A 68,503-nucleotide genomic window follows, 5' to 3' on the forward strand; every position below is an offset into this window, starting at 1 on the left:
AACATGACAGAACTGATCACGGTTCCTCTGATGGTTATGAAAACAGTATAATTGAATGAAGTTTTCTTAGGCTGGCAAGCCCACTTATGTAAGAGATGCTGAAGACATTGGCTGCAGTGCTTTTAAAAAGAAGCACATGTCAGAGAGTGCACAAACAACAGGGAATGGCCATGCGCTCTTGAGCTAATAGGTTCCATGTGCTTATCATTAGGCTACGGGAGAGTTGGAAGGGACAAAGCTGACCAACTAGAAGACCATGATTGCAATCCTGTGCATGTCTACTCAGGAACAATTCCTCATCTACCCCTAGAAGGAAGTCCCATCTAAGCCACTGAACAGGGTCACTGTGCAGTGGAGACTGGCTCATTGGGGGAAATGGCGTGTTTGCCCCATCAAGCTCAGTCTGCCCTCAGCCAGCCCCTACCTGTCTGTCCTCTACTTATGGTCAGTCCAGGGGGTGGCCCTGGCTGTCAGCCTCTTCCTTAAGCTCATTGATGCCTTTGAAGAACTTGGGAAAGGAGACAGGAGCAAAATGAGATTGAGTTGGCTCTGTCTGATATTGGCTATGTCTCTGTTGACCTCCTTGGTTTCTGCTCTGAAAGTCCTAATGGGCAACAGCCTCCACAAGCCATATCCATATACTCCTCATTGGATTATTTTGGGGTGTTCCCCCCAATAAATAGATATGCCTTTGGGAAAGTTTGGGAATCGCTCAAACAGTCTGATACCATCTTCTTGTTTCTTGGTGACCCATTTGGTTCCAGTTCTGTTGGCACTTATCACCTGACTTTGCTGTTAGAAAGAGTGCTATAAACCATAAGGATTACTGCTATTGGTCAGGCCAATAGTAATAATTAGACCAAATGGCACACTAGTCCAGCATCCTGTTTGCTACAGTAGTCAAACAGATAGATGCCTTTGTGAAGTCCACAAGTAGGGCACAAGGGCAATAGCCTTGCTCTCTCTGTGGCCCCCCAGCAACTGGCAATTCAGAGGAACTAGCAATTCAAAGGAAAATGGTTCCATTCCAGTCTCTGGTCCAAAAGATTGTTATGGATCACAAGCCAGGCAGGAGGTATGCAAGCGTAGCCTATATATATAGGGTCCCAGCCACACACAAACATGAATGCAATTATATTGGATAACAGAAAACATTTTACGGAATTGCTGGAGCTGAGCAGCTCACTCTTTAAAACAGAAAACAGCCCCCCAGAGGTTTTCATATAGATGAAACTCTTCCAGGAATGCAGCTGCATGTTTGGCTACCCACTTCTAACTAAACATTTGTGTTTCCACTCTCCTACAAGAGGATTCTTAGGGATATTGTGAAGATATACATCCCTGCGTTTAAAGAGATAATTTATGGCCCCTCAACAGCTGCAACAGATTTGGACTGTCCAAGGGTAGTAAATCTAGAAATATTTAGAACAAGATGCAAAATATTGCTTCTGTCAACTAAGGCCTTTTCCCTGATAATAGCTTTGGTTTAGTTAATAAAATAAATTAAAAAACACCAGAAGATAAAATGGAGCAACTTTCCTACCACCTCAGACACTCCTGCGTAATTTTTACATTACAACTACTTCACATGGTTAATTAGTCAGTCTTTGGTTTGTTTCACATTAAAATCAGCCAACAGGTAAGCAGAATTATTACATTTTGTCCTTGGTAGGAACTGTTTGAAAACCAGAAACACAAGAAACACCCTAAGGCCAAAACATAACCATTTGAGTAGAAATTTGTGAATGCACCATGTTGGTTTAGTTACTCAGCTTCAGTCTCTGGTTGATCTGGAAACAAACACTGCAATGCTGTACATGCCAATTCAGAAATAAGTCTCAAAAATCCACAAATATTTTTTCATTACTTGTGAAACACATGCATACCTCTTGAGGCTCATTGAATAGCTTAGAGCAGTAAATTATGGTTTGCTGTAGGTCTTGGTAGTCATCTTTCTGAGCTGAGGCCTACTGCATTTTGTAGGGTTCTTTTCTCTTTGAGGAAGATTGAATGGGATTGCAGCATGACATTTCCATGGAGCTGAGGAAGATGAAATGGAATAGTTGGTGTCTAGAGTGCAGGTAGCAGAAAACTCAGGATGAATATGACCAAGCACAGGTTAGTGCCCATTTTAGGGCCTACTCTGTGATGGTGGCAAAAATAAGCAGCTTATTTCTCCACCACCGTTGTATTTGTCAGTGTTGGCAACAAGATCAAATAAGTGCTCTACATCACCGTTTCTCAACCATGGGTGATATGACCCACTGCCCCCCCCCCGATATTCTAAGGGGGCCACAGGTGAAAATTGTGTTAATGGGGGGCCATGGCACGAGACTAGGGAACGCTGCCTCAAACAAAATGGTAACTGTCAGCAACCAGCCATTATTGCTATGCACCAGATTTGGCTGAATACCGAATCTTGAATGGAATCAGGCCAAATAATGTCAACCTGGGATTTAGCCATGTCAGGTTGAGGCAGCCCTGGATTGCCCTGGATTGGGCTGGGTCCACCTGGAAATATCTGACATTGTCAAAGTGGGGGCAGAAGGAGACATGCAGGTATCCTGTGTATGTCCCTTTTGCCTCCTCAACCACATGCTAATCAGAGCTGTAAATGCGCATCTCCCCTCCCCCCTCCCCCTCCAAATAACACGCTTAATTGTGCAAGGCTCCCAGATTGGTTCAGAGCCCAGATCAGAGTCGGGTTAGCACCAAATTATGCTGGATCAGGTCAGAAAGAGCCATGAACTGGTTCAGGGGGCTTGTGCTTTCCTCTAATAGTTACTGAGGGGAATTATGGACTGCCTAAGTTACACACACACACTTATGAACGAATACAAATGGAGTAGTGGGGGGGGGGAATCCCATTCCTACCCATTCATTAATGAACACGATACCACTTATTTAGTTCAATTTTCCTGTTGTTATGAAACAAATGAAGCTCATTGAAGGATCTGAACAGCCTAGAGTTGTGCCTTGCTGTAGTTCTCAGTAGGTATCTTCCTGACCTGAAGCCTACTGCACTGCATTGTTGTGTTTTTTCTTCTTCTATTGGGGCATCAGCCAAGTCCAAAGGGATGAATAAAGGAAAGAACAGATGAATTAAGAAATGAATGATTGGTCCAATGAGCCCTAAGAAATGGCTTGTTTTGTGGCTTGTGGTCTTTGCCAATCTGCTTGTGTTCCACAGCAGGGAATGGATGGTTCCCCTCTCCAGGCATTTTGTGACAGCAAGCATGCTTTTCAATAGTCTTGGGAGATATCAAATATTACTTTCTGTGTTTTAAAATTAGCAACAGATGACATGGTGCTATGTTTGTTCCAGTGTTTACATTGAGTTTTACTCTCCAGTTTTTGTTTTTGTTTTTAAAAGAATGATGGTGAAAAATATGTGGGCTATTCTACAGTTGTAAACATATTGTATACCCATTTTTGTTATCATTATCAGACTGTCAACGATCCTTGTTTTCCAACAGGCTTCCAATTCTGCAAGGCACACCAAGTTAACCATCTGCTAAATTTATGTGAATTCAGGGACTTATAGTTACAATAAGAAATACTAATGGGAATCTAATGAATGGATTGTGTGAGCATCTGCAACATCAGAGGATGCATGGTCAGTTTAATTCTGACCATATTTACCAAGGAGTAAGTTGCTTTTATCTCTACTTAAATAATTCTGCTTGAGGGTGACTCCACACTAGGGATGTACGAATCTGTCAGTTTCTTGTTTTTCCAGTCTCAGATTTTGTCCGCCCTATTTCTACATGTTGTTGTTGTTGTTGTTGTTGTTGTTGTTGTTGTTGTTGTTGTTGTTGTTGTTGTTGTTGTTGTCATCCCCATGAAAATGTGTGCACCTAATTCATGTGCATTTCTCCAAAAGGCATGCATTTTCGCCTAGTATATGCATGTTTTCAAGTTATTTTCCCTCTAACGATGCATTTATAGATGTTATTTTCACTAATGCAGGTTTTTGCTTGTATGCAATTTTTACTAATATACTGTACATATTTTTGTACACTTTTTTTGACAGGAGAACTGCATTGTAAAATTTGGAGAGGTGCAGATTTTTAAGGACAGGCGGTGTTTTATTTTGTCTGTTGGTTTGGGAAGTGCAGATCTGATAAGTGTTGCCTAGCCCCCTCATCTATTTTGTAAGATTTCAACAGGACACCAAAAGCAGGCCATTTTGCCGCCTCTTGGCAAGGGACAAGATGGTGCTCACCCCATTCCACTTATAGAAGCAGACCAGTTGAATTGTACTTCTAACACTGGTGATAGAATAGTATTTTCCACTGTAAAATACAGGCTTGCTTAGGATGCACAGGGCAGGCCAGTCTGCATACATAGCTGAGTCCTTCCGTAGAGTGGGACTCAGAAGAAAGATTGTCTGTCACCATTGTCCCAAACACTGTCCAGCAACTACTAGCTCATCTTGCCTATTAGTAGAGCTGGCCCTGAGGTACATATACTTCTCAGACTTATATTTGCAGCCTTCAGGCTAGAAATGTCCTCTTTTTCTTCCTTCTCTGAAAGTGGATTCTCATTGGGCTAAATAAGCTGGGATGTTTCTGCACTTTTATATAAGATCTCAGAACATGCTCACAGGCCTCACACCCATTGAGGTTAGTGGCGCGGGGCACCGGGGCGCCACATTCTGGAGGGCACCAGGTGAGAGTCTGGGGAACACCGAACAAGTGCACTGAGTGAGCAAGGGTGCATATGCAGCTCCGCCAAGTGTTGGCTCGGGTTTTTCCTTTTTAGCCTGCAGGTGCTGAATTCTGTGGGGTGCCAGAAGGCTAAAAGGGAAAAACCCGAACCGACGCTTGGCAGGAGCAGCGCACACACCCTCGCTCACTCGGCACAGGCCCGCTCACTCAGTGTGCTGCCTACCATGGCCACCGTGGCACAAAGCAGCCAACTGAGCCAGGAGGAGCCACATCCAGCCTCCTCCTCTTTCCCGTCGGAGGAGTTGCCCTCCAGCCTCTGCCTGCCTCCTCCAGCCCCCCAAAAAGGTCAACTCTGGGAAAGGGGGTGGGGCACTGGAGGGGCACTCTTTGCACCACGGCCCCAGATATGCTTAAGACGGCCCTGTCTGCTCATTTAAGCCTTGGTGTGGGGATCTGGGTGGGGGAAGGCAGGAAATGTGCATGTTTTGGGTTTGTGTGCAAGAGAGATCTTCCTGCCCTGTTGGCATTTCTCATGGAGTGGTTCAGACGTGTAGCCCTGTACACACATTTCCTTAGGAGTAAGTGTCACTTAAAGGGACTTACTTCTAAGTATTTATGCAAAGAATTTCACTTCCAATTAAAGAAAGGTAGGCTTGCCCAATTTTTTTATTTTTTAAAAGCTCAGAACCAAATCCTTCTGATCTATTACAAATGTTGTTGACTTGCAGCTCTTCTGTGGGGTGGGTTGGGGAGATATCTTAAATGCTGTCAGTTGTAAAATGTCCTGCCTCGTTCTCACTGGGCTAATGGGGGCCTGTTGACATTGGGTATTTATACAGATGTGTGGCCAAACAGGACTCAGTGGAGTCTCAGTTCTGAATATAGCAACCTCCACCTGGAAATCCCTGTGCACCCAAAATAAACTCTATTCAGGAAGAACCTCCCATGTGTATTTCAGAAGGAAAGAACCATAGAAGCTACATCACCGACTGCAAAGCAGCCCTCATTAGTGTGGCATGGCAGAAGAAGATTCATGTTGTCACCATTTAGGTAGACAGAAACAGCAGTTATTCAGCCTCTAGTATCCTTGGAAAAATACTTTGTAGGACTGAGCTGAAATTTCTCAGAAAAGAGTTTTCTGTCAAATTTCTGAACTTCTTCTTTTTCAAACCCTTCCTAAGCTGCCTTTTGTTTTGGAGGCAGGGCAGGGAATAAATCAGATTTATTTATTTAAAAAAACTGTTGAAGAATTTCAGTCCTCTGGGGGAATATGTCTCTCAGAGGAGTGGCCCTCCTCCGTTAAAGGGGGTTTTGGAGTTTGGGGGAGCTGTCCAGGGAAGGGATTGGGGCACACTGTGAGGAGACCAGGAAGTGATGGGTGAGGTGTAACTGGCAAAGGGTTTAGTTAGGTGCAAAAGGAGGATGTGCTGGCCTGGTATGGGGGGCAAGGCGGTCAGCAAAAGGGCTGGTCAACAGAGGGTGGGTGGGTAGGTGGGGCTGGCAAGTGAAGCAAGCAGGGCCATCACCCCCTAGTAATTAAAACAGACATGCAAAGCATCTCACCATAGTAGGAAAGACTGAGACCAGGTGACCAGATCTGCTGTCCAGCTGCTAAATGTTGGCAGGCAATACCAAGACCTCCCTGGTCTCCCCTCTTTCAGTTCTTTATCTTTAGGCAGGATTTGGACCAGGCCAACTTTCAAATACAGGACTCCTTCAAATAGAGGACTGGCCTCCAACAGTTCTTTGAATTGGAGGGATGTCCTTTGTAAAATAGGACGCATGGCCACCCTGGATGCTTTGCTTGTGAATGGCCCCAAGTCTAGTCCCTGATATCTCAAGTTCGAAAGGATCAGGTATTGACTGGTGTGTGGCTAAGTCTTCGGCAGAAGAGCTGCTGCTTGTAAGAGGCAGCAACGGTGTGTTGGATGGACCATTATATTTCAACCTTCTCTAAAGGAACTTGCTATGCTCACCTGTAGTCTGTAGTCTGGCAAACCTAAGTAAAAACCTAAGTAGAAAGGAGTGAGATTGACTTTCAAATTGGGTGCCTTCTCCATCGATCTGTTAAACATAGTAAGCCTCTGAATACCAGTTGCTGGGAATCGCAAGTATGGAAAGTGCTGTGGCTGCTGTGAGGATAGGATGCTGGACTAGGTGGGACTTAGACCTGATCCAGCAGGACCCTTCCTGTGTTCTTAGAATATTAGACCAATTCATAGAGGATAAGGCTGTCAATATCTGTTGGTTACAATACCTATGTTCTACCTCCATTGTTGGAGGTAATATGCCTCTGAATGCCAGTTGAATCACAAGTGATGAGAGTGCTCAGGTCATGTTTTTAGGTTTCCCACAGGCATTTGCTTGGCCACAGGGTGGTGGGTTAGATGGCTCATTGGCTTGATTCAGCATGGCTCTTCTGACATTCCTATAACCCATGCTGCCACAATTTCCTGATGTAACAGTTTGGCTTGTGTGTGGCCAACACCTTTTCTTATTGGAGCAGACTGCTACATGTCCCAGCAAAGGCCTCAATTTGGCCAGAGCTCTCTTATTTAGCATACAAAGAATACTGGTTCCTCCAGCCTCATTGATGCACAGGCCTCCTGTTTATCTTGCTCTCTCTGTTCCTCTGTAGGTCTTGGATACTTCCCAGGTCTTTTTTGGATGAATGAGATGGCAGGCAGCATGTGTTTCCCCCAAGGTTCTGGATGAGTCTGTAGTGGTTTAGTAATTTGACAGTAAGATCTTTTCCTCCCTCTGCCCTTGCTGCTAATTTCACCTCATTGTATGCGAAGCTCTCTGCCAACCGTCTGCAGCTGTAATTTTGATATTTTACTAGAGAAAACACTTAACATTCTTTGGTGTAGGGTTTATGGAAAATCCTTGTCTTGGGTTATAAACAGCCCTAATGTTTCCCAGCTGTTGTTCTTCCATATCTCCAAACTCCCAGTGTTGACTACTCACTAGTGTATATTCACCTCCAGGGAAGCCTTGGGCAGCACACACCATCAGTCAGGAATCTAGGCAAGAACTTTGATTCATTCTCTCTGTCTCTCCCTGAAACAACAGCAAAGAACAGCAATAGGAAACTCCTGATTCCATCTGGATACAACTAAGTTCAGTGCCACCCAGCGACTAAGCTGTAAAATGACACTACTCTCTCACACACACCAAACACAACTGGTGGATAAGCAAATGCACAGGAAGACCAATATGTGCTTTTCCCCTTAGTATAAAAGGGGTTCAAAAATTCATGTGTGGGTGCAGCCAGACGTGAAATCATTTTAGCTGTAAGCTCACTTTGCAAATGAGCTCACCATATTTTGGTCAGATGTTCTGGTGTTCTTCTCCAGACAGAGAGCTCCTGTTGGCTGCATTAGCTGGCTCTGCACAGCACTGATTGGCTGGGAACCAACAAGGTCACTAACCCCACTTCCCTCTCCTCTCCAAAACAGTTTCTCAACACACACACAAAAACTGGTTCTGAATTTTATTTTATTTTTAAGAGAGAGGGCATTAATGTAGATAATAATGCTTGAAAACTTTTGAAAGACAGCTTTTGATGAATATAGAGAGGAGTGTTGTAGGCTATTAAATGCATGGTCAAACTACTGGCTGGTAATCTGTCTAACAGATTGCAAAAGTGGAAATTGCAAAAAACTGAGTTTGGGCAAAGGAGAAAAAAATTACAGAATTGCCCCAGTTTGTATATATGCCTGTGTGCACCCTCTGTCTACATTAAACATTTAAGCCAGTTTCAGACTTGTCTAATTTATGGTTGAAATTGAGGAGTACTACCAGGGCAGGAATTTGGGGGAGTCATCCAGAGCCCCACTCAGCAAAAGAGTAGACTTACCAAGTAATACTTATTACCACCCAAAGAACTCCCATTGTAAAGCCATTCTGTACAGAGTTAAAATTACACAACTGCACCTCTGCTCTAACTAAGGATGACGTCACACATTAGGTAGGTGGATATATACTGTACAGGGAATCACCCATCTCATCCCACACTTCTACCCAGAGACTCTTGTGAGGGGTGAATTCATGCTTCTTCTCCATAGATAAAGGATTTTAAGTACAGGATCTCAGATTCCCTGGTCAGGAACCATGACATCACTGGAACTTTATACAACAGCCTTGTGTTAACAGGAGTCATTGCGGTAGTTTCCACAGGGGAAAAGTTATGCGCATGTGTGGGTCCAAACCAAACAATTCGAAAGGGAAAAGGAGACTAAGAAACCCTCTATTGCTTCTTCTCTATAATGTCGCAATCACCCTTATCATAAACTGTAAAGGAAATCCAGGAAGACAAGAGTCACCAACAGGAACAAGGTAGAGTTAACATCTCCCTGCCCAGGAACACAGCAGCGGGTTAAACAAGGCAATAATTTCTTAATTACCAAAGAGGAAACATCAATAAACACTGGCAACCAGCAGCTGGAAAACCTATGCCCAGGAAAACAAATATAACCACGGGTTTTGATTGTGAACATTCACAGCAGAGGTTACTTATTTTGGCAGGCACAGATTTAAGCCTTACAACTAGCAACTCTTTTAGCTGGTGCCTAAGCAGAACCATGTGTCCCCTTGAAAACAAGGAGAAATTTAAACCCAACCCCACTTGTAGAAAAGAGGGGGGGTAAGGGAGCTGGGGCTAACAGCTGAGGCTAAGGGCAGAACTTGACACTTCATAGAAGCACATGTAAGGGAAGCCATGGGAAAAACAGGTCTGGTGAGGGGGCAGTTTTTGTGGAGAAATGGCAGAAGTGCTTCAATCAGGGAGAGAGGGGCCACATGTGGCCCTCCAAAACTTTTTATCTGGCCATCAGGATTCTTCCCCTGACCACATTCCCTTCCCAGCCATGCATCCTCTCCCTAAGCCATAACATTCCCCAGCCCTGCAATGCACCCTCTTTGAGGGTGGCTGGAATGTGGCCTTTGTTGTACAGTTACTGACTCACATTTGCATGCATGAAAGGGTTGACCTGAGTTCATGCTGCAAGTGTGGCTCAGCAGCCTCTGCTCTCCGCTTCTCAGTTTTCTCTCTTTATGCTTACTGGAAGAAGTGAAAAAGGAGCCATGTGCCTTGGCTCCCAACTCAGCAAATGCCGCAAGTAAACTGAGTCTCCCTAAAATGAGCTGTTAAAGCCTGCATCTTTGCCAACTTGCAAATTGCACTATCCTTTTTGTAAGAAAACCAAGTACTTTCCTTTTTTGAGTTGTTTGTAACCTTTCTCATCTTTATTTTATTCCCATCCAATGGAGACTTATTTGGTGTAACTCTGTGAGTAAAATATTCACCTATCTACAAAACTAAGTGTCTGTGATTTATTCTAGCCAAGGTGTTTTTGTGGGGAATGTTTGCTTAAAGGTGGATGAGGCCAGATGTAAAATCTAACCAGGTTTTAATGTGTGTGGAGCAATTACCATGGTACTTACCGTAGCTCTGTTACTAGAGAGTAGGATCTCTCTTCCAAACCCTTTCCCCAACAGTCTTGAATTCTAATAATGGCTCTTGCTTGCCTGGAAGGAGGATAGGGAGGGGTGTGTGAGCATGCATAGAAACTGTACTACTGTACAAAGGTAAACTTTACACTCATTGCTCCATCAACTTTTTTCTCTGGCTCTGCCTGCCACTTGTATGCAGCCCCATGAAGCTTACCCATAAGGGCAGGAAAAAGCCCCCCCCCCCCAGTGTTTAATACTTACTCCATTTATCATCTCTTTGCTCCAAACTGCCTCCCTCAATATGGTTTGCCTCCACAAAAACAGTAGGTGTGTGTGTGTTACTCTTGGAAACATGCTTTAATGTGAAATCCTTATGTTCAGATACAGGAGCATGGCCGACCCCCACCACAGCTTTTCAACAGATGTCAATAATTTCTATTTTTATACTTTTCTTCCTCTTGATGTGTCCTCTTTATAGTGGATCTCTGTACTCTATAATGGAAAGAAATAGAAAAGTTAACTTAAAATACATTTGAAATAATATTCACCTGTAAAGATCCTAAAGTACATATCCTCTTCTATTTGTACCCAGTGTAGTCTTTTTTTGTATTTTGTTGGAAGGTTTGATTGTGTTCATCTATTTTTATTCTGTTTTCTTCTGTGTAAGAAATGTAAGAAGATTAAAATGATAAAAAGGTAATACCTGAATTTTCTGAAGGTCAATCTGCAAATTGTAATGCTCACTTATTTGTTATTACGCAAGGTCTGAGGCAACTGAGAGATGACCAGGAGAGGTGAGAAACTTGAGAAAGGGAAAATCAGAAACTGAAATTAACAGATTCATCCAGCCACATTCTCTGCCATCACCTACAATTTTGACAGAGATGGGGAGGGAAGCAGCGGGTTAAGGGAAGGGGTTGCTCCTTTCACTTCTTTTTCTCCGCTCCTAAGTCCTCTGTTTCCCCAATCTGAAACAGGGCTTCAAACAGGGGTACAGGTAAGGTAAAGGGACCCCTGACAATTAAGTCCAGTTGCGAATGACTCAGGGGTTGCGGCGCTCATCTCGCTTTACAGGCCGAGGGAGCCGGCGTTTGTCTGCTCCGCAGACAGTTTTCCCAGGTCACGTGGCCAGCATGACTAAGCTGCTTCTGGAGCAACAGAACACCGACACCAGAGCAGTGCACGGAAACGCCGTTTAGCTTCCCACCGGAGCGGTACCTATTAATCTACTTGCACTTTTGGGTGTGCTTTTGAACTACATGCTTTTTCAAACCTTTGGGTGTGGGGAAGCTTCTAGGGGGTATTTCGGCATGGAGGAATGGAGACTGCTGTTGCAATTGGTTTGGAAGTCCTTCTGTGTGCTCATGAGGATGGCGTGAGAAGTGGATTGGCAACAGGCTCTCCATGAATAATTGAAAAAGGAGCAAGAGCACCAAAGGAGATGTTTATGTATGGAGAAGGAGGAAAGGAAGGGGGAGGATAGCTGGCTAATATTGCAGTCCAATTCCTTAGTCACATGTTTGTTCCAGAAAACATTCACTTGGATCAAATAACATTTTTAGGAGGGTTTTCTTGTTCTTTTCCAATTGTGTTACTTCTCTCAGAACTCTTTCACAAAAAAACCCCACTGCTTTAAATCCTGCTGTTGTCACCGAAAACACAGCATCTGCTCATAAAGGGGCAGTAGTGTGGCTTAAACTCTTCAATGTGCTAATCACTTATTTGAATATAAGCCCTGGAACCCCATTGCAAGCAAAATTGAAAACTTGGAAAGGGAGTTTAAGGGAAAAGGAACCTAAACTATGCACCAAAATTCTGTCTTGAGAAAAACTTCATTCCAAAGCCTGTCTTTAGATGTCAGTTTGCAAAAATGTGCTTGATTTGCATAATTTATTCTGCTTGTCCTACTTAGGGGGAGTGGCAAGGAGTTGCAGTGCAGTCCCTGACCACTTTCCCCCAATGGTTTCGAAGAAGAGTAATACAGTCTTTGAAAATGGCAATTCTACTTCTGATTACAGTGTTTCTGACTTAACAAAACAATGTATTTATGGGAAATAAAAGGTCACATAATAATAAAAATGTATCACAGGATTTAAATAATATACGTGCTTTGCAATCTTCCTCTGAGTAGCACTAGAGCACCCAAATATAATTTAGGGGGCAATAAATATTTGGAACATTAAAATGTTACCTACATTGACTGCTATAGGCACATACTGGACTCGTAAACTACAACTAATCCAGAATGCAGTAGCTAGACTGGTGACTGGGAGCGGCCCCCAGAACCATTTAACACTGGTCTTAAAGGATCTACATTGGCTCCCAGTACATTTCTGAACACAATTAAATGTGTTGGTGCTGACCTTTAAAGCCCTAAACAGCCTCGGCCCTGAAGGAGCATCTTCACCCACATTGTTCAACCCAGACACTGAGGTGGTGGTGCTTCTGACAGTTCCCTTATCGTGAGAAGTAAAGTTACAGGGAACCAGGCAGAAGGCCTTCTTGGAAGTGAAAAGCCTGGCATTTCCATGCGCTCTGGCACTTGTCACAGTGTCCTGTTGTGCCAGAAGTGGTTTTGTCATGCTGGTCACATGTCCCGCAAAGCTGTCTGTGAACAAACACTGGTTCCCTCACCCTGAAGCAAGGTGAGTGCTGCACCACATAGTCAAGTTTGACTGGACTTAACCATCCAGGGGGTCTTTTACCTTTACCTTCATAAATTATCATTATTATCATCATCAACAACAACAACATCTTCTATTTGGAATAGTTTTACTTGTTTTCTCATTGGAATGGCTTTATTATAACTGGATATTCTATTGCTGTAATCTGCCCTGGGACCTTATGGTGAAAGGCAGGGAAGAAATCTTATAAATAAATAAGCAAGCAAGCTGCCATATAAAGAATCAATCCATTTAGTTCAGCATTATCTATACTGACTCACACTGGATCTTCAGCCCAACCCTATATTTGGTGCTTTGGAAGCACTTAGCACAGGACTTGCAAATCAACTTCGCACAGCACTTCCCAACCACCTGCAAACCAGCTAGTTCCTGGGCACTTGGGGAGCACAGCACACCTTGAAAGGGGCCATCACCCGACATCATTCTGATGTGCATTGTCCAGCTAACCTGTCAAAGTTGGCCTATGGGGGTGAGGTGAGAGAAGGAATGGGTCTGCTGGGCCAAAAAAGGTTCCTAACCTCAGGATTACAGGGAAGAGCTTCCAGTCAGGTAGGCTACCTTCCAAGCAGTATGTTAGTTGCAATATCTCTTAACTTCTTTTATTTAAAGAAAGCACTGTGCAAATCAGTTTACAACTGGCACTCAAATATGAATAAGCTGTGAAGTTCCCAATTTGCAGTTGTGTCTTTCTAACTGTAGTCTTGGCATTTTCGCTTTCCCCATCCTTGTGTAATGACCTAATGCATGATGAATGGATTATTGGATGAGTAGTGAATCTCCCTCACATTTTGTACTGAGAGTTAGGAATTCCCAGAAAATAGTTTCAACCTTAGATGGCAAATAAGAAACAGAATACTCAGGCCAAACAATTTGATTTATCTGATGGGGCCAGTGTCAGCACCTCATATCCTTGAGCAGCTTCCTGTCGTATGACTCTGTTAAGGTTCCTCGTGGATTAAAAGGAGACTTCAGCTATATTAGGAATTGAAAGTAAAGATTGATGCTAAAGATGTTCCAAAACACATTGAATTGCAATATATCTTCTTGGCTAGCATTTTGTAGCACATTTTCTCCTTTTTACATGATTTCTGAGCCTGTTTCCAAGGTCCTTGTCCTCATATCAAAGTGGACAGTTGCAACCACCAAATAAAGTTCTGTGGGGAGTTGGTAACCATTTGTGTGCTGAAACCTGCCCTCACATTTGCCCCCTCCACAAAAATTCATTCCACTGCAAGAGTAGAATCTGTTTTTCTGTCTCATTTATTTATTTAGATGATATATGCACTACTTAATTGCAATGGTCTACAAATTGCTGCAGAAATGTGGGGAACTGATTTTAAGCTCGGAAAAACGAGGAATGGACGTGGCAGAAATTGGCAGTTCCTCCCATCGTTTTTTCCAAGGGATAATCCTTGCAATAGATTGTGTTGCTAAACTAAAGTAGTATTTACATATAATAATGTGGGACACAGAGGTAGAAATGCAAATAAGAAAAAAAATATTGAAAAGGTTTTTTGGGGAGGATCCTAGAACTACTTAGTATTCTACGGGGGAAAGAGGCAGTATTTATCAAATAAAAACACATTCTAAACTGATCAATGTTTGTAAATACGATTTCATAAATTCCAAGTCTTGCTCAGAAATAAAAGAGGTGGTTTTGAATAGGCTTGGACATTCTGTAGCCTGTAATGTTTTCTATGGAACAAGTTACTGGCTTAAGTTTTTCCATTGTTTCGTTTCCTATTAATTGTTCAGCTGCTTGGTGTAATTATCTAATAACCTTCAGGAATCTGGCATCACGATTACAGAGTTTGTTCCAATTTCACCTTGTAATTAGCTACTTAATTCAAAGCAAGGGGCATGCTAGTTCATGAAATTCAAGATACTGTCATATTGTAGTCAAAGCAGTTTTTGGTTTCTTCCCCCCCCCCAATTTTTTTCTTTTCACTTTCTTACATTTCCACCCCACCCCACCCCTCTTTTTTGTACTTTTTTACTCCTCTTTGTCTTGACATGGAGGCACTGGAACCTTCAGAATTATGACTCTTTTCATAATTATACTGGCTTCATTCTCTTCCTAGAAACTGTAGCCCTGTGGATAGGTGCAGCCAGTAAGTAGCGAAGGCAAGTATCTGAGCAGTCAGGACTGGTCCCAACGTTGTTGGCCTTTACAGCATACATTGCCCTATAGATGCAATCATGAAAGTAGTAGTGGAATAAGCTGCAAGGGTGTATGCAGATGCAAATGAGCCACTCAGTTCCATACACAGCAAGACAACTTTGTGGGGAAGGCAGCAAGGTCAGCAGTGCAACAAACTGACCGGGCACCTGGGGCAGCGCTCGAGCCCTGTGCCCGGGGGTGGGGCCAGCCACCCACGGGGGCACCACGAGGTCTCCGGAGTCTGCCTGCCTCCTCCCACTCAGCCACCCTACAGCTGAGGGGGAGGTGGTGGGAGGACCGTTTGGGGCCAGTATGGAGCCTGCAGGCACTTAGCCCCTGCATCACTCCCAGGAGATATGCGTGGCTTGGGCGTGCTGCAGGCCCGCAGTGAGTGCCGCCCACAATTTTGTCACACCTCCCCCCAATGGGGACACCCGGGGCAGACTGCACCTACCGCACCCCCCCCTGCTACGCTCCTGAGCAAGGTGCCTTCAGTTTCTGGATGCCAGACATCAGAAATAGAAAGTTTAAAACACTGAAAGAAACCTATTTGAAAACAAAACAATCACCGCAGCAAAGGCCATTTTGATTTATTTCTTCAGTTTTTTAGCATGTTTCTCAGATTTCTGATAATGCACACAGAGTTTTTTAGTGACAAAGCAATAAAATGCCAAGATGCTGGATGGAAAAATGCAGCAGCAGCGACCCAGTCGAGTGAGTAGATGCAATTCTTTGTCCATGCAATATGTGTTGCTGTCTCATCTCCTTAGCTTTCTGAACAGAAGGGTTAGATGACCCCAGCAGGCAGGACAGAATCCAGAAACAGTTGCAAAAGGTGATGGGACAGAGCTTTGTCCTGAACCTCCTGGCCATTGGTGGGTACATCATGGCCAAATATCAGTCCCCGCTCATGCTCTGATTCATCCCTCAACATGTTTCAGAACACATAATTATCCTGTTTACATTAAAAGGCGGAACAAACTAGCTACAGCAGATGCTTTAAAAAACAACACCACATTTTTTGTTGCTGAAAGTATGCAAGAGAGGTTTCTGTTGTGAAACTTACTCTCCCCCACCCCGTGAAATTTCTTTGCTTCCCTGCCTCCACACACTTAAACCTGAAATAGTGTTCCTGAACTGGATGGTTATGCTTGCATGTACTAATGCCCCAGGCTTCCCAGTTTATTGTGGTTTATTTGAAGGAGCAGCATGCTGAGTCATTCGCCCCTGCTTAGCTCCTCCCTTGGGATGAGCAAGTTAAACAGACCAGGAAACCTTGGCTTCCCATTATGTCTGAGCTGGAGATTTCAGCTTGTGAGGGAGCACCAGATCTTAGGAACACAGGAAGTTGCTATATACCAAGTCATACCGCTGGTTCATCTATGTCAGAATTGTTGATACTGACTCTCCAGGGTTTCAGGCAGGGGAAATTCCCAGCTCCAGCTGAAGATGCTGGGTATTGAATCTGGGACCTTTTCCATGCAAAACAAGTCCTGTACTGTTCAGCTATGGCCCTTTCCAACTATGGATCCCCAATTTGGGCATAATCACATTATGTGAAGAGAAAAGTGGGAGTAATCATAATGAACCATTATAAAACAGGTAAGCCCAGCTTACCATTATGTGCAAACTCAGCCATTGTGTAGTACCTGCAAGTTAGCTAGAAATATAGAACTGTATACAACATTCTGTCTGCTAGCATAAGGGAGAGCTTTAAATGATGTATTTACAGAGGAATCCAGTGCAACAATTGTGCTTGTGGAAAGTCGTTGAGCAACAAATTGTGCTCTCTATTGTGCAGCAAAGGTACCAGCAACCTGCTTATGCATTCTTTTAAGCAACAACATTGTCCTGGCTCAAAACTTTTCACCAGCAGAACGAGTACACAGCTAAGTGGCTCTAACTTAGCACTACATAGGATGCAACCCATAGATATTAGCCTGAGTATGGACATTGTTATGAGGTGGCTCAGACCCCCTGTCTTTTTGTGCTGGACCCCAGATCTCCTGCCCCCTCCCTTTTAAGAACTTTTTTAAAAAATTGCATATAGGGTGACTAAGCTCACTGCAAACTATAGTCCTGTTTAGATCCCAGTCTCTGATTATCTTAATTTGCCCAGAGACAGCTATACTTATAAATTAGCACATACAGGTCTTATGCAAATGTGGGTATGGGGCAGTGCCCCATATACTCCTGCGCTCCTGAGAAATAATTACATGTAGAATGAAGCAAGGGTCATGGGGAAGATTCCTTCTCCTCTGAAATGGTGCCCCTGAAAATGAAGACCAAATCATCTGTGAATCGTGCCTGCATTAAATTGAATTGTGAAGCAAGGATCCAGTTGCATTTTCAACAATGGGCAATCTCTCTCAAAATCTCTCTTGTCCTATGTGCTGGGTAACCATCTGAAATCAATACACCTCGAGATTATTCACGGAGCTTATAAGAGACAACAGAGATTGGCCCATATAATACATGATGCAGGGCAATCATATTCATTGCCAGAGAAGAATTTGTGTCCGCTTGTGGGAAGTGCAGCACACAATGTCTACTTTGTTGATGAATACCATTCTATTATATCTTGTATTATAAACAAAGATTTCTGGAATCTGCCTATACAATAGTACTCTTGAGGATGGAGAGCCCTTGGGGAGCCACTGTGATCCTCATTATTAGACAGCCATCGTTCATAATATAGGGGTCATGTTCCCTGCTTTGGATTAGCAATTACTCTCTGGAACATATGGCCAATTACTTTGTCTAGCATCTTTTAGCTTACAGTGGTACCTTGGGTTAAGAACTTAATTCGTCCTGGAGGTCCGTTCTTAACCTGAAACTGTTCTTAACCTGAAGCACCACTTTAGCTAATGGGGCCTCCTGCTGCCACCACACCGCCTCTGCACGATTTCTGTTCTCATCCTGAAGTAAAGTTCTTAACCCAAGGTACTATTTCTGGGTTAGCGGAGTCTGTAACCTGAAGCATCTGTAACCTGAGGTACCACTGTACTCATGTTCTGTTGCTCTCACTACTTCCTAGGGCGGGGGCAGCAGGGGATTATTTCAACTAAGAAGATACCTTGTCACAAAAGACTTTTTGAGTCCTTGCTTCTTGTTTCCCAAATGTGTTTATTTATCTTTGTCTTATTTACCATAGAACTGCATTCTACCAAGCATCAATTTTAACCTCATTCACTTCATTCTGCATGCCACACTAGTGAGGTCTCCCCCACTCCTTCTTCCACTACACCAGGGTCAGAAAAACAAGTTTTTGTTTCCCAGAATTGTGTGATTTGTTTTTTAATTGCCACCTATATTATTGTGTATGGGACGCGGGTGGCGCTGTGGGTAAAAGCATCAGCACCTAGGGCTTGCCGATCAAAAGATTGGCGGTTCGAATCCCCGCGGCGGGGTGCGCTCCCGCTGCTCAGTCCCAGTGCCTGCCAACCTAGCAGTTCGAAAGCACCTCCGGGTCCAAGTAGATAAATAGGGACCGCTTACCAGCGGGAAGGTAAACAGCGTTCCGTGTGCTGCGCTGGCTCGCCAGATGCAGCTTTGTCACGCTGGCCACGTGACCCAGAAGTGCTGGCCCCCGGCCTCTTGAGTGAGATGGGCGCACAACCCCAGAGTCTGTCAAGACTGGCCCGTACGGGCAGGGGTACCTTTACCTTTACCTTATATTATTGTAGCCTTCTCATATGCTAGAGTAATTTCTTGAAAAGGTCAACCTGTAGACCCATTTTGCATTTTCATATATAGTTAACATGTTCTATATCATGTTAAGATAATTTCCCTAAGTTTCATTATCTAGCAACAATTTTTCAAAGTGGTATTTTATAATTGCATAAAACAACTAGAAAAGTGACATGCAAGATGTATCAGAATTTCTCTAATTTTTTTCTGGAGTTCCATTAAGAGACATTTCCAAGAAAATAAAGAATAAGTTAGTGATCCTTTATTGCATTGATAGTTTTGCTTTTCCATTTGTTGAACTGGCAAAACAAAAACAAAAACAAAAACAAAAAACCAGGAAGGAAGGAGAAGAGGAGGAGTTTGGATTTGATATCCCACTTTATCACTACCCAAAGGAGTCTCAAAGTGGCTAACATTCTCCTTTCCCTTCCTCCCCCACAACAAACACTCTGTGAGGTGAGTGGGGCTGAGAGACTACAGAGAAGTGTGACTAGCCCAAGGTCACCCTGCAGCTGCATGTGGAGGAGCAGAGACGCGAACCCGGTTCCCCAGATTACGAGACTACAGCTCTTAACCACTTCACCACACTGGTTCTCTCAGTGGAAGGAACAAAATCAGATGGGCTTAGTACAATAAAAACTTGGTTGAGCACTTTCCATTGGTCACAACCAGAGCTTTTTTTCAGCTGGAACTCGCTGGAACTCTGTTCCAGCACCTCTCAAGTGGGCGCCATTGCCATTATAAGAGAACAAGGGAGGTGTTCATGGTGAGTTCCAGCCCCTCTTTTCTACAAAAAATAGCCCTGGTCACAACACACTTTTTTCCCACCTCAGCAAAGGAAAAGTAAAATTTAAATGTTTTAAATCTATTCTCTTACTTGAGGTTCTTAGTATTTTTAAAAAATAACAAAATCGTAAGTGAAATGTGTTTAACATGCAACATTTCTTGTGACCAATGTAATGCCACAATGGTGCAACTCACATAGCATAAATTGGTTGTCCTAAACCTCTTTTTGGGACTGTTGTATTTTCTTCCCTGATAATTTAATAATTATTAGGGGAGCAATCCTATGCACAAGAAACTGGCATAAAGCAAGCCGGTGTAAATTAAGAGTCAAGTTACACCAGATCCAAACTGTTCAGAAGTGAGGCTACTGCTGCTGCTCTGCCTTAGCCTGACAGGGGGGAAACAAGCCTTAAATAGATGTTCTGCGCTAGGTTGCCAGGTTGCATGAGTGAGCTCATGACCTGCCTCTCTGGCCCTAACCCTGCGAGACCTCCAGAATACCCTCAGAAAACCATCCAGGAGGAGCAAGTTATGCCAACATATCTTTGGCTAAGCCAGGCTCTTAACGGGCCAGTTCTGGATTGTGGCGATGCACGTGTGCACAGTCGCACACATATTGCACAAGTGTAAAATGGTTGTTGCCTGTATTCACCCATTCCTACCCACACAATTGTAGTTTGCTATCCTTCAAAAAGACCCCACCATGGAGCTCATCCTTTCCCCCCAATTTTTTTTATTAGTTTTCCAATTTTATAATAAACACAAAAGAAAAACATTACAATATTAAATAGACAGACAAACAAACAAACAAACAAACAAACAAACAAACATATATCCTAACTGTTAAAATCCCAGTTTAAATATCATTGTTAAGTGACTTCCTCAAATCCCCCCTAATGTTTCCATAATAGCAGTTTTCCAATATCCACTTTCAAATAAAATTAACTTATTCCATTAACATCTTTCTTTTGTTTCATATTGTTCTCAATCCATAATGTTATACAATTCAACCTATTTTACTCCTAGGCCAATTTGGTACCATGGAGCTCATCCTGTTTGGCCTCAGGGAAAAGTCTATGTTATTTCTTGTCATAGCCCCCCAACTTTCCTTCCAGGCTTTGGAAATATAACACAAGAGAGGGGACTACGGTTGCTTTTTCCTTACACCCCAAGCCAGCTCCCATTTGCTCGTGTTTCCCTGCCTTAAAAGGAACAGAATGCCATCCAGGATGTTATCTCATTTAGCAGGATATATTAGTAAGCTCAGCAAAAATAAGTAGACACTGGCTTGCTCTGAAATCTCTTCTGAATTGTGTGTGTGTTTTGTAAACAGGCTTCCTTCTCCTCTGCAAAGAACAATGGACAACATTTGAGCATCTCCTAGGTGAATGGAGGACAATGTGTACACAAGCATACCACAACAGAACCAGTGCCGAGTGTTAGGATCAAGCTACTAGCTTACTTGCCAAGGTTAACAGCAACTCTCAAGCACAGCTTTGCAGGAAAATACCTGCTCTGTTTATCCAAAGAATGGGGCCTCTTTATCATAACCATGGTATGCACTACACAGACTTGTTCAAGGATGATTTCTGAAAAGCATGTTATCTTTTTTAGATTAAAAAACCCACTGCATGGGAAAGGATATCACTGCACGTTACAATGCAAACACGTGCGATAGAACTCTTGGTTATATCTCTTGTTCATTTAAAATTATTCCTGAAATTTTATTTTGAATAATTAGACATGCATGAAAAAGCCTACAACATGTAAGTATATTTATCATATTAAAAACTATTACACACACACACACACACACACACACACACACCTTAGTATATTTGTACCTGACATTGCTTGTGCATTCTGAGAAATGAAAGTTTTGTTCTATTTTTGAAATAAGTGGCTAAAATCAATTTTGAAAGCTCCAGCCCACTATGCTTGATTCAAAAAGCAACACAACTGTACTACTACTACTACTACTACTACTACTACTACTACTACTTATTAAATTTGTATGCTGTATCCAAACATAGTCTTATGAACCATCGTGCAAAATTTGGTTAGTGGTATCTGGAGAGGTATCCAAATAAAGAGCAAAAAGTCAAATTTCCAAAATTTCCACATATATTTCCAAAATATATTTCCAAAATATATAGTACTTTATGTTCCTTCAATTTTATACACATACACTTTATGAGAAATCTGCAACAGAGCACTTTAAACAAATAAATATTTAAAATCTTTTCTAAAACCTATATAGATATCATTTGTATTAATGATGTATTGTCTTAAGCAGCTATAATGTGTCAATCTCAAATCAAATCTTTTCCTCATATTACCATTCTTTTTTCAGTCTTCTGTCTCTAGGCCAACCCAAGACATTTTGGCACCAGAGGTGAACTACAAAGTGGGACCTCCTTACCTGAAGGGGAAAGTGAAGACCTACATGGGGATCTTCTGCCCCTGTGGATCTTGTTGACTGAAGTAGTCGCCTCACCTTGCCTCAAGGGTGGGCCGGCCCTGACCGTCTCCTCTAAGTGTATTAGCTCTGTAAGTTTTGCCATCTTCATAGCAAGCAGCAGGTAGGGGGTTTGCTGTTTGACCTTTCTCTGCTGTCGCCCTCACACTCATTCTTTTCACCAAATGTCTTAGGGCCATGGGTCCACATCCATTTGTCATAGAAACACAGCATCTAAGGTCTGGAGCTCAGGGGGTTCAGAGGGTTGCAGCAAAGGAGAGAACCTTTTTGGTGGTACCCCCCACAATCTGTGGAATGCTTTCTTCAGTGAAGTCCACCTGGCAGCAACATTAACTTATTTCTGATCACAGACACTTGACAGCTTATGACAAGCTTCATGAGTCATGCACAGCTTTTGGGCCCAGATCCAGGATGAAAGCCTTTGACAGAAGAGAAGGAGGAATGAGAAGGGGAGGCCAGAACACTGAAGCAGAGTAAGCCAGACGGAGGTTCTCCCCCAAACCTGGCAGGCTTCAGTGCAATTGTTGTCCCTGCTGCCCACCCCTGCTATGGGGGAAGAGAGCATTGTTGGAGTCTTGAGAAGGGAGGTGATCTGCTGCTTGGGGTGACTGAACAGGATTTGTAGGGAGAGACAGGGTTAGGGTTAAATAGTTCTCTCCCAAGACAAGACAATGCCTTCAACAAAGGGAAGAGACACCCTTTCCTCTCAATATAGAATATTTTCAGGTGAGATGTTCCCACAAGGCTTGGGATTCTCATGAGTGAAGCTTGGTGGTATGCAAAGGAATTTGCTAGAACAACTTTGCAGCTCTGCTGCAGTCTTGTCCCTGATCCCAGACCCTCCAAGTGTTCCATATTTTCCAGGGACAGTCCTGGAATTGCAGAAGCTGTCCCAGTTTCTTATTTGATCCCAGAATGTCTCAGTTTTCCTTGTTGTTGTTGGTTAGTCGTTTAGTCGTGTCCGACTCTTCGTGACCCCATGGACCAGAGCACGCCAGGCACCTCTGTCCTCCACTACCTCCCGCAGTTTGGTCAAACTCATGCTGGTAACCTCGAAAACACTACCCAACCATCTCGTCCTCTGTCGTCCCCTTCTCCTTGTGCCCTCCATCTTTCCCAGCATCAGTGTCTTCTCCAGGGAGTCTTCTCTTCTCATGAGGTGGCCAAAGTACTGGCGCCTCAGCTTCACGATCTGTCCTTCCAGTGAGCACTCAGGGCTGATTTCCTTAAGAATGGATGTGTTTGATCTTCTTGCAGTCCATGGGACTCTCAAGAGTCTCCTCCAGCACCATAATTCAAAAGAATCAATTATTCGGCGATCAGCCTTCTTTATGGTCCAGCTCTCACTTCCATACATCACTACTGGGAAAACCATGGCTTTAACTATACGGACCTTTGTTGGCAAGGTGACGTCTCTACTTCTCACGATGCTGTCTAGGCCTGTCATTGCCCTTCTCCCAAGAAGCAGGCGTCTTTTAATTTCGTGGCTGCTGTCACCATCTGCAGTGATCATGGAGCCCAAGAAAGTAAAATCTCTCACTGCCTCCATTTCTTCCCCTTCTATTTGCCAGGAGGTGATGGGACCAGTGGCCATGATCTTCGTTTTTTTGATGTTGAGCTTCAGACCATATTTTGCGCTCTCCTCTTTCACCCTCATTAAAAGGTTCTTTAATTCCTCCTCACTTTCTGCCATCAAGGTTGTGTCATCTGCATATCTGAGGTTGTTGATATTTCTTCCAGCAATCTTAATTCCAGCTTGGGATTCATCCAGCCCAGCCTTTCCTTAGGACAACACTAATTTCATAGGAGAAATGTTGGAAAGTAACATTGGCCTGGGGAGAGCATTCCATTAAAGACCTGTTCCTATGTTGCCACCCTCTGTTCCTCCCTTTGAGTGAACACACGAAGAACATCACCAATGATGGTCTGGGTTGGTTCATGTGAGGAGAGGTGATCCTTGAATTATTGGGGTCCTGAGCCACAAATAGCTCTATAGGCTTTATATTATGCCTTCTTGGCTCTTGATTTTCATGTAAGTTGCTTAGAGACTTTCTTGGATCAAATCTGAAACTGGGATGGCTTCTCTAAATCAGGGACATCCCTGGAAAATAGGGACATTTGGAGGGTCTGTAAGCTGCAGTGATTCTGCTGCCAGGGTGCCAGTTGTGAATAGGTGCCCCTCATCACTGCCCACTTCTGACACTTAGGGCAGAGGTAAGCAACGTAGTGCCTTGCAGATTTTGTTGGACTGGAGCTTATGGTAGTTAACAGCTGAGCAATATCTGTAGTGGCAGGCTCCTGCGGCTGGGTCCCCCCCCCCCTATTTAATGGGCAATTCAAATGGTGTGCCTTCATAGCATCTTGTGATCAATTATGCAGGGCCGCGCTTACCTGGGTCTCCCCAATATTTTATTCAAGTTGGCAACCCTTGTAGGGCAGTGTGTTAGCTACCTCAACCTAGACTGTAGCATTGGCAGGGGAGAGTGGCAAGTACCAGTATCTGATTTGAGGTCACCTGATGTAGTCAACTTGTTGAAGCTAAGCAGGTCCAGGTTTGCTCAGTTCCTGGGTGTACATCACCTTGAGTTCCATGATGGATGATGAAGGGTAACATATAAAAGTACCAAATCAGCTAATAAATAGGGGTTAGTTCACTATTTGTTATGACCCGTCCTTTCATCTCACTGGTTCCAGGGCAGGATACCATGTTTGCCAATTCCAATACGAACTGACCTGATAACACCTCCCAGACTAATGTGAGATTCAGGAAGTTGCTTGCTAACCACTGGGGTTTTTCACTTCTCCGAATGTGGCAATGCAGTTCTTGGCTTTAAAAAAAGTATTAAAATACTTTCAAAAATGAATTAAAATACATTTTAAAAATTCAGATGTTAAGAGAAGATACCTTGTTAAATACATATTTCCATGCAAGTTTTTGTGCAGATTTTTTTTTTTTTTTTTAAATCACTGATCAGCATGGAAACGGCTTATGAGTGAAAGCATGCAAAAATGGCACTGATTGGAAATAAATAGTTCTATTCATTCCTAATAATCAACATGGAAAAGGCAAAGCACTTCTCCTGTTTAGTGCTGCTTAGATTGCTGGCTTGAACCAAGTGCGTGGGATCCTAGTCTAAGCACTTTTTCTGTATTGCTATTTCGCAGGCTGTTTCTTCCACACAACTACGTGCTTGCTCTTATCTTTGGTTTGCTTGATCTGCAGCATCACAGAGTACAGCTTGGAACATAGATTGAATGCTAGCTTTGAAGCAAAAATCTTCATTCTCCTTTGCCAGGCTTTTGAATGTACAAGACTACAAGGTTGTTCTGACCTAAGCCAGGTTCTTACAATCTAAACTTCAGGCGCAACCCAAGATATTTTGCTGCCTGAGATAAATGACCAGATGGTGGCAAGGAATAGGAGAATTACTGAATGCCAAGATCCAAATTTGGGGGAAAGTACTCTTTGGTGAGAGAATCGCAGCAGAGATTTGAAATCACAAATTATGCAGCAAAGTACAGTGGTACCTCAGGTTACATACGCTTCAGGTTACAGACGCTTCAGGTTACAGACTCCGCTAACCCAAAAATAGTACCTCAGGTTAATAACTTTGCTTCAGGATGAGAACAGAAATTGTGCCACTGTGGTGCAGCGGCAGCAGGAGGCCCCATTAGTTAAAGTGGTACCTCAGGTTAAGAACAGTTTCAGGTTAAGAACGGACCTCCAGAACGAATTAAGTTTTTAACCCGAGGGGTGGGTGGCGCTGTGGGTAAAAGCCTCAGCGCCTAGGGCTTGCCGATCGAAAGGTCGGCGGTTCGAATCCCCGTGGAGGGGTGCGCTCCCGTTGCTTGGTCCCAGCGCCTGCCAACCTAGCAGTTCGAAAGCACCTCCGGGTGCAAGTAGATAAATAGGGACCGCTTACTGGCGGGAAGGTAAACGGCGTTTCCGTGTGCTGCGCTGGCTTGCCAGATGCGGCTTTGTCACGCTGGCCACGTGACCCAGAAGTGTCTCCAGACAGCGCTGGCCCCCGGCCTCTTAAGTGAGATGGGCACACAACCCTAGAGTCTGTCAAGACTGGCCCGTACGGGCAGGGGTACCTTTACCTTTACCTTTTTACCTTTACCACTGTTAAAAAGTTGGGGACGCAGGTGGCACTGTGGGTTAAACCACAGAGTCTAGGTCTTGCCGATCAGAAGGTTGGTAGTTCGAATCCCCGCAATGGGGTGAGCTCCCGTTTCTCGGTCCCTGCTCCTAGCAGTTCAAAAGCACATCAAAGTGCAAGTAGATAAATAGGTACCACTCTGGCAGGAAGGTAAATGACATTTCCGTGTGCTGCTCTGGTTCGCCAGAAGCGGCTTAGTCATGCTGGCCACATGATCCGGAAGCTATACACCGGCTCCCTCGGCCAATAAAGCAAGATGAGCGCCGCAACCCCAGAGTCGGCCATGACTGGACCTAATGGTCAGAGGTCCCTTTACCTTTACCACTGTAAAGGAAATACAGTGGTACCTCGGGTTAATTACTTAATTCGTTCTGGAGGTCTGTTCTTAACCTGGGTTAGCAGAGTCTGTAACCTGAAGCGTCTGTAACCCAAGGTACCAATATATAGGATGTTAGGCCTTTAAAATATGCCCTTGTGGGTTTCACAACTTCTGTCTTCCCTTAGGATAGAAAGAGACCACATGAATATAATTTATTTAAAAAAATATTCTAAATAATTAAATTCATTAGCAGGATTGATTTAAAACTTGTATTTAAAATTTTGAAATAAGGAATATTTAAGGATTTATTAAAAATTGGAATTCCAAAGGAGATGCAGGGGGTGGGGAATTATAACATAAGGACACACAAAGGGGGGGGGGGAGTCAAACAATACATGTATTGTTTTCTGATTGATGCTTGATTATCATCTTCCAAAGCGACTACTCTATTCCCAACCTAAGAACGGAAAGTGAAATACTGGTGGACAACAAGAAATTTAAAGATGCTCTCAAGGCACATCTTTTAAAAAATGTAGTATAAGCACTGATAACTCGGAAACAATTGGAGGAAGGCACGTTTGGCAAGCCCTCACTGTGATCAACTCCCGCCCAGAAACTTATGTCTCCACTGTGGAAGGACATGTGGATCCAGAACTGGCCTCCACAGTCACTTACGGACTCACTGTTAAAACCGTGTTCATGAAAGACAATCTTACTCAGCTACAAGTGATCGCCAAAGAAGAAGCAGCCTGTAAAATAAAAAAGTGCTATTTTTGCTGCTGTATTATGTGTGAAACAGAATGCCATCTTCTTTTTCTTATCAGTACAACAGCAGTAACCTAAAGGCTAATTCTGCTGATAGTCAGCCAGCCAAGATGGTAGCGATGTGCATAGCAACCAGTCAACGGCATTATCCTTGCTGTGGTGTCCTGATTGGCTGTGTAGTTCTGAGGGAGTTTTCTCCTGTACGTTTGTTGTTGAATATCTTCCTGCTATGAACAAGGCCTTCAAAAAAAGGCAAAAACCCTGTTTATTTCTTCTCATATTATATACTGTGTTTACTCATTTTCTCATTAAAGTATTATCAGTTTCTCTCGCCACCCAGACTCTCACCTGTGGTATTCAAGTCAGTCTGATAAGTCCATTACCTTATTTGGAGGGTTGCATTGCGGCTGGACCCCGGGCCCTGCATGACCCGGCCAAGGGCTAGAGACTGTCCCACTCCCTGCCATTGCCTCCCTATGCCGTTGGCGCTGGGCGGGGCTCCACTCAAGGAGTGGGCCTCGCCAATGATTCAGCACCAACAGGGGCGTGTCCACAGGGAATTTAAACTCCAGTGTGGCGGGGAGGCCATCCTCTCATGCCCTTCGCCGGATCTCCCACCCACCTCGCCCTCTTTTTCTGCTTTGATGAGTTATGACCTTGCTATGGACTAATCATCAGTCGCCATATTGTTGGGACCAGGCAGGAATTTTTCCACTTGGCAAATTGGCACCGTCCATTTGGTTTTCGCCTACATTGTAGCAATCATCACAACTTTTGTGAGGTTAGGCATTGGGTAAGCTTTTGTTTGGATGGAGGGGAGGTTGTAGCCTTCGCCTGCCCCTCCTCAGTAAGGGTATCCTGTTAAAGGGACCCGGGGGTGTGGATTCTGTCTGATGCCTGGATATGGGCTAGGGCCATGCCACTACCCCAACGGGAACCCCTCGGGATGCTCCTATTTGATGGAAGTCTTACGGCTCCCCCTATTGGTGGCTTAGCCATAGTTGGACTCCCAGCAGCTGGGAGGGGGTTGAGATACAGACTGGCTTCACCCAGTGCCTAAGCCAAACCGCTCATATCTGTAACCAATAAAGTGGCCTATTTGAACCCATAAACCAAAAATTTGCTTGTTCGTCTGTTTTATTTATCCATTAGGGGACTGCGGGTCACGGGGCCTTGGCACACAACACTTCGTACTGGGCAAAGTAACTTAGCAAGAAAAGCTTTCTCGGTGTTTTATCTCCATGCCAGCAAACAGGGGCTATTCTGTATGTTAAAGACAGGGCAGAGTCAGGTGTCGTTTATTTTTTATATAAAAAAGTGACTAGCCTAACAAAGTTAAGATCCAGTGTGGCAAGATGGTTAAAGTATCCTTGTCCTACATGATGTTCTCCATATGTTTTGAACTCCAACTCCCATCACTCCCAGCCAGCATGGGAGCTGTAATCCAAAACATCTGGAAGGTACCAGGTTGGGAAAACTGGCTGAATGTCAGACTAAAACTGGGGAAACCTAGATTCCCTGGTCCTGAATGGGGTAACTGTGCCCCTGAAGGACCAGGTGCGCAGCCTGGGAGTCATTTTGGACTCACAGCTGTCCATGGAGGCACAGGTCAAATCTGTATCCAGGGCAGCTGTTTACCAGCTCCATCTGGTATGCAGGCTGAGACCCTACCTGCCCGTGGACTGTCTCGCCAGAGTGGTGCATGCTCTAGTTATCTCCCACTTGGAATACTGCAACACGCTCTACGTTGGGCTACCTTTGAAGGTGACCCGGAAACTGCAATTAATCCAGAATGCGGCAGCTAGACTGGTGACTGGGAGTGGCTGCCGAGACAACATAACACCGGTTCTGAGAGATCTGCATTGGCTCCCAGTACGTTTCCGAGCACGATTCAAAGTGTTGGTGCTGACCTTTAAAGCCCTAAACGGCCTCGGTCCTGTATACCTGAAGGAGTGTCTCCACCCCCATCGTTCAGCCCGGACACTGAGATCCAGTACCGAGGGCCTTCTGGCGGTTCCCTCATTGCGAGAAGTGAGGCTACAGGGAACCAGAGAGAGGGCCTTCTCGGTAGTGGCGCCCGCCCTGTGTCAAAGAGATAAACAACTACCTGACATTCAGAAGACATCTGAAGGCAGCCCTGTTCAGGGAAGTTTTTAATATTTAATGCTGTATTGTTTTTAACACTTGATTGGGAGCCGCCCAGAGTGGCTGGGGAGACTCAGCCAGATGGGCGGGGTATAAATAATAAATTATTATTATTGTTGTTGTTATTATTATTATTATTATTATTATTATTATTATGAATGGGCTGCTACCCCACCAACCTCACTGTGCCCTCAGCTAGAGCCCACCTGTCTGGCTCTCATACTTGCAACAACCCGAAGGAATAGTGCTGCCTGTTGGCTTTCTCCTTCGCATTCTTTCATTATTCCCTAGCAGAGCTCAGCAGGGGGGAGAATGGGGAAAAAGCTAGAATTATTTCCCCTGCTGGTTATTGGCTCTGGCTCTCTGGCTCCATCTACTGTCAGTCTCCTTGCTTTCTGACCTAGCAGACCCAACAGGCACCAGCTGCTACTCACAGGCAAAAGAAGAAGCTGGAAATGATCTCACCAACATGCCACATTTTAGGTATTTTCAGAACCCACTTGAGATATGCAACTCCCTTCAAGCAGTCTGGAGTGGTATATCCAATACTTCTGCATAGGTGGATTCCGCCTCCTGGGTGTGAACGCAGCTAGTTCACTCAGCCATCTAAAAGGGAAATGGGTCTGGAGAGGTTAAATGCCATGCAGCTCAAATTATTGTCCCTAGCTGTGGCAGTCACAGCAAAGTCGCCATTCATAACTTGCCAGAAAACGTACGCCTCCCCATGCTCATGTGAATAGGCTATGTTCTTGAGCCATGTATTCAAAATCTCACCAAACCTCCACTATAAATTGGAAAGCTCAGGAGAACTTCTTTGCAGGCTATCAATGAATGATTAATACAGTTTATAGAAAACGATGTTCATTTACGGGATTGAGACACAGGGGACGAGCCAATCTATGTGGGGTTGTGTTTTTCCCTTCTTTCTTTCTTTCTTTTTACAAGTGAGCTAATGCTGCTGTTAGATTCAGGAAACTGCTTGAGTCCACTGGATAGGAGCCACTGGGCTGCAGCTAGGCGCTGCATGGCAAGGGCACACAGAGCCTGTAGAAGAGAAACAGAAAGGGCTGTTTGTTTGCTTGTGTGGTGCTCCTGCTCCCCCCCCCCCTCCTGCCCCCACAGTGGAAGGAACTGAGTAATCTTCAGTGGGTTGTTTACATTCTGGGGTGAGGGGCGACAGCTGTAGGGAGAAAAAAAGCGTTCCTTTTCCTATTAAAATTTGACCCCATTGGCTAAAATTCACCCCTTCTGGATAATGGAAGTTTCAGTTGATTAATAAACCACAGATTCAGCTGATTATAGCACACAGCCCTCGTTTTTTCATTCATTCTCTGTAGTCTGTGGGCTGACCCATTTGCAAAGGGTTGGGAATGACAAAAGGTGTATAAGTGCACAGTAGACAGAAAGAAAGAAAGTTTTCTTTGCCTTTCATAATACTAGAACCTGGTATTATCCAATGAATCTCCTACAGTGGGAAGATCCAGGACAGACAAAAGGAAGCATCCCCCCCCCAGCACATAGTTAAGCTATGTAACTTGCTGTGACAAGATGCAGTGACTTCAGAATATTAGAAGAGCTTTCCTGAATCAGACCAAAGGCCCAATCTAGTCCAGCTATCATGTTATCTTGCAGTGGTCAAGAGAAATCCGAAAGCAGGACTTGAGCGCCCGCCACAGCACTCTTTCCCACTCGCAATTCCCCACTGGGATTCAGAACGAGCATGGTTAGTTGCCACTGATAGGCTTAACCTCCATTAATTTGCCCAAACCTGCTGAATCCGTCTAATCCTCTTCTAAACTACAATATCTAACTGCATGGCTCTTTCATTCTGCTCTTATCTAAGTTTCCTACAACCCGTTCCTTCCACATTCGCATAATCAAACTCGATGCGACTCTTTTGTTATTCAAGTCTCTAGCAAGGACTCCCCTGCCAGCAGCCCCTCTCTCCGACTGCATCGCCCACCACCCTTTCGCACAGGAAGCGACCCCTCCTCCATTGTCAAAATCGGACCTTTTGAAACTCAGCTCGTCCTTGCCTGGGAAAGCAGAACCCCCCTCCTTTCTCTGACCAAAAAGGCTTTCCGAAAGAGAGAGCTCCCACCCGCTTGCAGCCATTGGCCACCTCATGGGAACCCAAAGGACGGGGCGGAGTTCTGGGCTGCTTAGAACTGCTCGCCATCCAATCAGAAATGCCTTCTATTGGGAGATTGTTCCCCCCGCCCTCCCCCTGCTTCTCCGCGCGCACGACGCTCACAACTCCGGCCCAGGGATTGGAAGCGCGGCGCAAAAGCACATCTCCAAAGAGGAGGTTTCGCCGCCCGCCGCCAGCCCTTTAAACAAAGGCTTGGAGGGTTTGCTCAGCGAGCGCCTAAGCCTGCTTCTCTGTTTTTGAGAATAATCTGTGCGTTTTTGGAAGGCGCAAATAGTTTTGTTTTGGGGATCCAGCTCCAAAGTGTCACCGAAACAACATGGGACAGATCTGTGTATTGCAACGCCGGGCGGCAGGAAGCTTCTAACTCGGACCTACAGCCTGACTGGATCTGGAAGTAGTCAGTGGCGCTGATCACCCCACCTTGGGAAGGTGGTCTTTGCTGTGTAAGTTGACTTTTCCGTTTGTTTCTTTGAATTCATTGTTAATTTCGCCTTTTTAAAAAAACGTGACCAGATTTCTAGTACGTCGCCTAGAGAGGTGAAGAAGCGCCTATAAAGAACAGACGAATAAAATCTCTGCTCACCACCACTGTCCTTTCCCTATGATTTCAAACATTTCCTAGTGAGGCCTGATCCGGTGTGTGTCACACAGCGTGATCCTAGGCATATCTACTCAGAAGTAAGTTCTGTTGAGTTCAGTGGGGTGTGCAACAGGGTACGATAAGTGCGGCATCAGACGATCATTTTCAGCCACACCTTTCTGGCGATAAGCCCCTCTGATCTCGGCGGTACTTACTTCTGAGTAGACATGCCAAGGGTTCTGATCTACGGCTCCAGAAACCGATAAGACGACTAATTTATTTCGGCAGGGGTCGTGGTGGGTGTAATCTTTCTGCTTTCATGTCTGAGACAACAACATTTTTTATAAGAGGCCCACGAATCTTCTCACCTTGATGTAGCAATACAAAACTTCCTTTCTTTTTCTTTTCTTTTGAGAGTGCTTTTAGTTCCAGAGTTTCTGCAAATCTGTGTTTGCTCGCAATAAAAAGATACCACAGTACACATTTTCTGATTGTGATCACTGAATAGGGCTTCAGTCATCACACCACACCCCCATAGCCTCCTTCTCTTTAAATCCCATTAAATATTCTTTTTCTGTTTTTAAAAAATGGAAGTTTGGTATTGCCCCCCACACTTGTTGACTGCTTTACATTTCTGCATTTTTAGTGTAAGTTGGAACAAACACATACATTTACATAGTGCTTTGGCCATCTTCTCTGCAGCTAAATCCTTTTAGAAAAGCACAGATTTTAGTTTTAACTCCATGGGTCAACATTAAACAGTAGTTTGGAGTGTCTACGTTTTTACATTTCAGCACTCAAAAGACATTCCTGTTATTGTAAAACTTATCTTGTTTTAAATCATATCTTTATTTCTGTGTAAAGTATGATTAAACAGGCAATAGATCTGGACACTTGATTTTTCTTTCATCTGTGTGATTCCACTTAGGTGCATGATAACAGCTGCTATCCAGTGAGTTGTTTTCATTCCAATGGTCAGATAAAATCAGAGTATCATAAAGCACAACTGAAGCAAAAACAAGAGAAATAAAATGTAATAAATGTTTTGAAATGTAATGTTCCTTTATTCCCTAGTAAGTTGTTTAGGACTGCTTAACTTAGGATCCAGCCAGAGTTCTGCCCATTTCTTCATTCATTTCTGGGATTTGTATCTTTCCATGTTTGTATTATGAGTGGATTACAGTATTTTATTGTATTACACTGATAATACGAATATTGATAGATACAAACCCCAGAAATGAATGAATGAATGAATGAATGGCTGGATTGTGAGTAAATGTAGCATACAGTAATTATGTATGAAGCCTGAGACTATAATTTACAGAGCTACAGTTCTCAGCACCCTTAACAAACTACAGTTCCCAGGATTCTTTGGGGAAAACCATGTGCTTTAAATGTATGGTGTGGGTTCAACCCAAGTGCAAGACTACCTCCATCAGTTCACTGTTAAGCAACGAGGTGCCAAGTATATTAGCAGCAGGTTATATCCAACCAAGTTCTGCTCAGAATGGACCCATTGAAATTAACTGGCCTAAGCTAGTCAGGTCTACTAATTTCATTTTGTCCACTCTATAACTAACATAGAATACAACCCAGAACCCCAAATCTGTCCTGAGTGCCTGATACAAGGAACAAAGATGTGTCCCATCTTGAACTGCTGTGTAGTCTCAAAGCACCTCATCACGTGCACAAAGCCTTGATAGATCAAACCAAAGGTTTATCAGGCCCAGAAGTCATATGGTCACAGAAGCCAACCAGATGTTGATCAGACACCCACAAGGAGGTCATGTTGAGAGCAATAGCTCTCTCCCCACTGTTGACCCACAGTACCTGGAATTCGGAAGCATGGATCTTAAAGGCTATATTTAACCACTGTGACTAGTGGTCATTGATAGCCTCATTGCCAGGCTCCCGTTCCCAAAACACAACAACATGCACACAGGTTTCCACCTGTTTTTGGGTGCTGTTGGGTGATGAATTTGAATTAAGATGGCAGACTGAACCTTTCCAAACAGCACTGATTTTTTGGTTTAGAATTCCTGAGCGACTCCAACTTGTCATCTATAATGCTGTCAAACTACTGAGCATCAGAAGCGTTATTTCTGCTCAAAGCATGTTGTGTTTAATATAAATAATTTCTCATTGTATATAAATACAATGGATGGTGGAACTAGAAGGATGGGGAAGTTCAGAGTTCAAAATCTGCTCAGGATATCCTCATGTCTGGGTATTCTTCATTGCTTTTCTCCTTAGTGAACTGCAGGGAATAAAGCAGGAAGCTAACTGGATTGCTCTGGATTGATTTCAGAGCTTGCAGAAATAGCCAAAAACGAGCAAGAAACCCAGATTGATTTCAGAGAATATCTTGGTTTCCTCTTCTGCTTCTAAAGCAGACCTCTTTCCTAGGGGAAGGGCCACAGTGCAGTGGTAGATCATCTGGTTTGCATGCAGAGGGTCCCAAGTTTAACCCCAGGCATCTCCAGGTAGTTCTGGGTATGTCCCTTGACTGAAGCCTTAGAGAACAGCTGTCATTCTGTCTATAGAGTACTGAGCAAGATGGACTTGGTACAAGGCAGCTTTCCTGTGTTCCTAGATTTAAGTTACTTGGTAAACTCAATTGCTTGCCTTTCAGGTGGAGGAATCAAATGCTTTTTCTCTCCTTTTCCTTTAAGAAAAAGGGGGGTGTATTACCATTGCAATGGTCATATTGTATTGAATTTCTATGAACATTCAGTTTTGCTAGTGAGTAGTTGAGCAAGGGGAAATGGTGGAAGATGGATAAGGTTACTTGGCTGTTGTAACTGTCTTTAATTCAGAAGGATTTAAGGACATAGAATTGACTATCTGGATGGTTACCAATTCCAGATTACGTTAATCTTCAACGCACAGAATTCATAGGATAGCTGTGAGTGGCATTAATATTAGACTGTTTGCTTTGGAATTGTTGGCCTTAATGAATGGGTTTGAGAACTATGATGCAGCTTGTAATGGGCAGACCAGACATGAATTTTATCTTGTATTCTAGTGCTGCATAGTTATTTTCTCCCCTAGCTATCTGGAAATGAGTGGATGGGGGTGGGGCGATAGAAGCAAGCTGCATCAGAATTGTGGGAAGAAGAGAGATACTTGTGCCCTGATTACTGCTGCCCCACTTGCCTCCCTGTAAGTTCCTTGGGGCATAGGTCTGCTGTTCTTGTATTCTGTAAAGCACCATGTATCGTACATTGATGATGATGATGATGTATGTGTGTTTATATAGTGTGTTTTATATAGTGTGTGTGTGTGTGTGTGTGTGTGTAGGGGGGAAGGTTTGGGAAATCGTCAGCCATCTGAAGGATTCATGGGGTATCAGTGTCAACAATGAATTGCATTTTGTTTAGCAACTATGTTAAATCGTATTTTAAAAATATACACATTTTCTATGTGCATAACAATGCAAATGGCATAATTACCGTAGCAAAGAAAAGAGTCCTTAGTTTAAAGAAATCCCTTTAAAACATAAGAAAAGCCCTGCTGGATCAGACCAAAGAATCATCTCCAGCATTATGTTCTCGCAGGAGTCAGGCAGTTAGAAATGGTATAATACTGCTTTAAATGTATAGTGCAGATGTGACCTCTGACTCCCCTTCTGGTGTCACTCAACTACTTGAGTTTGGTATTTGAAGGAGTGATTGGACATTTGGAAATCTCCTGTTTGTGTCTCTGTCCTATCTGAAACTAGGGGTGGGAGATGTGGGCTAGGAGAGTTATGTTTGATTTGGTAGGTCACAAACTGTGCATTTCCAGCTTACCAAATTTGCAAATTTTCCTTGGCAAAAGTTTTCCAATCACTCATTGGAACAACAAGGAAATAAAAACAAGTGCAGGTAATTCCTTAACAAAAGTAGTACAAATGGAATAATGGGCCTTTTTCATCAGTGCTCTTGCGGGTAAAAGAGTCCAGATGAGAGTTGTGTGTGGCAAACCTAAGGATGATTTGTTAGCAAGTCCTTTGAGAGCCAGCTTTTGAATGTAATATTTATTTCCTTTCAAATCCACAGCCTGCAGAAACCAAAAAGGTAAGAGCTATAGGGCAGCTGGGGTTTGTTTTATATAACTAATGCACATATTTATTCAACTGGACATATGCAAACTTATGTTTTTAGTCTTCATAAATGCAAGTACTCATAAAGCTGAGCCCAAATTTAGATGCATAACCAGAAAGATTGGGAATGCCCCCCCTTTTAAATGAAGCTGTTAAAAAGAAAGAAATAGGCTTATGCATAAAAAGGTTTCTTTTTCTTTTATTAAAAAATGCAAGTTCCTGCATTGATCCATTGGGTGAATATACACGCACACAAAAGCAACAGTACTTTTAAAAGGATTGACTGAAAGGTCACAAGGAAATGAGTGAGCATCTTGAGATCATCAGAACACAAGTTTGATTAATCTAAAAAAATGTGATTTATTTTTTTGTCCCAATAAGCTATATTCAACACTGTTGCAGTGTTGCTTTATGGATTTTTGGAGAAATAAAGGCCCCACATGCAGCATGTATTACAACACAGTTACATTAAACTGTAGGTGCAAAGAATTGCAGTTTTTTAAGGGTGAAGAAAGTGGTTAGAGGAGACCCCTATTCCCATCACAGAGCTACAGTTTCCAGAGTAGTTTTACCACCCCCCTAAAAAAATGCTTGGGACGCGGGTGGCCCTGTGGGTTAAACCACAGAGCCTAGGACTTGCTGATCAGAAGGTTGGCGGTTCGAATCCCCACAACGGGGTGAGCTCCCGTTGCTCGGTCCCTGCTCCTGCCCACCTAGCAGTTCGAAAGCATGTCAAAGTGCAAATAGCTAAATAGGTACCACTCCGGCGGGAAGGTAAACGGCTTTCCCGTGCACTGCTCTGGTTCGCCAGAAGCGGCTTAGTCATGCTGGCCACATGACCCGGAAGCTGTACGCCGGCTCCCTTGGCCAATAAAGCGAGATGAGCGCCGCAACCCCAGAGTTGGCCACGACTGCACCTAATGGTCAGGGGTCCCTTTACCTTTAAAAAAATGCTTATGGGTACTCTCATTTTCCTACTCATATTGAAATAATGCCCCTTAATGAGGCCAAACTTAGATTCACAAAATGTTTAGGGGTATGCGTCCCCATGTCCCCCCAGAAAAAAGCACTGAGTTAACAGTTAATCCCTCTTCCCAGGGAACTCTGTGAATTGCAACTCTTTGAGGTGAAGACAGATCTCCTAACAACTCTCAGAACCCTTAAGAAATATAGGTCCCAGGATTTGGTGGGGTGCGCAGGAGCCACGGCTGTTTAAAGGGATATAATAGTGCTTTAAATGTATACAGCAGATGGGACCACGGTCAACAATGGGAGGTCTTATGATAGTAGGGAACTTGGGTTATATTGAGAGATACATTGCAAGATAGCTTAGTTTGTAGAGCACGAGACTCTTAATCTCAGGGTTGTGGGTCCAAGTCCCACGTTGGGTGAAAGATTCCTGCATCGTAGGGAGGGACTAGATGATCCCTGTGGTCCCTTCCAATTGTGTGATCTTATGAATTATCTGTTCACTTAGCTTATTGGCTAAGATGATTCCCTGAGGTCACCCAGTAAGTTTCATGGCTGGCTGGAGCTTGAACCCAGGTCTTTCTAGGTCTTCTCCAATACTGCAATACTATACCATAGGTAAAGGTACCCCTGCCCGAACAGGCCAGTCGTGTCCGACTCTAGGGTTGTGCGCCCATCTCACTTAAGAGGCCGGGGGCCAGCGCTGTCCGGAGACACTTCCGGGTCACGTGGCCAGCATGACGAAGCTGATCTGGTGAGCCGGCACCAGCGCAGCACACGGAAACGCCATTTACCTTCCCGCTATAAAGCGGTACCTATTTAACTACTTGCACTTAAGGGTGCTTTCGAACTGCTAGGTGGGCAGGAGCTGGGACCGAAAGACGGGAGCTCACCCCGCCGTGGGGATTCGAACCGCCGACCATGCGATCGGCAAGCCCTAGGCGCTGAGGTTTTACCCACAGTGCCACCCGCATCCCTCGTATACTATACCATATTGCTGTTAATATCATTATTCCTGTATAGAGCTATCACCCCTCCACTGACATGAACAATGAATATTTTACAGGTCTGTGGAGCTCAACGCCTATAACACCTGACAATTGGCCATTCAAGGGCTGATGGGAGTTGTCGTCCAAAACATCTGATAGCCAAAGGTTGGAGGATGCAGATCAGGCATAGGCAAACTCGGCCCTCCAGATGTTTTGGGACTACAACTCCCATCATCCCTGACCACTGGTCCTGTTAGCTTGGGATGATGGGAGTTGTAGTCCCAAAACATCTGGAGGGCCGAGTTTGCCTATGCCTGATGCAGATGTACACTGTGCATATCATACATACCATTACAGTAATGTGCACTCTGTACGGTTGGCTGGTGTTATTGATGGGAAACCGTGTCTCACCAACATTTCTGACCATTGGGGCTGCTGGAACTTTCCGAAGGGTCACCAGTTCCCCAACCCTTAATGACAATGAGGCCGAAGTGAGGAGCAGCTTCATAGTTTACAACCCGTACTCATGCAGTGTGATGTGATGTGTTTTTACACAGAGGTATGACCCTCTGTTTAAATCAGGGACGGGACGCGGGTGGCACTGTGAGTTAAACCACTGAGTCTAGGGCTTGCTGATCAGAAGGTTGGTGGTTCGAATCCCTGTGACGGGGTGAGCTACCATTGCTCGGTCCCTGCTCCTGCCAACCTAGCAGTTCGAAAGCACGTCAAAGTGCAAGTACATAAATAGGTACCGCTCTGGCAGGAAGGTAAACAGCGTTTCTGTGCGCTGCTCTGGTTCGCCAGAAGCAGCTTAGTCATGCTGGCCACATGACCCAGAAGCTGTACGCCGGCTCCCTCGGCCAATAAAGCGAGATGAGCGCCGCAACCCCAGAGTCGGACACAACTGGATCTAATGGTCAGGGGTCCCTTCACCTTATGTCCCCCTGAGTCCATTGGATTGTATCCAACTCTAGCCCTATTTAGAGTAAATCCATTGAAATTAAGGGGCATGGCTAATTGAAGTCTGGGTAGGACTTAGTTAAGATTTCCTTCCAAATCAGCATGTTTAAGATTGTAGCAATCTTAAGCAAACTGATTAGGAAATAAATTCCATTGGATTTAGTAGGACTTTCTTCTGAGTAAACACATAGAGGAGCAAACTGCATGCTGTTATTCTATCAGATTTAGCTTCTTCTTGAATTTTAAAGAGGGGGAAGGACATAAGTGCAAGATAAGTACAGTGGTACCTTGGTTTTCAGACGTCTCAAAAGTCGAATGTTTCAGTTTTTAAATGTCAAAAACCTGGAAGTAACTGCTTCGTTTTTTGAATGCTTTTCGGAAACTGAACATGCCACGTGACTTCCGTATTGAGTTTTCCAGACATCAATGCTTCCGGAAATGCCTGCTTCAGTTTTCAAATGTTTTGGAAGTCGAACGGTCTTCCAGAACGGATTGCGTTCAAAAACCAAGGTTTCACTGTATTTGTTATTTCCTGGCTCCATAAATAAGTTTAATACAGATTGTACCTTGAAAACTTGTTGGATCTGAATTACAGAAGCAAAATAAGCTATTGGGCAGAGTGAGATGCAGTGGATGCTGTGAGACAGGGAACAGCAGCAAGGTGTCAGAGGACAGTGCAAGTGTGTGCCTTTCCTTTTATATGCCTCCTACCTCAGAACTGAAGCAAAACTGTTCGAATTTTTCCAGAGAACTCTTGAAATTGCCTGAGATTTGCTGTTTCTAAAGCCATACGAAAAGAGGAGGAATTTGTCATTTGATGTGGTTCCAGGCTCCTGACTAATGGTTCCTTTTGTCAAAAGCATCCTGGGTCAGATCACGTATTACAACAGGACACAAGCCACTGGAATGTCTGCTGTTTCTCCCACTGCAGATGTTTGCCTCCTGTAGCCATTCTGCAGGGGCCCCAAACCACTTCTGCCAGTGTTGCCTTTTGCGTGCTTTATCTGCATGTGACTTACCTGCCCACCCCAGGGACAAAGATCAAGCTCTGCATCCTTGGATACTTTCGTTTGCCAAAACTGAAGTTTCCATGAGTCCCCTGCTTTCTTTAAGCTGACTCCTTTCAGCGTAATATTCCCAGCACTGTCAGACAGTGTCAGACAGCACGACATGGAGATGACTTTGAGGTTTAACCTGCAAAACATGCTCTTTCTGGCTCGCTGTGGTCCTTCCCCAAATAGAACCAAATACTATGTCGGACACCAAATATAATAGAACCTAGAAATGTTCTTTGAAATGACAACTGCTTTAGAAGGCAAAGAACACACAGGAAATACCTGGTTGTTGTTTTTTAAATGCACACATGCTATACAGCACAAGGGCCATATTCCCTTCAGGGCAACTTCCCAGGAGTCAGCCGTGGGCAAGGCCAGAGGGAAAAGTGACTGGAGCAACAAATGCAAATTTCATCTTTGTACAATAGGCTAACTCACATTCCCCTCTCCATCCTCTATGCAGGCAAGCAAGAGGCATTATCAGAGTTCAAGGATAACATTCCAGCCAAGAGCATGTGAAAAACAACATTGAAGGACTGGGTGATTAGGAGTGGTTTGTTGAGGTGATGTGGTTGGAAGACTTCTGAGGGCCAGAGAAAGAGACCAGAAATGTTGATTAGGTTCCCTGCCCAAGGTTCCCTCCTCCTGGAATACAGCATCATTCCCCACACTGTTGTTCTCCAGATATCGCTGGGCTACAACACCTGTTGGCCCCAGTCAGCATGTATGCTTGAATCCAACTCATACACAGAGAAAACCCATTGAAATCAATAGACACGACTAATGTAAGTCCATAGATTTCATTGGGTCTATTCTGAGTATTACTTAGTTGGATTCAGTCCAGAGAGTCTGGCCCCCATCTGCACAATATCATGCCACTTTAAACAACCATATCTTCATCACAAAGAATCCTGGGAGGTGTTGTTTGCTAAGGGTGCTGTGAGTTGTGAGGAGACCTCTATTCCCCTCACAAAATCAGTGGTTTAGCAGTCAATCCCTCTTACCAGGGAACTCTTTGAGGAGAAGAAGAGTCTCCTTAGCACCTGTAACTAACTTCCCACAATGATTTGGGGGATGTTTTATATAAATTGGGAGGTACTAAGACTAAGTATTTGAGAACTGATTGCTTTTTCCTTTCTGGTTTTCCCCAGGAGAATGGCACCCATCACACCTGTGTGGCAACAAGCATTCAGTCAATATCACTGGAATATGCTCCTTAAGGCGAGCAGGGCTTCCTGACTTTCATTGCATGGATTCCACTTAATTTGGCTTTGCAAAGTGCAGAGCTGTAATGGGGAATCACAGCAACAACCACACATGCATGACGGATGATTCCTTCAAGTACAACCTCTATGGAGCTGTCTACAGCATGGTGTTCATCCTTGGCTTGATCACCAACTGTGCTTCCTTGTTCGTATTCTGCTGCCGCATCAATATGCGATCTGAGACCACCATTTTCATGACCAACCTGGTGGTCTCTGACTTACTCTTCGTCTTCACTCTTCCATTCAAGATCTTCTACAACTTCAACAGGCACTGGCCCTTTGGAGACCTTTTGTGCAGGATCTCAGGGACAGCCTTCCTGACCAACATCTACGGGAGTATGCTGTTCCTCACATGCATCAGTGTTGACCGCTTCCTCGCCATCGTATACCCGTTCCGATCTCGCACCATTAGGACAAGGAAGAATACAGCGATCGTGTGCATGGGTGTGTGGATTCTCGTCCTCAGCGGAGGGATCTCAGCATCCTTGTTCTCCACCACCAACACTTACAACACTAGTACAACGTGCTTTGAAGGCTTTTCCAAAAGCATATGGAAGACCTACTTGTCCAAAATTACAATATTTATTGAAGTGGTTGGCTTTCTTATTCCCTTGCTGCTCAACCTCATTTGTTCATCACTGGTCCTGAGGACCCTCCGGAAACCTGCCACGCTTTCCCAGATTGGCACCAACAAAGAGAAAGTGCTGAAGATGATTGTTGTACATTTGGCCATCTTCCTGGTGTGTTTTGTGCCTTACAACTCCATCCTTTTCTTGTACGCCCTCGTGCGTTCTCAGGCCATAGCAAATTGTTTCTTGGAGAGATTTGCGAGGACATTCTATCCAATCACGCTGTGCATCGCCACTCTGAACTGCTGCTTTGACCCTTTCATCTACTACTTCACATCAGAGTCTTTCCAGAAATCTTTCTACATAACCCCCCACCTCAAAACTGACTCTCTTTTCAAAACTGAAACTCCCTTAACAAAGATTGCCCTACCGGTGATGCAGGATGAGATGAGCGACCAAGCCATTACAAAGGGGGGAGAGTTGACATCAGAATCAAATTTCTGAGTCTGAGATTTTTGCACTGACAGGAGGCTGAGAATTGGACTTCAGAGGAAACTCTACATAACTCACTGTCTGGGAGAAGGGAATGGGGATGAGAGTTGAGAACCACAGGGAAGCGTTTTATATATGTGTGTATGTACGCAGCCAGTTGGGTGCTCATTCTGCCTTTGGAAACCTTCTCATCATATCTTAACTCAAATAACACTGTCCTTTTGTATGATTTGCTTTTGAAGCTATGAAATAATAAAATATTTCACTTTGCCTTGGGGTTGTTTTTTTAAAACTACAGCTGATTATTTGGGGTTCATGCACAATTTCCAACATTTGGCATTCTAGTAAGTTATTTTTCTATGTATTTCTTGCCTTCCAAGGAGTCTTGCTTTGAATCTCCACTAATTTTGCCTCTAGTGAAAGGGCTCTGAAGCATCCTCTGGTGGCATCAAAGGGCAGCATGAAATATATGGGGGAAGGTGTTCTTTCAGGTTCTCCCAGCAATGCCAGTTGGTTGGAGGAACTGGTCATTACTCAGCATCGGAATGGTTTAGGAAAGGACCCAAATAGGTTTCTTGGTGGTTTGCAAGTATTAAACACAAGTACACAAGCATTAAAATTGAAGGTACATCTGTATATTATTACGTCCACATTAATTAACATGCTACTATCCTGCCCTTTTTTCAGTCTGGAGCACAATTTCATGAAGAGCAACAATAAAAGACAACCATATACCAGTAAAAGACATAATTAAACCAGATAATCAAATAACATACCATAAGCAGCAACAACAGTATCTGCTACTCAAAAAATAATTATAGCAGGATAAGTGAGCTCATGGTGCATTTGAATCGGGGTCTTCTTGCACTGCAGGTGCAAGAATATACAGATATCCCCAGGATGGGCATGTCCCAACAGCAATTCTTCCCTCTGCTCACATTACTCAAATTCTTACAATTATCTCTTTGTTTGTTTTACTCAGACCTGAACATTTCACATTCGACCTACAGAGGTTAAATCTGAGGGTGCTTGGGAGGAATGTGAGAACATATTCCTGTGATTTTTGAAACCTTACCCCTCTCACTCTCTCTGACTGAGTTTGGTTGGGGACATACTGGTCATAAAGTTTTAAATCCCAAAAGTAAATTATTGTGAAATAATTTTGCAATTTAATATACTTTTCTATTTTTCTAGAAAAAGAGGTGCCGGAACTCACCATGAACACCTCCCTCGTTCTCTTAGGATGGCAATGGCACTCACCTGAGAGGTGCTGGTGCCAAGGTCTGGTGAGTTCCAGCTGAAAAAAAGCCCTGAATAACAGTACTAAATTTTGGATGAATTGTGCCTAGTTTCTTCTTTTTTTCTAAGGCGGTAAGGTCAAAGGGAAGGAGCTAGACAAAGAATGATCCAAGAAGTCCTCAATGGCAGAACAGGCGGGTGATAACTAGCGGTATGTTACAACTGCCTAGTTTACAAGAGGAAAGGCCCAAGAAGATACTTTGCACGGAGTTAGGTCAAGGACCCATTTGTCTTTGGTGCTGCCCCTTCTAGAAAGCCAATGCTTCTCCAGAGCCCAGGCTGAGAACTGACTCAGCCCTGCTCCATAGAGCAGTGGGGGTGGGGAACCTGTGGCTTTCCAAATGTTCTTGGGCTCCAGCTCCCATGAGCCCCAGTCTGTATGGCCAATAGTTAGGGATGGTGTTAATTCCTAGTCCAATGACACCTGGATGGCTGGATTCCTATCTTAAAGGATACCGGCAACTTACACAGGAGCTATGTTCCGGGGCCTTGCATGTGTAAGTGGAATTGCACAAAATGGAGAACACCCTCTAAATAGCCTTTAAACACCCTTTCTGGTGTGCTCTCTCCAAACCAGACCAAAAATATTGTATCAAAAAATATCCATGACTAGAGTTGAAGCTCTGGGACTGGCAGAAGGCTGGAGGATGTGCAGCAAAGCGGTGGCGGTGGCAGCTGCTATGCTACCCCGCAAATCAGCTGTTAGGCGGAGAGGCTGAGCAGCCTAAAGAAAGCTCCGCTGTGCCTCAGGTCTCTTCAGGACTTCCTCTACCCTTTCTGATGTCCTCTTTGGGCTCCAGGGAGGGCCTCCTTGTGAGCCCCAAGGACTCTCCAGCTCTCCTGACATTTCTGGATTTGAAATGAATTATTTAATTATCTCCCAGCACCACACATGTACACAGTCAAAACTGAGTCAACTGTGCATAAGTGGGGGAGGGATGCCTGCATACAGGAAGCAGGGCTGGAGCAGATCTCTGCCTGGGACAACGGAGAACCAAAAATAAAAATTTTAACTGGAGGTATCTGAGACTGTATTTGGGAGAATTTGTACATGGAAAGCATGTGTTTTCATCACTGAGCTATGCCTATCACCTCAAAGGCAGGGAGCTGGGACTCTGGATGCACATATGATACCTGTTGTCATTACAGTCTTTGAAGTTACAAAGGAATCCTTGCCGGGAGCAAAGAGCTCTGTGTTCACACCGAAGTGTACTACCCTGCCTTGCCAGCACAGCTGGTTTAGTAAGCAGTATAATAATGCAGTTGTTGTTAAATGTTGTGTTTACTTCGTTGCAAACCAACCTGAAAATTATTATAGGGCAGCACGGTAATACTTTTAATTAAAATATGTAAATGAACAACATATAAAGCATACTACCACAGAATTTTATTTTATTTTAAATAGCATGCATTTCATTTTATCCACACCACTGTTTGCCCGGCTGCTTTTCCCTGGGAAAAAGAGACCCTTTCCCCCAGCTGGAAAAGCTGTGCATGTTATGTGAATGTGTTCATATGATGATGCATCTTTAGCCATGCTTTAAGTCACTTGGAGAGCTTTTGTGTCACAAGTGAGGGACAAGTTCATTCATTAATAATGACCATAGTAGTAGCAGTAGTAGTAGTAGTAGTAGTAGTAGTAAGGCAACTTCCCCCACCCCATCCAGCTGATAATTGTAACCTAAAACACCTGAAGGGTGTCAGGTTGGAAAAGGAGGACAAAACCCTACTGGCTCTCAGGCTACATTTGCACCATACATTTAAAGCATTCTTGTGGCACTTTAAACAATCATGGCTTCCCCCAAAGGATTCTGGGAGTTCCTAGCAACTCTCAGCACCCTTAACAAACTACAGATCCCAGAATTCTTTGGGGGAGCCATGCCTGTTTAAAGCAGTATTGTAGTGCTTTAAATGTATGCTGTGAATGTTACCTCAGCAAATTTTAAACTCTCATTCCTAGAACTGAACAAGTTCAGCAGCCTGGAAGCAGGAGTCAATTGCTCCCATTCTCAATTGCCTTGAAAGTGTTTGGCAGCAGTGAAGCCTATAGATTTACTGTAGGGAGGAAAAGTTTGAGAATTATCCCTGGTGGTTTTATCACAGGCAAAACCTAAATGGAAACTGCAGTTCAACCCTGAATGGGGGGAAACAAAAAGACTGAGGATTTCACCCAGCTAAGTCCTCCTCAGGGTAGACCAATTTAAATCAGTGGGTCTACTTAATTGCAGTGGGTCTGCTCTGAGTAGGGCTTGATTGGATGCAACCCTGATGCCACCACTCTCTGTGTATAAATCCCACTGTTAAATAGCCTTTCCACATACACCCCTCTCTTCTTTTCATGCATATGTGATTCTTGAGTTACATGCCAAAGCTTGAGCTCTTCTGGTGCCAAAACCCTGTTCTGAGTTAATGAAAGTAGCAAAGCTGCTCTAAATGTACAGAAAAAGCAGAGCGCCTAGTAGGCCAAAGTTGAAAGTAAAGAAGAGGGAGGGAGGGAGGGGTGTCTGCATTGCACATGATTCCAGAGAGTTTCATGTTCTCCTAGCAGACAACTTGACAGGTTTGGGGGTGTTTTGTGTGTGTGTGTTTTTTAAAGGGGTGTGTTTCTTTCATGCCCTTGGAACAAACCACAGTCTAGTCTTCTTAATGGAAAGTTGAAAGTAAGGAAGGAAAATTGGTTTGCAACTGGATCGTCTCCAGGATGCTCATACATAAGCTGTCTCTAACCTGAGCATAATGCTTCCTCTTTCTCCCTCTCTCTCTTTTGGAGGGCAACTCACTGCCAAAGCTTACAACCTTTCTGTTTGCAGTTTGGCAAGCCAAGAGCTGTGGTCAGTTTTCTCACGTAAAATGCAAGGCTGTCATTGTTTGCCAAAAGCTGTAAACCTAGATGGTGGGGGTTTTTTGTTGTTGTTTTTTAGAAAAAGGTAATTTAACACCTTTGCTCTATAGATTTATCTAGAGATCATTTGCTAAGATGGAGATTTACACATGGCAAGACGTGTGTGTGTGTGTGTGTGTGTGTGTGTTGAGAGGAATGCATATGCATGTTTGCTCTGTATGTGTTTGTGTGTGTACAAATAACCAATTATGCATTCATAGCAAGAGGGGGAAAGCTTAGGAAAATGGATTCACAGTTTGGGCAGCTTACAGAAAGCTGGGTCCCCCCACTTTCTCTAACAAAGAACCATTGTTAGCAAAATGGGCAAAAACAGAAACATTAGTTTAAGTGCACAAGTGCACAGTGAGAGTGATGTGTTTATATAGTTCTGCTGTAACTGCTGAGAAGAGAAAATTGAGAGAAAACGCTCAGGGAGATTCGGAACATTCTGTTTGCTTTATACTTTTATTCATTAAGGTTTTACATAATTTTATTCAGATTTGCATAAAGATTTCCATTTCACTTAATTTTATTATTTGCTAAAATAGGAACTTTCCTCCCCCCCTTTTTTATAGGGACATGTCTGCCAAGAAAATTGACATCTTAAACTTAAGATGTTTCTGAGATAACTATTGATGCCACCCTGTGTAGCTTTCACACTGTTACAAGCTTTTATTTTATGATGGTCTGATGACTAGATACAAGTTAATGAATCTGTTTCTGTGTAGCTGAATCCTGAAAGAGGCAGGACATCAAGAAAAAACAAGTTCTGATGTGGTCTCCTTGGTTGACCCGAATCAGCCCAGTTTGACTCAGGAGCTGAGATTTAGCTGGATCCAGAACACCCACCCCAGACTATTGTCTATCCAAAATGGAACCGTTTGTGCACAAAAGAGGTGTATCAGCAAGCTCAGGGAAATCTCAAGGTTCACAGGGGTACAACTGTGCAGTGGGAAGCCTGGCAAGCCAATGCCCTGCTTTGAGGGGTACATTAACGGCGCCCTGCAATCCCAGCACCACTTTGCAAGCCTTGCAAAAGTGGTGTGGCGTTGGCAGGGTGCATGTCTGCTGTGTCCTCTCAGCACCAGCTGGAGGGTGGCTGAGAAGGATGCAACAGCTCATGGCACCCTGCCAGCTTTGCAGGGTTGGCAGGGCATTGTGAAGAATGCACCCTCCTAAAAAAAAATAGCCTCCGGGGCACCACCCCACAGCCCGGCCCCCACACTATACCTCTGGCTGGAGGGGAATGACAAACTGAGAAGGTGGGGGTGGGAGGGATGAAGTTCAATGAAGAATTCTGAAAAAGGACATGTCTGGCTGGAACCCTGAACAGGAGCACTCCATTCTGCAACATTTTGTTGCAGGTCATACCCATGGAATTTGGTGGCTAAGCAAGGCCAGATTTGTGTTTTGCTGAAGGATATGAAAGGTGGTATGTAGTGATGGAGGAAGTCACCACTCTCATAATATACAAACTGGGTCTTAGTCATGTATGGCATTTAGCTGTTACTCAGAAGTTACATATATGTATATTATAGAATTGGAACAGAATCTCCGGACAAAGAACTGTGTCAGTATGAATTGAAAGCTTCAATTTAAATTGAATCAAAAGGAGGATGTTAGTCAGAATGGCTGGCCCTGAACTTGTTCTGTTGATAGTTTCCAAAACAGCAGCATAAACAATGCAAGCAAGACACACCACACACAAGCAACCCCCCCCCCTCCATTTGCGTGAGTAGCATTTCCTGGAAAGCATGGGTGCAATTTCTTTCTTGTTCCATTTTCTGAAAACACTTCATTAACATCACACCAGAGGTCTCCAGGATCACATAACTCTTTCCTTTGAAGTTGTTCGTATGCAGTAGACCACTTCTGACAGTCTGAGGCATCATAAGACCACAGCAGTCAGATGACTGTTTTGATATTCACCCTGGTCAGGAGGCTGAGAACATGTTCCACACCACCCGGGTCTCCGTTTACTCTCAGTTTGCTTGTTGACAGGGGCAGGAAGACAGAATTTCTTCTGAGTGAGCCTGATTTCAAAGGTACATAGGTAAGGCAAAGCGGTTTAGTCATGCTGGCCACATGACCCAGAAAGCTGTCTGCGGACAAACGCCGGCTCCCTCAACCTGAAAGCGAGATGAGCACCACACCCCTTGGTCAAGTTTGACTGGACTTAACCATCCTGGGGGTCCTTTACCTTTACCTTACCGTCTACTTCAGAACTGTCAACACTGACAGGCAGCTGCTCTCTAGGGTTCCAGGGAAGATTATTTCCCAGCCTTTCGTGGAGATGACAGGGATCGATCCTGAAATTTTTATATATTCTGAGTAGTACGGTATGTCAAGAGCTAAATACCAATGTCTTTAGAGTGGATTTCTTGAGGCAGGTGCTGCACACTGATGTCAGACGCTGGCCCACAATTTGGTAAAGGGGATGAATTAAGCATCCTTAGCTGTGCAGGAGTTAGTTCATGGGTAGGCAGACTAAGGCCCGGGGGCTGGATCCGGCCCAATCTCAATCTGGCCCACGGATGGTCCAGAAATCTGTGTGTTTTTACATGAGTAGAATGTGTCCCTTTATTTAAGATGCATCTCTGGGTTATTTGTGGGGCCTGCCTGGTGTTTTTACATGAGTAGCATGTGTGCTTTTATTTAAAATGCACCTCTGGGTTATTTGTGGGGCATAGGAATTCATCCCCCCCCCCCAATATAGTCTGGCCTCCCCACAAGGTCTGAAGGACAGTGGCCCCCTGCTGAAAAAGTTTGCTGACCCCTGAGTTAGTTGATATAAATCAGGGGTTCTGAAGTCGCCTGACACAGGGTGGGAAATGTGCCTGGATGGAGGACAGAGTGTATGTGAAAGCTAGCCTACTATTCAGTGGTAAAATTAGCATCATTTCCCTGCTAACATTTGCTTCTGGCCCCGCCCACCCCTGGCAGGTGGCCCCTAGAAGGTTGCCCAGATGGACATTAGGTCCATAGGCCTCCATATAAGGTCCCTTACCCCTGTATCAAAGGGAAGTTATTAATTTTAAAGTTTACATTTATGCCCTTCAAAGCCCTGTTTACTTCAAACAGTACCTGCAGAAGCAAATATCAGCCAGGGAGGTGGTGCTTTTCAGCAGAAAAACAGCATGGGACTACTATCCAGACCCAGAGAACATTCTAGATTAGGCCACTGTGAATGCTTCTCCTCCAAAATAACATACCCTTCCTTGAAAAAAAATGGATTAACAAAAGTCACATGTAACTCGATTTACTCTTGGTTTGCCTTTGTTCATGTGAAAGTCACAGCAGATCACCCTGTTGCAAAACTGAGAGTTTCATCACAGCAACACATACTTTTTATTCCTGGCTCAGATAAAGCAGAAAATGCAGCTGTAATACACTGTGAAATCCATTCTGAGCATGAGCTAGCCAGTGCTTTAATTGATTAGGACTTGGAGCTGAGGAGAGAATGTATTTACCTCCCCATCCTTTTTTTAAAAAAAGTATATTTTACAGAGAAAATATGAGCAAGAGTCTGCTGTGCTGTGAGGACCATTTTACCACTTCAAAAGATATGCAAATCCCATTTGGCAGGCAAATATCTCCAACGCCAGACAGTTGCTTTGTTTATCATGAATATGTGCTTGAATGACCCCTGAGATGGTTATGAATATCTTAGCAGACTGATTCATTTTTGTATCGGATTCATAGATGAATTCTCAGTTTGTAATACAGTGGTACCTTGGTTTAAGACCAGCCCTGTTTACGAACTATTCGGTATACGAACTCCGCAAAACCAGATGTAGTGTTCCAGTTAGAGAACTTTACCTCGGTCTACGAACGGAAGCCAAACAGTGGAAGGGCACCGGTGGCAGGAGGCCTCATTAGGGAAAGCGCGCCTTGGTTTAAGAACAGCTTTGGTTTAAGAACGGACTTCTGGAACCGATTAAGTTCATAAACCGAGGTACCACTGTACATATATGATTATATTTGCAAAGGGAGACACTACAGCTCAAAACTCTAGCAACCCACCACGGGGGTTATCTGTAAATAGGGGGTTGGCAGAGAATGAAACCACTCCGGGATTCATTAATATAATATGCCAAGCATTAATGGAAGGGGAAGGAAGAGGCATAATGTTGTGATAATGCGGGGAGGAAGCTACTGATCAAAACATAGTACAATAATTTAGTACATTGTTTTATGAGAAAATAAGGAAAATTTGCTTGCTTTTCATAACCACCCCTGCTCCTTTCATGTGGCATCCCTTTAAACTTACACTCCAAGTTTTGCTGTAAAGAAGCTGATGGTTTCTAAAAACAAAAGAAGCTGAGAATCTTCAGATGGGACTGGGAAAGATGTGTGTCTGAGACCTTGGAGAGCAGCTGCCAGGCAGAACAGAGCTAGGTGGACCAATGGACTGGTTTGGTTTAAGGCAGCCGTGGGCCTAAGGAAGGGCCACATACTGTAGCTCAGTGGTAGAGCAACTGCTTTGAATGCAGAAGGTCCCAAGTTTAATCAGGGCTGGCTTAAGACATTTTGGCACCTGTGGCAAATCACAAAATGATGCCCCCACCTCCTGCCATGGAAGAAAGGATGAGTGAAGATCTGCATCAGGAACAAAGGTGGGAGAGGAGACCAGCAGTGCCTCTTATTGAGGGTAACGCTGAGGAGATGGCAAATCCAATCTCCAAGGAGTGCATTGCAGCTACCGCTGCCACTATAGCAGCAGCAGGCAGGCAGGCAATGCATTAATTGGAGACCATATCTGCTGCCCCTGTGGATCTTGCAGCCCAAGGCACATTTTGCCTCACCTTTCCTCATGGGTGGGCTGGCCCTGATATCTTCAAGTAGGGTTCGGAAAGACTCCCTACCTGAAATCCTGGATAGCTGCTGCCTGTCAGTATTGACAATACTGAACTAGATGGACCAATGGTCTGAGTTTGGTCACATCTGAACCATATATTTAAAGCAGTATGGTATACCACTTTAAACAATCATGCCTTCCCTCAAAGACTTATGGGAGCTGTAGTTTGTTGCAAGTGCTGAGTGTTGTTAGGAGACCCCTATTCCTAACAGAGCTACAATTCCAAAAGTGGTTTAACAAGTCATTCTTCTTCAGGGGAAACTCTGGGCACTGTACTTCTGTGAAGGAATAGGGGTCTCCTAACAACTCTCTAAGGGACGCAGGTGGCGCTGTGGGTTAAACCACAGAGCCTAGGACTTGCTGATCAGAAGGTCGGCGGTTCGAATCCCCGCAACGGGGTGAGCTCCCATTGTTCAGTCCCTGCTCCTGCCCACCTAGCAGTTCGAAAGCATGCCAAAGTGCAAGTAGATAAATAGGTACCGCTCTGGCGGGAAGGTAAATGGCGTTTCTGTGCGCTGTTCTGGTTCGCCAGAAGCGGCTTAGTCATGCTGGCCACATGACCCGGAAGCTGTACGCCGGCTCCCTCGGCCAGTAAAGTGAGATGAGTGCCGCAACCCCAGAGTCGGCCACGACTAGACCTAAGGGTCAGGGGTCCCTTTACCTTTAACAACTCTCTGCAACTCCCAGAATTCTATGGGCAAAGCTATGACTGTTTAACATGGTATCATAGTGTTTTAAATGTATGGTGCAGATGTAGCCTTGGTAGGAACCAGTTTCCTAGGTTTTATTTGTTTGTTTACATCTTTATCTGCCACTGTATCATAGAGATATATCACGTGGTATACTACAATACAAAACCATGAAATCAAACAATAAAATCATAAAGAGTTAAAACAAATTAAAAGCAAAAAGAAATTAAAAAACATCAAATATTATGTTTTTAATCAGTGAAGTTACTAACTGCAGGTACTGATTATATTTTGGGGTTGTATAAAACCACGATTTTCATAAGTTTTGTGGGTTTGTCTGTTTTTGTGTTTAGAGTGAGCTGACTGGGAGAGGTTAAGAGATGCTTTTTTTAAAAAAAAATCAATACAGGTTCATGAACTCCCATCACCTGCTTCCTGTATCAAGTGCAGATGTGCAGGTTTGAATGTTCATTGCAGATCTGACACCACAGATTCACAACACTCTCTGGAAGGACTTATTAGGCTAATAAGGCACAACACGCTTGCACTGTCTGATTATGTTTTAGGTTGTACCATGCATGCTTTATTTGGTTGTTGCTACTGAATAATCAAATAAATAAATTTAAATAAGTTTGAAAGAATGAAAAGTGAGAGAGAAGAAGGAAGGGCAGCTGGAAGGAACAAGGACCCAGGGCAGGCATTAGCAGTGAGGCCTTATCGGGACCCTGATTGTGGCATGAGAATGCTGGATGCTGACATTGGCTGTCTATTGATGTATTCATACTTCACAGACAACTCCTGTTCCTAAACTGTCTGTGATAGTCATAAGACATCTGGGTCCTCTGTTTATGAGTCAACTTGGCATTGCTCAGCAAGGTATAACAAAAGCCATCTGCCAACATTAGACATCTGTGTAGATATGCCAAACACTAAACCAATCTCTCTCCCCCCCCCTCTCTCTCTTTCCATGCACATAGAAATGAATATAGCAGTCTATGTATTCCTAAGTGTTTGCATTTCCACCAGCTGCCCAACTCTAATTTCTTGTCATATTTCCTGCATAAAACTCACAGTATCTAATCAGTATCTTAAAAAGCAAGAAAATCCTGTTTGAGGAAGCAGCAGACATAAAACAAGATTGGAGGGGGCACAATTTTTATAGCTTTGTTTGGCAGCCTCAACATAAATGAGTTATGAATAGCACCTTCTTCCTCTGCACAGGAACATAGGAAGCTGCCTTACACTGAGTCAGACCATGGTCCATCTGGGTCAGTATTGTCTACACAGGGTTCCAGGGATGGAACATTTCCAGCCCCACCTGGAGATGCTGGGAGTTCAACCTGGGGCCTGGCAGATGCTCTACCTCTGAGCTGTGGCCCCTCCCCTGCATCTGTGTTGTGCTTCCTTTCCGTTGGAAGGACACAATTTCAATGAAGAAACAGTTGTCGGAAATACAGGGTTTGATAGTATGGGCTTCCAAAACCAGCATGAGAGAGAAATGATTGGCAGGAGAACATTGGGATATTCCAGATGCAGTTGGCAACAACGTCAGAGTAGCTTTGTTTGCAGGGCTTCATAGGGGGACATGGCAGTAGAGATTAGGGAACATCTGTCAACAGTCCCCAGTGATGTGGGAGGAAAGAAAAGGAAGAGGAGGAGGTAAGTAAGGGGGGGGGGAGGAGAGGAAGAAGAAGAAGAGGAGGAGGAGGAGGAGGAGGAGGAGGAGGAGGAGGAGGAGGAGGAGTGGGAAAACATGATCCACATTTGATGGACTCACCAAAGTGCCCCTGCCCCAGATGGTTCTGTCCCAGTAAATTCTCTCTGTGCATGGGTGAATAAGGCCTCATTCAGACCATACATTTAAAGCACTATGATGCCACTTTAATAATAATAATAATAATAATAATAATAATAATAATAATAATAATAATAATAATATTTTATACCCCGCCCATCTGGCTGAGTTTCCCCAGCCACTCTGGGCAGCTCCCAAACAAGTGTTAAAAACAGTACAGCATTAAATATTAAAAACTTCCCTAAACAGGGCTGCCTTCAGATGTCTTTTAAAGATAGGATAGCTGCTTATTTCCTTCACATCCTTCACAACAGTCATGGATTCTCCCAGAGAATTCTGGGAGCTGTAGTTTGATAAGCGTGCTGAGAGTAGTTAGAAGACCCCCCCCCCATTCTCTGCACAGAGCTACAGTTCCCTAAGTGACAACAATCCCACTTGCTAGAGACACCAACTTGGGCCCCAAGCTATGGGTGCCAAGCAGTGCACGTCATGTCATATTGCGCCTGCGCCTGCTGCTCAGCCTTCACCCCTCCCGCTGCCACTCTCTGGCACCACTGCAGGGCCGGGGCTTCTGCCTCTACCATGGGGCCTCTGTTGGGGCCCGTCACATCTGCAGACGCATCATGGAAGCTTGTCTGCAACTGCAGCAGGCCACAACAGAGGCCCTATGGTAGAGGTAGAGATCCCTGGTTCCGTCACTGCTGCAGTGCCAGAGAGTCAGTGGTAAGATAGCAGGTGGTGGTGTTAAGAGGCCGGGCACCCTCAGTGGCTCTGTCAGGGGAATGGGGTGGGTGTCCTTTAACAACTCTCAGCTGCCTTAATAAACTAAAGTTCCTAGGATTCTTGGGGGAAGTCAAGACTGTTGAAAGTGGTATAATGCTTCCTTAACTGTATGGTGCAGATGTGGCTCCAGGTGTGGGTATCTGATCCCAAGCCTGAGGCCCCATCCACATTTCCCTCTGCAGTCTTATCTCTCCAAGCCTGGAGCATTAAATCCTTGGGTTTGGTGTGTGTGTGTGTGTGTGTGTGTGTGTGTGTGTGTGTGTGCACATGCATCTAACTCTCCATAGTGGAGAGTCCCCTCCCTGGGGTCAAGTTCCATTTTTATTGCAATTCTATTTACAGCCACTTAAGAAAGGAAGGAAGCAAGCGAGGAAGGAAGAATCCCCTGCCCCAAGTTCATTATCTGGAAAACATTGTTCTGATTGAGGAAATGAGAGGTAAGATACAAAAGGCCTGGACCAATGGATACAGAGGTTGCACTTGTTTGCACTAATCTGTATCTGGTAGCCTAAGCAACAGTTCAGTCTTAGAAAATAGCTGCCTTCCTTGTGAGTTTATAAAGAAAACATACCCGCTTTTGCACACATGACATTCTAGGCTGACCACAAGCAGAGGAGTAGGAGTCCCAAACAGACAGCCTGTGTTCGCTTTGAAAACAAGGCTGACTCAAGCTCTTTTGCTACCTAGCTGAGGGCGGGGAATTAAATTTGCATGTGTGTGTGTGTTCACATTCTTCATGACTTTTCTGATTGCACTCCCTCTTTTCACTGATCCATCAAAGGTTTGCTATTAGGAAAACCAATAGTATTAAGGGGGAGGGGGTGCACGTTGCAGGAATGTGTCTGAGAGAGAAAAATTGAGGGATGGACAAAAATGTATTTCAGCTCTCTTTGTTAATGTTTTTTTCCATTCTTAAATTCTGTTATCCATATTTCTGCAGCAATTCCCCCTTATATAATGTTTTGTATGTTATTTGTGTGCATTTTTGTGTGCATTACTTGGCTGGACAGCAGCATTGCAAAATTTGGAGCAGTATAAATTCTGAAGGATTGCTGTGTTTCAGTTTGCATATTTGCTTTGCAAAGTGCAAATTCTGTAGGCTCGCTTCTAAATGTGAACAGAATCAAAATAATTATCCCATCCTTACATGCAATGTTTTCTTTGACTCTCTGAAAGAACTGCAGTCTTCTGCTGCATACAAGTGAATGAAAAAAGTGCCAATTCAATGGATGGAATCATAGAATTGTAGAGTTGGAAGGAATCCAAGGGTCATCTAGTCCAGGAATCTCAGCTAAAGCATCCATGACAAATGGCCATACAACCTCTGCTTAAAAACCTCCAAGGAAGGAGAGTCCACAACAGCTCTTACGATCAGACAGTTTTTCTGTATGTTTAGTCGGAATCTCATTTCTTGTACAGTGGTACCTCAGGTCACAGACGCTTCAGGTTACAGACACTTCAGGTTACAGACTCCGCTAACCCAGAAATAGTACCTCAGGTTAAGAACTTTGCGTCAGGATGAGAGCAGAAATTGTGTGCCGGTGGCACAGTGGCAGCAGGAAGCCCCATTAGCTAAAGTGGTGCTTCAGGTTAAGAACAGTTTCAGGTTAAGAACGGGCCTCCGGAACGAATTCAGTTCTTAACCCGAGGTACCACTGTAACTTGAAGCCATTGGTTTGAGTCCTACCCTCCAGATCCGGAGAAAACACACTTCTTACATTTGAAAGCCCTTGAGATATTTGAAGATGGCCGCCATATCTCCTCTCAGTCTCTTCTTTTCCAGACTAAACATTCCCAGCTCCTTCAACCGATCCTCATAAGGCTTGGTTTCCAGGCCCGTGATCATCTTGGTTGCCCTCCTGTGCACAATCCAGCTTGTCAACATCCTTCTTAAATTGTGGTGCCCAGAATTGGACACAGTATTCCAGGTGTGCTCTGACTAAGGCAGAATAGAGTGGTACTATTACTTCCCTTGATCTGGACACTATACTTCTGTTGATGCAGCATAGATTAGCATTAGCTTTCTTTGCTGCAGCATCGCACTGTTGATTTATGTTAAGCTTGTGGTCCACCAAGACCCCTCGATCCTCTTCACATGTACTGCTAGTAAGCCAGGTGTCCCCCATCTTATATTTCTGTATCTGGTTCTTCCTGCCTAAGTGCAGAACCTTACATTTCTCCCTATTGAAATTCATTTTGTTAGTTTAGGCCCGGTTCTCCAATCTGTTAAGGTCATTTTGAATTCTGATTCTGTCTTCTCAGCATTAGCTACCCCTCCCAGTGCTGCAATCAGGAAAACTCCCATGGGGTGAGAAGGCACAAATACCCTTCCCCAGTCTATTTGTATTTACAGTGTTACCTCAGGTCACAGACGCTTCAGGTTACAGACGCTTCAGGTTGCAGACTCAGCTAACCCAAAAATAGCACTTCAGTTTAAGAACTTTGCTTCAGGATAAGAACAGAAATCGTGCGGCAGCAGCGCAGCGGCAGCAGGAGGCCCCATTAGCTAAAGTGGTGCTTCAGGTTAAGAACGGGCCTCCGGAACGAATTAAGTTCTTAACCTGAGGTACCACTGTATTCCCAAGATTTCAGAATGGGAATCTGTTTCCCAATTTGTCCAGGACCTTTTGAAATCAGCTCAGCCCCTTGGGTTGGCTGGTCTTGGTTTAAACATTAGGATGGAAAGACCTATTACTGAAGGAACCCCACCCCACCAAAAATAGGAAATGCAGAATGGGAAATTAATTACACTGAAGTCTGTCCTTTTAATGGCATTTTGATTCCATTAGGGCTTAGGCCCTTGGTACCAGTAAAATAATTTTGTTGAGTGTCCTCTGAAACAGGGTGGGCAGAAAGGAGATGCGCATCTGCTGGTAGACCTTTGGGTGGGTTTCTGATCCCCAATTGTCTAACAACAGGAAACACTGGATAGCTCAGGTGGTAGAGCATGAGACTCTTAATCTCAGGGTCATGGGTTTGAGCCTCATGTTGGGTGAAAGATTCCTGCACTGGAGGTGGTTGGACTAGATGACCCTCAGGGTCCCTTCTAATTCCACAGTTCTGTGATTCTGTGGTGTCCATACACACCTAAAATAGGTTTCTGAAAAATAATGCTTTTGGGGAAGCCAGCAGCCAGCAAATGCGGGCACTGTCTCACCAGCCTCAGTCAGCCCCCACTGGCCTGTCTTCTTTCTAAAAACCAGTACAGTGGTACCTCGGGTTACATATACTTCAAGTTACGGACGCTTCAGGTTACAGACTCCGCTAACCCAGAAATAGTACCTTGGGTTAAGAACTTTGCTTCAGGATGAAAACAGAAATCAGGCAGTGGTGGCACAGCAGCAGCAGGAGGCCCCATTAGCTAAAGTGGTGCTTCTGGTTAAGAACAGTTTCAGGTTAAGAACGGACCTCTGGAACGAATTAAGTTCTTAACCCGAGGTACCACTGTACAGGGATGGCTTTGCAGGTCATTGGCTCTGGTGTCACCTGCTGTTGGGTTTCCCTGCCTTCCATCCTGCCAGTTGCATTGGTCACCAGCTGCCACTTCCAGGAGTGGGCTGACAGAACTTGCATGTTTCGTTCTGGTGCTGATCAGTTCCTAGGCTGGGAACATGCTCAGAGGTTCCTTGTTGCTTATTTCTTAGCAGCTGCGCTTCCTAAGTTGCACCTGGCTGTGGTTTGCGAACCTCAGGTTTCCAGTAAAAGGAGAGAGAAAGAATTGGGGGGGGGGGGTATCCTGCCCACCGTGTCGCTAAAACTACCCCATCTCGTCTAGTATCGTGTCCTTTTACCTCGATCTGCTTTTCGCTTTTTAAAAACAGGAATTTAGTCACAGGCAATTGCTACGGTGCATGCTGCCATCTTGTGGCTATCAGGAGAAAAGCAGAAGAAGAATTTAGTGGGTGAGGTTATTTTTTTAAAAGGACCATGTTCGCACTCCAAAATAGGCACCCAACTTCTTGACAAAGAAACCCCGATTTCTTTACCGCCCTTTTAATTCCTGAACCAGCACAGATTGCTGGTTAGTATGCATAATGCACTCTACAATTACTAATTGTGGAAAGAGACAAAAATATGTGTGTATTGTTGATGTACTGCGTTGACTTTTTCTTGTCTGTGCCATATAGGCAGCAGCAGAGTGGGGGGCAGAATGCAAGTCCCCACCCCCACCCCTCAAGCAAGGAATTTGCCTCCTCACTTGCTCCCATCCCATTTCTGAATTCCTGTCATTAACATATACTGTTGTTTTTCTCGGAAATATCCTTTGCCCCTTCTGACTTTCCCCCCTGGTGTCATCTATATTGATTGCTGACTCTAAAGCTTGCTGTCCACGTTCTTCTACCTCTCTGGCACATGCCCACACTTCTACTCTTGCCAAATCAGTTTGATCTTAGCTTCTGGGATTTGTGGTGCCAGCTGAGCAGAACCCAAACCTGGAGCTGTTCCCCTCCACTCCCACCTTCATCTTAACTTTCTAGCCCTCTAGGGAGAGCATTGTTGCATTCAGGTCTTCCTTTGGGACTTGCCATAGGTATCTGGCTGACCGCAGGTTGCTGGGCCGGGTGGGTCATTGGCTTGATGCACTCCCCCTCCCACCCAAAGAAACCACATTTAAAAATGCCTAGCACAAAACCCCCCGGATCTATTTACTTGTGATTTGGCAGGTTACTTGCCTAGGAGAACCTCTATGAAGTATGTCATTTTATTTCTAGTTCTTAAAATTGTTATAGTAGATTAATACCATCCATCTTCCAGTTGTATATCTGCCTGGTTCAGATAGATCAGTGTTCCCCAAACTTGGGTCCCCAGCTGTATAATAATAATAATAATAATAATAATAATAATAATAATAATAGTAGTAGTTTCATACTCTACCAACTGAACTAAACACGTTGCTTTTGTCCACATTGCTTAAAATGTTTTGGTCTAGTAGAACCAGTTTGATTTGCAAGACTCAGATTGGTTAATTTTTTGTTGCACATATTTCAACAACCCCAAAATTTGAGTGTCAGTAGCACAGTGCTGTAAGGACGCGGGTGGCGCTGTGGTCTAAACCACAGAGCCTAGGGCTTGCCGATCAGAAGATCGGCAGTTCAAATTCCCACAATGGGGTGAGGTCCTGTTGCTCGGTCCCTGCTCCTGCCAACCTAGCAGTTCAAAAGCACATCAAAGTGCAAGTAGGTAAATAGGTACCGCTCTGGCAGGAAGGTAAACGGTGTTTCCATGCACTGCTCTGGTTTGCCAGAAGCGGCTTAGTCATTCTGGCCACATGACCCAGAAGCTGTACGCCGGCTCCCTCGGCCGATAAAGCGAGATAAAGCACCGCAACCCCAGAGTCGTCCGCGACTGGACCTAATGGTCAGGGGTCCCTTTACCTTTACCTAGCACAGTGTTGTAAAGGTGTGGCGATCTGTCATGGAACAATCCCATCAATGAAGAAAACAGTGAGTACTCAGTGCTTGCTGCAAAGGGGTCCCAATAACAGTTCAAGCTTCAGGGCTCCAAAAATGTAGGTTCCCCCACTGCATATGATGTAGGTATGTCCTGTCATGTCTTCTTTCTGGTCAGAAATTATTGTTTGCATTAAAACTTTGTTTTGGATAAATCCTTGATATTTGTGGGTGTTCACAAATGCTTAAATCACATTCCTGTGGTGTGTGGGCTAACAGACTGCCAACAAAATGGTAATAGAGGAGCGCAATGATGGCAAAAAGATGTACATTGCAAGGCTAGAGGGACAAATACCCGCTATTCAGTGTTCTGAGGACATCATTGCCCAAAAGATGATGCAAAAATCTGCATGGGAGTTGTGACATCCTTTATATATGTTTCTGTTTATAAGGTGACAATTACCACCCATGCAGAGTCTTAAAATAAATCTCTTTCAGACTCATCGAGAATGAAGCTTTGCCTGTTTTGTCTCCAATACACTTCCAGAAAAGAAAAGAAAAGAAAAGAAAAGAAAAGAAAAGAAAAGAAAAGAAAAGAAAAGAAAAGAAGGATGTTAACCCAAAAATATTTTCCACATTTTAATTCCCCCTCCCTAAGTTTCATATAATAATTTATAAATGTAACCAACCATGCCACCATCCTCTAGTGCAGTGTTTCCCAACCTTGGGCCTCCAGCTGTTTTTGAACTACAATTCCCATCATCCCTGACCACTGGTCTTGCTAGCTAGGGATGATGGGAGTTGTAGTCCAAAAACAGCTGGAGGCCCAAGGTTGGGAAACACTGCTCTAGTTCATGTAGCATTACTTCTGTTTTAGGTTGATTTCTCAGTCCATATTTTCTTAGGAGAATTTGCAGTGCATACCTTGTTTGAAAATATCCAGATTTTAGAGGAAAGCAGGAGTACATTTGTTTGTGTGTGTTTCTGGTGATGCAAGCACTTTTGGCTGTGCAATAGAACTTCCCCTCCCTTTCCTCTCCCCAGTTGCCCCCTAAATCTGCTCTGGGAGGTTGGGAAGAAACCCCACAAGGATTCCCCTGTGTGAGTGCCTGAGGGCCCTGCTCCTGCCACTCACCACCTGGCCCAGGGCGGGGCCTGACAGGCCTCACAAGGACGGTTGCTGTTACTGCTGCTGCTGTCCAGAAGGACTCGGAGGGGAACAGAGTTCTTTTTAAAATGTTTTAAAATTTTCTTTTTCCCTTTTGACTTTATTGTAGGTGGGGGGTGGGGGTGGGAAGGATGTTTGGTTGGGCTTGGGAATTTGTTTGTTTTTGATGTATTTGTAATTTTTATAGTTTTTTTTTGTTTGTATTGTTTTCTTGTTTTCTTCTTCTTATTGTTGTTTTGTTTTTTAAGGTTTTATTATGTTCTTAAGGGGGAGGGGTCAGGGCTACCGGGGAGTGAGTCCCAGCCAACAAAATGGCTGGGGCATGTTCCACAGAGGGGGATGTGCTGGGACAACCGATCTCAGTGATCACAGGTAGAAGGAGGAGTTACGCTAAGACCAGACCATGTCATTACAGAGGGGGCAGGTTTACTCGTTGTCTGAGCACTATCCCTGCCTCCAGGTCTGGTCCTGACCAGACGGATACTAGAATCAGCAAGGGATACCCACATGACCTGAAGGTGCTGCTGTGCAATGCCAGGTCAATAATTCATAAGACCATTGCCATCCATGACTTGATCATGGATGGAGGACTTGACCTGGCATGTGTAACAGAGACTTGGTTGGATGAAGCAGATGGGCCTGTCCTTGCCGCTGCTTGCCCACCAGGTTTCTCTTACGCACAGCAACCCAGGTCATGTGGGAGGGGAGGGGGGGTTGCAGTGATTTTTAGGAAGTCACTAGCTTGCATCAGGTGTCCTACTGGGAAGACCCAGTTCTCTGAGTGCATGTTCTGGAAGTTGGGCAATAGGGGCAGTACAGGATTCCTTTTTGTGTACCGACCTCCCCGCTGCACCAAGGATTCCCTGCCCGAGCTGCTTCAGGTCATGGCTGATGTTCTCCTGGAGACACCTAGTTTGGTTGACCTAGGGGATTTTAACATCCACGCCGACACGACCTTATAAGGGGCCGCTCGGGACTTTGTGAAAAGCATGGCCTCCATGGGGCTGTCCCTGAATAAGTCTGGCCAAACCCATAGCCATGGACATGCCTTGGACCTGGTGTTTACCTCTATGGATGTTGGTGATCTGACATTAAGTAAAAGCAAAACGAAAGAAGTGCCATGGTCAGATCACTTCCTGGTGCAGCTGGACTTCTCCGCGACCCTCCTTCTCTGCAGGGAGGTGGGACCGATTCAGATGGTCCGCCCCCACCACTTAATGGATCCAAATGGTTTCCAGAGAGTGGTAGGGGATGCTTTATCCCATGCTGATGGCCTTTCAGCTGATTCCCTGGTGGCCCGCTGGAATGTGGAGTTAACCAGGGCTATCGACTGTCTGGCTCCGAAGCGCCCTCTCCGATTGCATGGAGCCTGGACAGCCCTGTGGTTTTCCACGGATCTGAGGGCAATTGTTGTGACGGCTAGAGCGCTGGTGGAGGATAACTCATTCTGAAGCTGACCAGACATGGGTTAGAACTCAATGTCGAGCCTACCAAGTGGCGGTAGCGATGGTGAAGAAGACTTTCTTCACTGCCTCTATTGCATCTGCAGAAAACAGCAGCAGGAGACTTTTTCAGGTGGTTCTCAATTTAGCGGAACCACCTGCTACATCAGGGCCCAGTACGGGCCACATGATCTCCTGCAATGATTTTGCAGATAAAGTCACTCAGATCCGGGAAGAGGTAGACACCACCGTGGGACCAGGGCTGGGGCGGAAGAGTGCTAGAGTCCTGTCTAGTCAAGTTGTGTGGGATCAATTCCAATCTGTTACCTCCAAGGATGTGGACAGGCTGCTTGGACGAGTGAAACCAACCACCTGTATCCTTGATCCTTGCCCATCCTGGCTTATAAAAGCTAGCTGGGAAGGGCTGGGCGATGGGCTTCATGGAGTGGTGAATGCTTCCCTCCATGAGGGAGCCTTCCCAGACCCGCTGAAAGAGGCGGTTATTAAACCGCTTCTTAAAAAACCATCTTTAGATGCGACCACGATGGCCAACTATCGCCCAGTCTCAAATCTTCCATTCTTGGGCAAGGTGATTGAGCGAGTGGTTGCTGAACAACTCCAGGCATGCCTGGAAGAATCGGACTATTTGGATCCCTTCCAGTCGGGATTCATTATGGGACTGAAACTGCCTTGGTCGCACTGGTTGATGATCTCCGGCGGGCTAGGGACAAAGGTGAGAGCTGTTTCCTAGTTCTGCTGGATTTCTCAGCGGCGTTTGATACCATCGACCATAACATCCTTCTGGACCGTCTTCAGGGGCTGGGAGCTGGGGGCACTGTCATACAGTGGTTCCGCTCCTTCCTCCTGGGCCGTGTTCAGAAAGTGGTGGTGGGGGATAAGTGTTCAGACTCCTGGGCTCTCACTTGTGGGGTGCCTCAGGGTTCTGTCCTCTCCCCCATGCTTTTCAACATCTACATGCAGCCACTGGGAGAGATCATCAGGGGGTTTGGACTGGATGTTCATCAGTATGCGGATGATACCCAGCTCTACCTCTCTTTCAAATCAGAACCAATGAAGGCAGTGAAGGTCCTGTGTGAGTGTCGGGAGGTGGTTGGAGGATGGATGGTGGCTAATGGATTGAGATTGAATCCTGACAAGACAGAAGTATTGTTTTGGGGGGACAGGAGGCGGGCAGGTGTGGAGGATTCCCTGGTCCTGAATGGGGTAACTGAAGGTCCCCTGAAGGACCAGGTGTGCAGCCTGGGAGTCATTTTGGACTCACAGCTGTCCATGGAGGCACAGGTCAAATCCGTGTCCAGGGCAGCTCTTTACCAGCTCCATCTGGTACGCAGGCTGAGACCCTATCTGCCTGCGGACTGCCTTGCTAGAGTGGTGCATGCTCTAGTTATCTCCCGCTTGGACTACTGCAATGCACTCTACGTGGGGCTACCTTTGAAGGTGACCCGGAAACTACAACTAATCCAGAATGCGGCAGCTAGACTGGTGACTGGGAGCGGGGTGACTGGGACCGCTGAGACCATATAACACCAGTCTTGAAAGACCTACATTGGCAGCCAGTACGTTTCTGAGCACAATTCAAAGTGTTGGTGCTGACCTTTAAAGCCCTAAGCAGCCTCGGTCCTGTATACCTGAAGGAGCGTCTCCACCCCCATCGTTCTACCCAGACACTGAGGTCCAGCACCAAGGGCCTTCTGGCGTTTCCCTCACTATGAGAAGCCAAGTTACAGGGAACCAGGCAGAGGGCCTTCTCGGTAATGGTGCCCTCCCTGTGGAACACCCTCCCACCAGATGTCAAAGAGAACAACAACTACCAGACTTTTAGAAGACATCTGAAGGCAGCCCTGTTTAGGGAAGCTTTTAATGTTTGATATATTACAGTATTTTAATATTTTTTGGAAGCCGCCCAGAGTGGCTGGGGAAGCCCAGCCAGATGGGCGGGGTATAAATAATAAATAATAAATAATAAATAATAAATAATAAATAATAAATAATAAATAATAAATAATAAATAATAAATAATAAATAATAAATTGTTGTTGTTGTTGTTGTTGTTGTTGTTGTTGTTATATAAGGGGCTTATGGGGAGGGTGCAAGAAGCAGAGGGAGGGAAGTTCTGTCCGTTACTTCTTAAGAAAGCTAAGTTGTATTATAGGAAATAACATGTTGCATAGGAAAGAGCCTCGTTCTAGCTAACTAGGATGAAGATGCAAAGAGCCATGCTTGGTCTTTCATCTCTGCAGAAGAGAGGCAAAGGGAAAAGTCTATGGGGGGGGGGCAGGAGCAAAGAAGAGGAGGAAATAGGAAGTAAGATTGGCAACCCTGAGACTATCAGTCTAGCACCTGAGGAAATGTTAGCACAGGTTAGGTCAGAAAGACAGGGGGGTTCCGAGGTGGGGATAGGGGGATGACAAAATGGCGACCCCCTAATCGGCGGCACCCCCCGGGGCACATGCCATGCCCCCTGAGACACATACCACTCTGGGTACCAGAGCAAGTTGCTTCGCCTCTTCAGAAAAATAGTCTAGGAAGTGTTGGTTGAGAAAGAAACATTAGGTATAAAAAGAGAATTTCCTGGATGATTAAGACCCAGGTTTGGAGCAAGTTCTATTTGGTGAGAGAACCAAAGCAGAGATTTAAATTCACAAAATATATGGCAAACTGTAAAATGAAAATAGAGGCTGGTAGACCTATAAAATATCCTCTTCTAAGTTGTTTCCAAAGTTCTCCTCTTTTCCTAGCATAGAAAAAACCTCACACATTTGGTTAGTTAAAAATGATTTACTTACAAACTCTTCAAAAGTCAGAATCATGTGTTTCCATACAGCAGTCAAAAAATACAGGGAGCAGAACTAGTTCCAAAGTGGTGTAAATTCCCAAATCATAGGGCCATAAAGATGGCTTTGTAGTAAATGCCATGTGGTCTGAGCATGGAGCAACCACCTCAGACCTCTTTATAGAGGTTCACATGGTAGAATGAGGCAACAGTAGGCTGGACTTCCTCCCAAGATGAGGGGAAGTGACCTAGCTAAGCCTGGCAGGACAGCTTACTCTATGACATTAATGCCCTCATGCATTAAGTAAACTTAAGCATGTTGGTTATATGAGGCTGGTTATCCCACAGGAAACACAGTGTTACATCTTCCAATTTACTTCCTTCCCTTGCAAACCCATCAGTCTTCAATAGAAGCTGTTTCATCCCAATACTTCTGAAAGCCTAAGCAAACCTCTCTTGTTCGTGCAAATTTTCATAAAAATTGCCTGCAAAACAGTAGATGAGATTAAGTGAACCTTTTTAAAGAAAAAAAGCACTGCTTAAAACAAAAAATGAAGAGGGATTGGAAGGAGGAGGAGGAGGAGGAGGAGGAGGAGGAGGGGTGGGGGGAGTCAAGACAGTGAAATTTCTCCCAGTATGCTTAGGAGTTATTTAGATAGATAGATAGATAAATTTATTGTCATTGTCCGTATATACACAGTATACACAACAACGAAAATCAAACACCCACCCAAAGACCGGGTTCACATACACATTTGCACGTATCTCCATCACTCTCATCCTATTCAGACATAATCTATAAAAACATAACATAATCCAGAATATAACATAACCTATTAAAGGCATAACATAACCTAAAACCTATCTCATTCCTTCCTACTCCCTGCTTGCTATTCCTTGCAGCTGGCCCTGAGATCATTATTTAGTGCAATCAGAGCTCAGCTGAAATCAGCTGCTGATCAAAGGCCAAGAGCAAGGGTGGGGAACATTTTTGGCCTAGTGGGCCAGATCTTTATGGTGGGCCTGGTGGGCCAGATCTCCTGGAGAGCCAACACTGACAGATGGATGGAACCACCCACATATCAACAATCTGTAGTAACTAGTCTGTAGGGCTAGTCTGCACTTTTACGTAGTTTACATGACATCAATGCAACTGGAATAAGTTTAATATAAAATATATCCTGCATGAACTATCTGTGACCCTGTTACAAGCTCCTATCTCAGATATGACTGTGAAAGAACAGCTAACATCCTGACCCTAATAGTTGCAGAAAAGATCAGAGCAGTTATCTTTGTGTTTTCCAGAGATAGTTTTCAGCCTCTTGAGCAGGAAGCAGATGTCTCTCACACATAATGAACCTCTCTTTAAAGGTAAAATTATGATTCATGGACTGTAAAAATAAATCCGTGGTCTTCCCAAAATTAAAGCCCTCTTCACTTTAAACATATCTCACAAGAGTACACTAGAAGCAGCAAACAGCAGTTCAAAGGACTTGGTGTCATGTTATCCAACTCACTGAGGAATCCCCCTCCCCTCTCTATAAAAGTTAGCGTCAAAGTATATCATAACACCAGGTTTTCAATAGTTAGTTAGCTCACAGCTCCAACAAGACCACCTCTTTGCTCCTCAACAATCTCAAAGGTCAACCCTACACTTTTCTGAACCAAGGACCAAAGGAATGGGTGAGAGACTCTGTTGCCTTGCTGCCTTTGTGGGAAAACTCCAGTTATCCTTCTAAAAGATCCATCTGCAAGATTCATAATCTTAGAAGGTTCAACAAACATTAAAATGTCATCCAGAGCATTATAAATATGCAGTATCTATACTCCTGTGTTGCTTTGGGAGTTTATTTTTTCCTTTCTGGTATTGCAGATGGCCTGCAGCTGCGTTCCACACAAAGCTCTCATGCAACCGTTATCTTTTCATCATATCCATCCATACTTGGGTGTGTGCTCTCTGACCACACTTCTATGGCTTCCTAAAACATTGGTTTCGTCTACTGATTGCTTCATGTACTTCCTAACCACTCAATGGAGCTATGATGAAAGAGTGTTTTTGCAGTATTTTCTCTGTTGCTATAAGCTTATGAAAGTGAAAAGGCCGGATTGCTCAGCAAGTAGAAGAAGTAGAAGGAGGCATCTCTGAGCACCTTTATGACTGCAAATCATTATGGTTACCTCAAGAATCAGTCTTCCTCTAATTAGCCCTTGCTGGAGACAGGGATGTGAGAATCAGCCAGTTTCAGTTTCTTTCACGTCAGCTTGGTATTTATTTATTTTTATTTTTTAAAATCCTCATGAATTTCCCCCCTGATATACACATTTTTGTGTGCAATCTTGCCTGTTATGCACATTTTTGCAAATGAATTTCCCCAATACAATGCAGTTTTGTAGGTTGCATCACTGATATATGCATTTTTATGCACACGTTACCCTGGTATATTTATTTTGGATGCATTGCTTGCCTGGAGAACTGCATTGCAATATTCAGAGAAGTGTAAATTTCAAAGGATGGCTGTGTTTCGGTTCACATATTGTTTTGAAAAATGAGAAATAGGTAGGTTGGTCTTTAAGTGCAATCTGAATCAAACTGCTCCTCCATCTCTAGCTGGAGAACCTGAAAGGGAGAGAACTCATGCTCATTTCCTTATCGTTGGCTTCCCATTGGGGAATTTGGTGGGCCACTATGAGAACAAGTTGCTGGACTAGGTAGACCTTTGGCCCGATTCAGCAGGGCGAGCTCTTCTTATATTATTTTCATTTAGATAGACAATTAGTTAAGTCACAATCCAGAGGCATATATTGGGTAAATCCAAAGTGTGAAAGAATTGTTAAAAGTTGGCAAAACGTATCTGCAATGACTGAGTTTCACAAGGAACACTTGCAGCACAATCTGATGCTGTGTCTAGGGGGACTTACTCCCAGGTAAGGGTGCTTAGGACTGTAACCTTAGACAATGAGCAATAGTTGAGC

At 44.4% G+C, this 68,503-nt stretch overlaps 1 protein-coding gene across 2 annotated transcripts; it reads left to right on the forward strand.

Annotated features, from left to right (window-relative positions):
* The first annotated feature begins 31,560 nt into the window (after positions 1-31,560).
* LPAR4 (lysophosphatidic acid receptor 4) lies at positions 31,561-42,701 on the forward strand. 2 transcript variants are annotated; one of them, XM_028715397.2, is made up of 3 exons: positions 31,561-31,911; positions 36,089-36,106; positions 41,257-42,701. In XM_028715397.2, the coding sequence occupies exon 3, from the start codon at positions 41,397-41,399 to the stop codon at positions 42,441-42,443; it is 1,047 nt and encodes a 348-aa protein (XP_028571230.1). In that variant the 5' UTR covers positions 31,561-31,911; positions 36,089-36,106; positions 41,257-41,396; the 3' UTR covers positions 42,444-42,701. The 2 variants fall into 2 exon arrangements, with proteins under 2 accessions (XP_028571230.1, XP_028571229.1); XM_028715396.2 differs by lacking the exon at positions 36,089-36,106.
* Positions 42,702-68,503: the final 25,802 nt, after the last annotated feature.

This window comes from Podarcis muralis, chromosome Z (genome assembly GCF_964188315.1).
Source record: "Podarcis muralis chromosome Z, rPodMur119.hap1.1, whole genome shotgun sequence".
In the NCBI taxonomy this organism is placed as follows: Eukaryota; Metazoa; Chordata; class Lepidosauria; order Squamata; family Lacertidae; genus Podarcis; species Podarcis muralis.

Bases quoted from the DNA above. Each gene is read 5' to 3' on its own strand.
- LPAR4 (XM_028715397.2), top strand. From the start codon at position 41,397: ATGGGGAATCACAGCAACAACCACACATGCATGACGGATGATTCCTTC.